This window comes from Juglans regia, chromosome 3 (assembly GCF_001411555.2).
Source record: "Juglans regia cultivar Chandler chromosome 3, Walnut 2.0, whole genome shotgun sequence".
In the NCBI taxonomy this organism is placed as follows: domain Eukaryota; kingdom Viridiplantae; phylum Streptophyta; class Magnoliopsida; order Fagales; family Juglandaceae; genus Juglans; species Juglans regia.
The window spans coordinates 8,237,984-8,303,537 of record NC_049903.1 but is presented as its reverse complement, the minus strand read 5'-3'; the positions used below and the strand labels follow the sequence as shown (position 1 = coordinate 8,303,537).

Genomic DNA, 65,554 nt, shown 5'->3' with positions numbered 1-65,554 from the left:
TCACGAGATGGGCTCATACTGCAGAAGAATTATTCAAATATATAAGTACTCAGTACTATTGAAATCAATATTAATTATATAGAAAGAGAAGAATATACATCCCTCGATCTCTCAAATAATATTGTGAAATCTTATTCACCATCTATACTCACTACTATTCAATATGAGATATTCTTAATCATAATTTGTCGGGTGTGTCGATATAGTTTTTAATATATACTATACTAAATGCGTTTAGTTTGGATAGCTTCGTTAATAATGTAGTCTTTATAAAGTAGCATTAATTCATTCACTGTTCACGTTTATGATTATAATAACTTCTCCATCCAGCCAGCTTTAATAATCTGAAAGCAAAATCGGTTTTGAAGTTTGAAAAGAATCAAAATGGGCCAGCTTGGAAATAGAACTATAATTGCTTCAAATAAATTTGCACCCTACTTTTGTCATACACCGGCTCTTTTAATAAAGAGGATTTAAAGCAGCGCGTCATCAACTTTAGTTTATGATGCATATTATATATATGATATATATTACAAGCAGGTATATATGTATCTATAGCATCTATAGCTTAAAAGCATAAAAGCATCTATCGTTAGTGAACAGTACTGATAAACAGTACTCTTGTTTTAAGCTTTTCTTCTCCGTCCCTTTGCATCCTCAAATCAATATTCTTCATAAAATACCACAAAATCAACACAATAGATCACAAAATCACAACAACAGATTATAAAATCACAGAAAGCACAAACCAAACTCATCGAACTCATCTCAAAATCATCGTAGGATGATCACAAACTCACCGTAAATCATCTTAATTCTACAAAATCATAAAATCGCAAAATGTACAAATTTACAAATTTACAAAATCTGGGCATGAAGGAGCAGGGGAGGTGTTGTGGAAGGCCGGTGGTGGCGTCGTGGGCTGTAGGCGACGGATCTAGGCTGTCGTGGTGGTACGGTTGCGTGGCCTTGGCTAACGGTGGCACTATAGAGAGAAACCCGTGCGTGTAGAGGCGCTAGGGAGGAGCTACGAGTGGTGAGTTCCATGGAAGTGGTTTATAGCGTGAGGGGAACTCGGTGGTGGTGCTTGGTGGAGTAGGGGCTGAGCCGTGGTGGCGCAAGGGTGGAGAACCTGTGCGTTGAGACCCATTTCAGGTTGTTCGCGTGCGGCTAAGGGAGGAGTTGCCAAGGGGCTTCAACGGTGGGGTTTGGTCGCCCGACAAAAGACGAGGCTACTGGTGGTGGTTCGGTGCCGTAGGGGTGGCTAACAACGGCGCTACGGGGAGAAACCCGTGCATGTAGAGAAAGAAAGAGGGCTACGGGCTTCAATCTGTTGCAGGGGGAGAGAAAGGTCTGCGGGGACGAGATCGGCGCAGGGAAGGTCGCCGGTGACTGGGCTTGGTGGTGGAGCGGTAGCAGCGGCTGATGTGTTAGGGACTCCGATCTTGTCCCTAAACACTAAGTCCACGAGCTCGCCTTGGTGAGGATGATGACCGAGTAACCTTGCCATCTTGCTTGATCTTTGAACAATAATGGCAATGAAGGGTTCCTAGGTTGATGAAGGTTTAGTGTTTGAGTGATGGAATGATGATGATGACGATGGAATGAGTGTTCTAAATGATGATTATGAGTGTTTGATGCAATGTGGACGGTTTGAGGGTTGCCCTTGATGTTGGGGCCTCTTGGATGATGATTAGGGTTTGAATGGAGTAGTGTAACTAAGGTTTTGTGTGGTGGCTAAGGATGATTTCGAGATTGGAAGAGATGAACTAGGGTTGAAGTCTAGGATGAGTTGCTAGGGTTTGAGGATGATGTGGATGAATGAGACTAGGGTTTGGTGGCTAGGGTTGGCCGACTTTGGGTTTGGTTCACCCTTAATGTTAGGATGGTTCGGTTTTAGAATATGATCTTGGTTGACTAGATGGATTGGAAGAAATTGAGAGATTTAAGGGATTGGATTATGGAAATGAGATGGAGTTTGAATAAGTTAAGGGTTGTTTTTTAAGTTTAGGAATTTGAATTTGAATTTGAATTTGGCAAGAATGGTTCCTTGAGTTTAGGGATTTGAATTGGAATTTGAATTTGAATGTGAGAAAATCAAGACTCCTAAAAGAAATGAGTTTCCTTATAGGCCTTGAGGTGGGCGGCTAGGGTTTGATGGAGGGAAGGCTTATGATGGCCGAATATGGTAAGTAAGGGAATGGCAAGATGGGGGCAATTAGGTTCCTAAATTATAGGAACACTAATATGGGAAGTGAAGTGGGCGGCTAGGGCAATTCTAATAAGGTAAGTGATTGCCGAATTTGAATGTGACCAATAAGGAAAGAGGGTTACGGCTAGGGCAAAGTATATGGAGCAAATGATTTATGGAAAATGGACAAACACTTGGGTTGGTTGAAAATTAGGTTTGGATGGATTGGAAGAACAACAATGAAAAGAACACCAAGAACTCAATGAAGAATACCCAAGAACAAAAGTAATAATACTTAAGAACTCGAATGAACTAAATGATAATAATTCAATAATTGATCCACGGATTTCACAAGAGTTGAATAAACTTCATATATTGAATAAAAATAGAATCACACATATCCACGGATTTCAAGGTGATGATGAAATAAAAATCAAAAGATAGATAGATGGAACAACACATATTCAAAGAATTACAAGGTGATGATCCTCTCCTTGGAATTCACGAATGTCACCCAAGTAGCCCAAGTGCAAAAGTACCGAAGTGTTCACAAGAACAAGCCTAAACCGTCCACAATGGGAAAAATGTCAAATGATCAAAAGTTCTCAATGCCTAAGGGTCCTATTTATAGAGATTACAAAGTGGAAACTTCCAATAAGTCCCTTGGAATATTATTAAATAAAATAATAAATAAATAAATAAAATGATAAAATGATAAGGCCTTGCATAGCCAATGTGGCCCGTGACATGTTTTGGCCCTTGGTAGCCTAGGATGGCCCATGGCATAGGTTATGGGCATGGTTGGCACGGCTGGCAGGCATGTGGCTGACATGGCTAGTGGTTTGGCCATAGCCCACGAAACATGGGGTCCTACCACGGTGGCTCTAGGCCGAGGAGAAGAGAGATCGAGAGGGAGAGGGGCATGCGGCTGGAGGGAGGGAGGAGAGAGAGGGAAGAGGAAGAAATGAGGGGAAAAGTTAGGGTTTGGAATTTTAAATCTCAACCCTTCATCTTGAATATCTAAAATCGATCCAATAGTGGAGGTTAAAATATTAAAAATAAACTAACTTAAAATAGATAATTAAAATATAAATTCAACTTTAATTTATAAAATACTAATATTTCATCATTAAATAAATGATAGAGTTTTGTTAAATATTTTTAAGAGAATAGAACCATATAAATAATTAGAGTTTTTAATATAATTTAAATCTCATAATATTCTTAATTAACTAAAATCATTTAGATAAAATGATTTTCTACCATTATAATATTTTTGGAGTTTCCAAAATAGAAGAGACTTACTTTAATGATGAAAAAATATGAGAGCAATATAGAAATAAAAGACTGTATTTTTTCAGTGCTCCATGAATTATTGAGTAGTGTGGTTGAATTTTACAATTCATATATTTTGCTAAGAAAATTATTTCTAGAATATCCAAAATCTTTTAATTTTTATATTACTCACATTACTGTAACGATTTTTTATCATTATAATGCTTGTTAAAATTTATTTTCTACTCATGTGCATTAAATTATTGACTAATTAATTTTATTTAAAAAATCATATTATCTTTACATTTCATGGTACCGTCGACGTGCGGCGGTGGCTAGCTGAGGAGAGGTGGCATGAGGGAGAAATGGTATTATTGATCTTGGATTTTGATGAAGGAAAATACTATGCCCATAGAACATGTCTACCGAAATCCTTTACCCAAATTTTTGTAATTTTTTTTTTCTTAATGATTAAATAAATGTTTTTAAATGAATATGTGATTTCTTTTATTTTTTGAAAATATTTAAATAGTTTAAAAAAATAGTGAAAGAAAATATAAAAAAAAGATTTGTAACGTTCAGTAAAGAATTTCGGTTAAACTCTTCTATGGACGTAGCAATGTCCAAAAAACAAAGTGGCTCAAATAATGAACAACTAAAATTCATCAAATGACGTAATGTATTTCTTTTAGGTTTTCTTTGTTTGGTTGCTGGGTAAGAGAGTGTAAGAGATGAAAGAAAGTATAAAATTTCTCAATTTCTTTGTTTTCTTTCAGTAGCTCTCCGATGACAGATCAAATCATCCATCATGCATCGTCCAAAATAAATGATAATGCAATAATTTTATCAACAAATTATAATATAAGTAATGTTGATCTATATAATTTAACTAAAGAAATATTAATAATAAAGAATAATAATATTTTATTATTATAGAGTTTGTGATAGTTAATTTAATATAGATTTCAATTAATGAGTGATTGGCTAAAAGAAAAAAAATTACATTTTAGTCAAATTTGTAATTTTTTTATGAGCAGAAGGAGAGAGAGGGAGAAAGGTAAAGTGAGGGGGAAAATGAAAGTTCTTGGGATTTAAATCTAATCATTTATCATAAGTTTCTAAATTTTATCCAATACTGATTTAAACTAATTTAAAATAGATAATTAACATATAAATATCATATCATAAATAAATTATCAAATTTAATTTATGAAATACTAATATTTTATCATCAAATAAACGATAAAATTTTGTTAAATATTTTTAAAAAAGTAAAATCATATAAATAATTACAGTTTTAACATAATTTAAATATAATAATATTTTTAATTAACTAAATTAGGCAAACGTCCCTCGGACGTTACCTACTACTAGTGTGTGTTTATATATATATATATATATATATATATATATCTGCCTATATCTTAAAAGCGCCTATAACATCTACAGTAATGAATAGTATAAATCATGCGTCCACCGACTTCGTCTTCGTCTCTGGTTGGCAACATCTGATTACCCACCTAGCAATCCTTCTTCCTCTGATTAGTCACCGACTTCAGTCACAATTTTACTTCTTCGTTGAGTCCCAACATCTGATTAGCAATATTGTGTGGCAGTTGGAAATATCTAAGCTATCGATAGAAGGGATGGAATGTATATACATCTCGCGGTTTTCAAGCATTTGCAGACTTTTCAAACTCAGGTGGAAGAAGAAAAAAAATTTGCAGTGCTGTTTGAGGATTCTTCTCGCCATTGGTATGCAAAATTATTCTATTTCTACTTCTTCATCTTCTTTCTGTATTTTTCCAGTGCTGTTTGTTTTTCTTTTTCTCGCATATTTCTCGCATATTCTTCTCGGCAATTCTTGTTGTTTTTCTTCTTCATTTCCCTTCTTCCCTGTATAATTTCTTCTTCGATTTAGAATTATTTTGGCATCTCTGTTTTCTGTTTTCTCTGTTCTTCATTTACTTTGGTTTGAAGAGAGCGAGAGAGAGAGTTGCCGTATGTGTGCGAATCGTAGTGTGCGATGGAGAGAGAAACGGAAGTTCGTGGTGGCTGGGTCTGGTGGAGGTTGTCGCCGGTGTGAAGTGGTGGAGGTGAGGTGGCCTGGGTGGCCGCGTACGGCGGCCAACGATGACAGAAATGGAAGAAACCCATTTCGGATGGGTTTCCGCGGGGGAGAGACGGCTGCGCGTGAAGGACATCCGTCGTTGCTGCGTTGGTTGTCGGCGTGAGGGGGACTTGCCGGTGGTGGCGGTGAGGCTGGCCGACGTACGGCGGCGCCGGGCTGGGTTGAAACACATCAGTCCGTTGGATGAATCGGGGCACCAGAGGATAAAATCCGGACGACTCGGGGCACCAGAGGAGAAAATCCGTGAGGGAAAGAAAAGAAAAAAAAAAAAAAGGTATAAAATCACTAAAAAAATTTAATACTGTGTAAAAAAAAATTCTTATTTTAATTAATAATAGTAAATTCCTATTTTTTGAAAGACCTAATATCAGATTATTAGGTCTTTTGAAAGAAAAAAAAAAGGTATAAAATCACTAAAAAAATTTAATACTGTGTAAAAAAAAATTCTTATTTTAATTAATAATAGTAAATTCCTATTTTTTGAAAGACCTAATATCAAATTATTAGGTCTTTTGAAAAATATGTTGAACACTATATAGTGTATAAAACTGTCTAAATATTATATATATTTCTAATAGGAACTTTAAATTATTAACATAACTTGATGAAAGGTAGTAAAATCAAAAGACTCTTCAGTTAGTTAATGCCTTGTCAATGTACAATACACTCTTCAGTTAATGATATTATTAGAATTGTTTGGTCCAAACTCAAAATACAAAATACCCTTTCAGGTTTACACCCACACTTTATGTATACTGGATTCAAGATAAAGAGCAGGCATTAACTAACTGAAGAGCCTAATGAGGCTGCATGCCCTATCACTATTTTTTTTTAAAAACGAATGTTGTTTTATTGATCAATTCCTTTAAATCAAGGAAATAAGACATGAAGGATAGTCCTCCATATAATGATAAACAATAATATCATAAATGAGTAACGCATGCATCTTTTGCCAAAACATGATGGCCTGGGCAACAACATTAATCTCTTTTCTAACATGGTGCACATGAGACCACTTGAAGCTTAATTCTTGACATATCATATATATATATATATATATATATATATAAAATAGATACCCTATGAACTTTAGGACCATGTCAAGTGCCTAACACGTGACAATTAGGAGGTCATGTTTAGGATAGATACTCGCCCTATATGGGCAGATTTGATCATGCATGGGTAGGTAACAATTACACCAAATACCGCTGGCTACACTTCAGAGTAATGGCCCATGGCCATGGCTGGAAAATTCGACTGTTACTGCCCCATGGATCCAACTGAGCCCAAACGCTAGGCCTCAAAACTAATTTATGCATTTGCAATGGAGCTGGCCCACACACCCCATCATTGAAACAGAAAGTAGTCTCAGTTTTTTAGCTCTATACTACGACGTACGTACACCATTGGAAGTAGTTAATGGTGTCTATGTGTTGGCCATCAACTTGATTGTCTGTAAACTATCTCTCAATCTATTTTGGTTTGTAAATATTTATCACATGAAAAAATCCATATATATATATATATATATATTTCTTTCAACCGGGCAAACGTGCCTCGCACGTTGGCACCACCGCTAGTATGTATATATGTATGTATGTAGTTCCAGATGATGATCAGATATTGCATCAAATAATATGAATATATACAGTTCACAAGACTGGCGTAGCTAGAACTGAATTTCACCTCAAGAAATGCATGCATAAAGTTATTATGAGATAATTTTAAATTAGTTGAATAAAATATTATTAAAATATTATTTTTAATATTATTATTGTTTTAAAATTTGAAAAGTTAAATTGTTTATTATATTTTGTATAAAAATTTAGAAAAATTGTAATAATGAGATGACATAAATGAAAATGAGTTGAGAGAAGTTGACGTGAATTTCGAATCCAAACGAAACCTAAACGAATTGGTGCCGGCACTACTTCCACGAGGGATTGAAGATTAGGATACTCGGAAGACTGTTTAAACTAGATATAAAGCTAGCCTTACTGGTCTACACTACAAAGTCAAGATCGAAGCTCTAGAAGTAGATCAAGAATGACACCCTCCTTTTATACCCGGATAGAATTTAAACCAGGAAAGTAGACGAATTAATAGCTAGTACTAGAATAAATTATAAGGAATGTAGGACGGATCGATAAACGATTATCGTATACGTGGGCAAGCTAGAAGGAGATAATTTTCCCCATGCAATTCATGTAAAGTAATGATACTATTGGGTCTATGATAAGTTGCAGACCAGAAAATGACCAATGAATACTTGGATTTAAGATCAGTATTAGAATTAATATTAGGACCTAATTATCAGCATATATATAAAATCTTAAGGATTAGTTGTAATACGTATATACCCCAGACGATCAAATTATTGATGAGTGAATGAAAATATATACATGGATCAATTACACATGTCCGATCGATCCATGTAAAATATTAATGAAAATTTTATTTTATTGTCTGAACCTGATCGATTTGCAAACAGAATCAAGCCTCTTGGCTTGAACAAAGATGGAGATGTCGCATGCGGTATAAGTTATAACGGACTGATGTACGCTTTTTTTCGTGTGCATTGGAGGTGAAAGCGATGGGGACGATTTTGGTCATTGATTATATATGGAACATGGCGCCTCTAAAAGGCTTTGGTTCATCTCTGGGACGATGGGGACGGTTAAAAGTTATTGGTTTGTCATCCTTGTTTTTTGGCAGATACATGGCGCCAGGATAGGATGGCTATTCGATTTCGATCGATCGGCTGCTTATACGGTTAAATTACTACAAGAAAACTGCTTATTTGTGGCCATTTAATTCTAGCGAAATGATTATTTACAATCAAAATGAGTCTGTTTTGATCACAAATAACATTTTCGCCGCAATTAAATGGCCACAAAAGACTATTTTTCTTGTAGTGAATGCATGGCCTGCCGATCGATTTGATGATGGATTTGGCCCATTAGGCCCTAATTCCAAATTGTTGAAGGATCGATTGCTATAGTAAGCTCGGCCCCCATCCCAATTAAGTTGGCCCATTGACTAACTGTAGGAAATTTCGCTGCTGCAGAAGCATAGCAATGAAAAACACACACACAACAAAACGTAACACACATGTATATCAACTCTAGAGCGTTAAAAGTCCATTCCTGTACTCTTCACATGTAATTGAGGATAGGCATAGATGGAACTTCTCGTAGCTAGCAGTCATTTCTTGTTTTGTTTTTCCCATGCACTGGCTCAAATGTGAAACATTTATGCAAGGATATGATTCTGAGAGGGATGACCTTTGTTTTGTTCAACCAGACAAAACGATTAGGGGAGCATTATGAATTATTTAACTAAGATGATCTGGACTATGAAAAGGAAATACAAGATTGTTTAATTTCTACAAGTGACTCTAGCTTTTGGCGTCTAATTGATTAGCCTCCTAAAGCATATAATATAAATAGCTAACAGTACATGACCACCTAATTGCTTGTCAATGATGATTTTCCAACAGCAACAAGGTGGTCATGAGTATAAGAAAAATGTCAACAACTAAATTTACAAAAACTCGGTCATTTCCGTTTTTTGTAGGATAATGTGTAGGAAGCGAGCATTCCTCACCATTGAAAAAGACCCTCGAAGGAAACCCGTCTCCTTTTACTATTTTTATACCCGGGGTTAGCTTCTTTGTAAAGGAAATGACAGATTGTTGCTTTCCAGGCACTCTAGGGTCTTTTCTTGGGTTTGATCCATTTGTCTCTCCTACCAAAAAATTCAAGCCCGGTAAACCTTGAAAGAAGATAGTGTTGTTCAGCTCCGGAACTAAAGTACCATTGAAAGAGTAGACATTTTCATAACCACGACAAACTTTCTTCATTTGAATCGCAGCAAACCAGTCCTCAAAAGTCAGATCCCCCCAATTGAATAGTGTCATTCTGGCTGTCCACGCACTCATGTAGTCTGAGTTGACATGCCAATTTATGCTAACCCCACAATTGTCCCCACAGGGCAATGGCTTAGGGATTTGAAGATGCTTTATTTTAGCCCAAGCTATGGCCTTCTCTGTCCTATTCTCAAAGGGAACAAGAAGAGCTTCTGGAGGGAGAAGCATTGCAGGGGCATCCGGATTGCATTTTTTATCTCCATCACAACCGCAGGCACATGAATTACAAGGTATAACAGACTCATTGTAATAGGCAGAGAAAGACACACAGCACCTAGTGTTTCTTTTGGTTGGTTTTGTGATGTTGCAGACTACTTGCCAACTCGCAATTGCTGTGCTCGTTGCCTGAAGCCCACTGGGGTCTGGAAATTCTGTTGGATCCACCCTCAGTGGCGCTCCACATTTATAGTCGGGATTAAGAACGCCAAATATTTTCCATTTCTCTGGAGGATAAAGAGCAGTCCGATTCAAATCAGGCGGAAGTTTAAACACCTGCAATTGAAAAACAGACTTTGATTTGCTTACATCCATGATGGGTGGCAAAAGGCTACCATTTTTGCAGCAGTAGGGCAACTTGCCTACATCTGTATCGTTTGCTCTCTCACGAGGCAAGTCACCGATGATAGGCCTTTTTTGGCAATTCATGACTTTTGAAAAATCCATATCATTGTAATATTGTCCTGCCATCCCATAAATGCAATCTGCACAGTCCTTCTTACGTGTGTAGGCTCCTCTCATTGTGAATATAAATTCCCCTCTCATCCACTCCCAGGTCAAGTTCCAACGATCAAGACGTCCTAAAGGGTTTTTGCTCTCCATGGTCACCTGAGCAAGATAATTATTTTGATAGGCTTGAAGAACATCGTAGGAGATGCTAAGATCTCCATTCTGGCGTGGTAAGAACTTGGTTTTCAGAGCTTTAGCCTTAATTTTCGGATTCCGAGTGCAACAAACATGCATCGATGCCTCTGTAGTAAAAGAAGCAGCCTCAACAATATAGATAATTGCTATGTGGAAAGAATGTGGATGAATGATGCATGAAAAAGAATTAGATTCATAAAAGAAACAAGAACAACGAAATACTAACTGCGCCGAGTCGGTGCTGGGCATTTGTATCCATCATTGACGAGACGTATTGTGCTAGGCATTGGAATCCCAGGCGGCTTCACCCCAAACTGAGTGCCACGTATCATAATCTGCACCTGAATTTGGCTAAGATCTCCTGCCGTGTCGATCGACGTCTTCAAATCCGCCTGAGGAGACCCTGAAAATTGGGTCCCGTTCCCGACCGGAGCCGGGAAGTCATCAGCCTCCATCAAAACCGCACCACTAACACCGACTAGAATCTCATCGTGTTGGAACCCGATGAACATCTTCCATGCTTTGAGCTCGACTGTGCCCGTGTTCAATATGGTTGCGGTGGCATTGAAGGCCCAGGACTGTGCCGTCGCATTCTTCACATGGGGGTATTCTTTCTTCCGAGAAATGAATTCATAGGACAAGAAAATCCCATTGCAGCTTTCTACTTCCGGCGGCGGTGCTGCGGGTTTCTCGTCGTCAAAACCTTGGGACTTACTCAAAGGAACTTTGGAACAAAACAAGAAAAACACGAATGTCAGCACTCCAAATGCGCTATTCATGTTTTTCTTTCCGGCAACGTTAGGATCAAAATGTTTTGAGGATAACACATGGAGAAAACGCAGTACTGTAATCGATGGAAAACAGCTCCAGATTGATGGCAAACATAGATGGTAGACTGGCCTGTGGGACTGATTCAGGAAATGGGTGTAGAAGAAAACTCAAAAAGTTGACACTTGGTGGGATGGGTACTGAACAAAAATTAGTGGAGAATAAGTCAGCTGCAACCTCCTCCTCTAAGTCAGCGATGTATTTGGCGGGGCAACGGTTAACGGTCATCTGAATTTTTTATAGCTCTGGTTTAATTTAGAATGACAATACCAACCTTATCAGTTTAACGGTCATCTGAATTTTTTGTAGCTCTGGTTTAACCCATACAGCGGTCCATTGGCCCAATTTTTTAAAAACACCGATCCATCTCATTTTTACCACGATTGGGTTATTTCGGCACTCTACATCTTCAAGACAAGCGGGCCCAAAAAAGGGGTTGAAATTACTTTATTATTTATAAACGAGTAATGGATGCAGATGTACATGTATAAATAACTTTTTTTTTTATGAACGCCATTAAGGTTTCGTTTGTTTTTAAAAAACATCTTATCTCATTTTATCTTACTTCATCATTATAATTTTTTTAAATCTCTACACAAAATAAAATAAACAATTCAATTCAATTTTTTCAAATCCCAAAATAAAAATAATATTAAAAAATATATTCTAACAATATTTTATTCAACTTTTTAACTTTAATCTCAACTCATCTAATCTCATCTCATTTCATTTCTGAAAACAAACGAACCCTAAGTTTCCAAGCAGGTTTATTTTATTTTTTTCCTAGTAGTCTAATGTTTTTGTGTGGAGATTAGCACACATCTGGATTAACAAGAGGCTTTTTTTTTTTTTTTTTTTTATCAATAACTTTGAAATGGGGCTTGAACTTCTCATCTGCGAAAGAATATGCATAAATGTGAACTTGCAACTTGTGAATTGTACAATATTAATGTAGCATCGCAAAGAATTAATTAGAAAGAATTTTCAAGGTTGTCAAACAAAAACTCTAATCATCAAGTACCTTTCAGAACCATAAAAACAGCATCCCCTCGAATTCTTTTCGAAGTTGTCATTCAAATCAGCTAAACTTGCAGCAGCAGAACTGATGGAGTTTCAATCTATGCACACTTATATGAGTAAGAAAAGGGGATTTCACAACTTGATCTGCTATTCATATCAACATTTTTTAGAAAAACTTTCCCTGCACCAATATTATAATCTTACACCGGCCAGTTCTAGACTTGTAGGTTTGATGTTGCATCCATATGATCATTGAATGCAGCCTTCGACTTAGCTGCTCGTGAGGATCTAGACGAAGAAGACTTGGGAGAAGAAGTAGACCTAGACTTTTTTCGCCTCTGTTTCTTGGGAATGTTAGGAAGATGATCTGTAGGCGGAACGTCTTTGAACATGTCACCTGCTGGTGGGTGTCTCATGGAATGATTAAAATCTGTCACAAAATATCAGAATATAACTAAATTGAATTCCCATGAACTATGCTTAGAGCAACATGACCACCAGAATCCAGAAAATGTACATTGTTTATCTGCCTCCACAGGGTATTTTCAGCTCCATTTATTTACTAACCTAAACATCCCTGAGTTTCTACGATTGTCAGATTTCAGCATATAAAAAACTTTAATAAGCTCTATTGAATTGATTTATGAGAAACTTTGGGAAACTCAACATAAGCAAAAACTTCAATCGATGAACTTCTGGGGTTGAGCACCAAAAGCTGCCAGCTTTTTGGGTCATGAGCTATTAGATTCTCCTTGATAATCAAGTGTTATCTCGTGACAGAACAGCCAAAACTTTCCTGTTGAGGGGCAAAGAATCCTAAGAAACTTTCCGCACCTTACAACTTCAGCTTAAAAAAACTATAAGAAACGCTAATATACAAGGATAATGCTACTGGGCCGACATTTCTAACCGAGAAAGCTGACTGCACTTTTTTAATTTTTTTTTGTTTTTATTTCAACCATTTTTATATATTTTAAAATATTTTTAAAAGAAAATTATCCATTCACTAATAATCACTTCTTTAACCATCAAATTAAAAAAAAAATCACAATCGTTCATTTTTATCTGTCTAAGTAGCATTTTCCGATATACAATTCCTCCTCAACTAGTTAACCCGTGAAAAGGCCTTGTTTGTACTTGTCTGTTTAGCACATGCACTGCATGATATAATATCTGGAAGAGCCTTAAAATACCCTAGGAAAAAATAAAAATGGCACTAAGGTCCTAGCAAAACTCAAAATACATACATACATACATACCTACATACATACCCGCAGAGGACCAAGCGGAAAGAGGCATAGAAGAGGAATCTCTAAATTCACCAATGCTACCAAGCGATGTTGTTGAAAACTCAGATGCTGTTTTGTATTCATGCATCTGCATAATTCCACCCAAAGGAAAAAATTAGTGGACAGAACACACACACGCAGACACAGTTTTGGGCATTACCATCTTTGAGAAACTGGGAGATATATAAGAGTAAGGAATACCGAATAAGTAGTGGACTACGTACCCAACTAGGTGCACTGCCAGAAGGGCCATCCAACCCGATGTGTGCCACATGCTTAACATCTGTCGGGTACCCAATTTCCATCTCACGCTCCTTCACAACTGCATGGAAACCATTCAAGATATTTATCCCCAAATCATTAAAACCACCAAATTCATATTCACAGGTAAACACGGGAAAAGATGCATATGTATCTGTGTGGACAGAGAAAGAGAGAGAGAGAGAGAGGCATTACCAAAAATTTGGGAAATGTATTTGAAACTTTTGTAAATCCCTTTCATCTTGGCCGACATGGTGGTAGCAAGACCAATGCAGCAGACGCTTTAAGGAATGACACAATGGGGAAGCAAACGCCAGTAAATGTGGAGAGATGGTTCTTAATATCTTATGCCTGCCAGAAAAGTAGATGTAGTTATATGGGACTCCGTAATTTTTGTTTAAACAGAAAGGGGGTAGAGTATCAAAGAAGTCCACTGCATGTGATTTAGGAACTTTCTTTTTCCCGTGAAGGAAGATTGGTATCAATTAAACATTACAACAGCTATGATACACGAATGATGAAGAAATGATCTGAAGTATATGTGCACTCAAACCCATTTTTCATTATATATATTGTAGCCTACAAATTCAACAGAACAAGGAAAAAAAAAAAAAAAGCTCCAAGAAGAGATGTGTAAAAATGACCATTACAGATTATATTCATGAGAATGATTATTTGCGATCAAAAAAAAGGTTCATTTTAACATAAAATAATTATTTTTACAATAAATAACTGTTCACAACTCAATAATTTTCTTGTAGTGTGGTACCTTGACGAGATGATTACGCTTATGATAAAGTGGGAGAGATTCAAAAGGCCAAGCAACTTCTCCACCACCTACAACCACTGTTACAGGGCTTCAGTACAGTTCATCTTTCTACAAACCATGCCTGGCGATTGAACAACAGTACAAAGACTTCCTGTAGATCGGAAAGGAGGGGTTGGTGCATTCATAGGCCCATAAAAGCGAAACAACAAAGACTAAAACAAAGATGAGAAACAAGGTGAGATGGGTGTCCCAGAAATTGGGGGAGGGAGGGGGGGTGGGGATGCAATGCCGGCAGAGATGGAAGACTGACACGCCTAGAAGGGCCTAGAGCAAAAGAAGAGAAGGTGGGCAACCATGAAAACCTCCAAAACCAAGTGTGAGAGAGGGCTTTGAAAGACGAGACAAGGAGTAGAGAGGAGCATAATAAATTGGGTGGTTACCGATTACTGCCTAAAAAATATAGATTTTATATTACTTCTCGAAAACAAATTTTAAAAAAAAAAATAGAGAAAAATAGTTAGGATGGTACTTCGTTAAGTAATTCGTCTCTAAATTAAAAATTAATTTATAAATTAATTTGACAATCTAACATATAATAAAAATAATTTTATAATTTAAGATGTATATACCATATTGAATAAAGTCAATTTAATAGTTTATTTTGTAAGATGATTATGATTAAAACATTTCTCAAATAATTATGCTGGAGAATTCTAAAATGCATTAATTGTGCACTGTTGGTTCCATCTCAAAATGGGCTGTAACATTTAGCATAAAAAACGTTGTGTTTGTTTGGTTTCTTCTATTTCTATGCCATAGCTTATCATGAAAGTGAAAAAATATTGCCATTAATTGAGGACCAAATTGCCGGCCTGTGTGTTAAAGTCCAAGCTTTGGTACTTGGTGGTCTCCCCTTAAGTCACCTACTAAGGCATTTGCTGTTAATAATTCTGACCAATGCCATAAATTCAAAATAATAAAAGCATGAAAAATAAATAAATTGAATAGGATCGCAATAATCTAAAATTCATGGTTTTATGTACCTTAAATAATTAATTAGATTACTGGATCACTTTCATGGCAATTATAACTTAAATAAAACGTTAATGGATAGAAGTACTCATGGTAGGAACCGTTGTCTTCGACTGATCTTGATCAAGATGGTTGACGATAATTATAGCATTATTTAATAACTTGTTTGCCAGCTTTTATTGATTTCTCATATATTAATGATCCGAACTCTTGATTTGATTGTGATTTCTATAACGTGTGTGCCAGAATTCGTGAAAGCTGATCTTATATATATCCAATTCAGTACTCTTTTTCTTTTCATAAACAGATATATATGGTGGAGAGCTACTTAATTAATTTAATATATACCACTCAAATCAACGTACAAAAAAAATCCAATTATATGAATTAATGAACAATCATTCGATAATAAATCATATGAATATTTTATTTACTTTCAGAATAATATGCTAATTATAAATCCAATTATAAGGAATTATATATATATATATATATTGACAAAACAATTTAGGTGTTGGAAAAAATTAACATCTTTTGTGAGATTCAAGTATATATCACTTACATTAATTAATATTATATAAATGGAACCCTAATTTATATAATTATTATATTTTTAATTTGCATTTAATTCCCATGCATGAAATTAAAACAGAAATATTAATTGGCTGATCAATACAAAAAATATTATAAATAACTTTATTTTGTAAAATCTGTCTTGCTAATAAGTTTGTCCTAATTATTGATCATATATATGTCAGTCCGAGAACTGTACTCAATTAGCAATATTTTTATCTTTATTTCCCGCTTGCCATCCAAAGTACGGTTGATCAAAAGAATTAATCCATTTTCTAGCTTTAATTTTATGCAAACGGCATTTTATAATTTATACGTAAAATATGATTGGTCTCCACGTACGTACGTATGCCTCCTGATGAATTATTATATTCCCAAAAGGTTGCCTAGCTAGCTACCTACCTACCTGCACATCGTCTTACAAGATCATCTACTACGTACGTACACTGTATTCCTATACGTTTTTAAGGCAAATACCACAAAAATGCTTGCTTGCTTAGGTGGTTGTGATAGCAGCATCTTGCAGAGGGTTTTTTGGATGGTTGGAAGCACGTTGGGCTCAGCTTGTTTCTTTATGAGAAACAGCACCGAAGTTTCTTGGACTTGGGTTTTTGTCAGCAACGATCGAGGAGACTCGTGACAACATGTCTTTACACTGCTTGCTCTAAATGGAGATCAAGAATATCATTAATGGATTCAATGGTATTGAAATTCGGAAATAATATGTTGCCATGCACTTAAATTTGGATATAGACAAATAAAAATAGAAGTATATGATTCGATGGTTGAAATTAAGAGAAATCTGAATAACAAAAGTCAGTGTGGAATGATTCAAGATCATGAGGATCATCAATGGCAAAATGCAGATTCAATTGCCTTTTTCTTTTCTTTTTTTAATATCTCTGAACAAGAAAATGTGTCCTTTTCAATTTACTAGCTGGACCTTGTTGTAAACACTTCGCGTTATGACTTTATTTTATGAGCAATGACTAATATGGGTAGTCTACAAATTAGCCAAGCATGGTTCATTATTTGATTACAGGATATTGTACTTTCTAGATTGAAGAGGTCCCAAGTTTTTTTTCTATTTATCTTAACATTTGGATCTAGAATGTTATAGTTTAGATGGTTGAAGAAAATGTATCACACTTTATGGGAGTCAATATGGGAATTAACCAATGGAAAATAAAGGTTGTGTAAATTAGTCTCACAATACAAGGAAAACTAGTATTTGTGACGAATTATTTGCGGTAAAAATGATTATTTGTGATAAAAACATATTCACTTTAGTAGGAAATAATCATTTTCACAAGAAATAGCTGGTCATAAATAAACAGTTTTATTTTCATGACGCAATCTCGACTAAGACAAATCATAACTATATGTACAAGAAAAATATTCTCTTCTCGATCCATTAATTTTAAAGTTTGACTAATGAGAGTATCTCAATTAGTACTCTCAAACACTATCACTATTATTTTTGACTTTATTATTACTTTTTATCTACTTCTTATTACTATTTGTTATTCTTTACTACTATTTAATATTCTATTATTGTGAGTTCTGTGTCAACTATTTCTCTCATCATTCTGTATATTGTTTCTCTAACACCGTGTGTATGCAGCATTTATAAGAGTGGGACTCTTGGTGATAAGCAGCGGCACTTATTGATATGCAGAGTTGAGGTCATGTGCTTCACACGTGAGCAACCTTTTGGCCTTCTGACTTGTGCTCTTCTGCCGCTGGATCAAGGACACGTGCGGTCATCTCTTTAATGCATATATATATGCCTCTTAGCCGTGTTAGGGTTACAAGATTATTTTGTGAGCAATTTGTTTTCTGCCGTTGGCGAAGAGAACAGAGAGAGAGCTTTGTACATATGTGAGGGATTCTAGGGTTTTACTGAGGGAATAAATAAAGCTGTATTGAGGCTTGTATTTTGGCTCAGTATTAGCTTGATCTGTGTATATACATTGGCTTTTGAAGATTGCGCAATAAAGAATAATCTCTGAGGCTGTTCCTGCCGTGGATGTAGGCCATTAGGGCCGAACCACGTAATCTCTGTTTGTATTTCTTATCCTTATACTTTTCTTGTTATTTTACTTGTTCTTGTTAATATTCTTGTTGTTGATCTCCGATTCTTGAGATTTCTTGTTTGGGTCTTGTTTCGTGGTTACTGAGTACCTTATCAAGTGGAAGGAACTCTGCTTGTGTTTATCACAATTATTATTATTTTATTACTATTTACAAATATTTTCAAACTAGTATATTATGCACTCTCATAGAAACCATAAACTCGTCGGTAAAGTAGTTTGCAAAAAAAACAAACACAACATTGCACTCGTTAACATAATAAAAGATAGAAAGAAGCTGCCTAAGCAAAACACCACAAGCTTCAGCTATCGAAAGAAACTCCTTGAAATTCTTATTCGAACTTGAGGTGATCATCATCTTGATGGTACATGAAATTCACGTCACAGCCCTTCAGAATAAGCAACTCCAGAGGACTTCAACCAATTCCCTCCTTGTATCAGCTCAGCTACAGTGAATTTTTTGGCTTCCTCTGCGCTAGTAATGAGACGGTAGCCAGGCCAGTTCACTCTCTTGCTTGTACCAGCTCCTGGTCCCCTATTAATATACTCTCCGTAATACAATGTCTTTAATGCAAAATCTTTACTCCACACCGACCACCCTGCCGGATCAATATGGTCACCTATGTACGACTGCATGACCACTGTTCTTGAATATTCCTTCCACGGTCGACCCAAGTACGATCGGACCGAGCCCTTCACGGGCTCCAGATCAGAGCTTGCTATTATATTACAGTTTTGGATTGAAGTCCCGGTGGCTTGGTTTGGGTCAGTTCGACCTTGGGCTGTTACCATGTTGGCCTGTCCACTCATGGGCTTTCGGGCTACTATTTTGCAGTTTTGGAACACGACAGCCGCATTGCCGAAGATGAAATCCACTGTTCCAGTGATGTAGGAGTCTCGGTAGAATTGCCTGTTGGAGTGGGCGTAAAGTGTGTCCTGATAGGCGTCAATGCGGCAGCGGTTTATGATGGATTGGTCGGCTCCAACACGAAGTGCCACCGCTTGGTGCTTCTGTGGCCCAGCCGTGTTTTGGAACCAGATGTCTTGGGCCATGAATCCATCACCAACAGCAGCTGCATTGCCCATGTTCTTTTAATTAGTTTGTCATTGTTGGTGGTATTTATCATTTTATTGAGAAATACAAACAGAATATGACATCATCCTTTCACTATTCATAAAGTGGGTGAGCACCCATTCATAAATAAAGTTATTAGAACTTTGATTTCTAGGAAAACAAATTAGCTATAGTATAATATTAGATACAATCTTAGAATTTACACGTCAACATATTGTTATAAAAAAAATAAGATTTATTATTAAAATATATTTTTTTTATATGAGTCTAAGTTTATCCACTTTCTTAAAAAAGAATTTACAATACTTACCTATTCCAGAACAAATATAATTTTTGTTGACTATAATTAAGGAAGATCTTTACCTACAGTTGCAGACTTGAAAGTAGTCGATCCATCGATAACATTCAAACTGCCAGTGATAATCGTTGAGTTCATGCCATCACCAACGATCATCACGTTCTGTTTTTTCTTCCCAACCTCAACATTTTCTTTATAGGTGCCCTTCTTCACATAAATGACATACCTAATTTTGCTTTTATTGGGTGCCGATGCCACAGCTTCTTCCACAGTCTTGTACTTCCCACTCCCATCTTTAGCCACCACAACGTCGGCCTTGATTTCCTTTGGCAGAGCCTTTAAAAGCCTCCGGTCCCTATTCGTTACCCATGAGGGGAATCCCCCTTTTAATGGCTCAGTCACTTCGGTTTTCAAGGGTGAAACCGCGAGAAGCATGGCTAGGAAGTTTCTGGCCCTTGCTATCAAGTCCTGGACCTCTGGCTCCATCGAGGTTCGGGTTGTTCCCTCTAATCCATCCCAGCATGTGACATGGTTGGTGAGAACACTGCTTAGCCATGCATGCGCATCTTCACAGGAACGGCTGGTCATATTTTCAAGAGCCGCAATGGAGTCAAAGATCCTGTCCCTGGACAATTCCATTAGCTGCACACAATCAAGTAAAGCCAGTTGTTCTTTAGGATCGTTAATCCTATGCTTGACATCTTGGGCTTTCTCCATGACTTTTTGTATTTCGTAGGCTGATCTTTTTAAGAACACTTGAAGTAGATGGACAGGGTTCATTTGCACGATCGTACTGTTCGTGTCTCGGACCACTTCTGAGGCCATGGCTAAGCATGAGGCAGGGTTGTGGGCTTGATCACAGATGTGGCGCTGTAGGAAAGGATCGGAGAAGCTGGCAGCTTTAAGTAGATGGGTGGCAACAAGTGCAGATGAGCTTATGATGGCAGCTAGGGAGAGAATTAAGCAAAGAGTTTTGCAGGGAGAAGTTTTAGGATTCTCCAACAGCGGTCGATGGTTGTCCATTCTACTAGCTAGTTGTAGTATACTGAGCTTTCTCTTCCTCTGAGCTCGCTGTTTTTGCAATAGCCCTCATATATACTAAGATAAAAAGCAAGTGTTTATGTGTATTTTCGCCATTCGATCGAATAAAGAAACCAGTACCGGATGATCTTGATAATGGATATCAGAGAAATATTAAGTATACATCATAATTAATTATCATGGCTTTACAAAAAGGAATGAACTTGTCCATTTTACATTATAGCTGTTGGTGACTCAATCCTTCTAGTGGATGGATTGCATTAGCCTTATCTTCAATGATTCATGCCATGTTCTACAACCCACATTGGTGTATTTATTTATTATATTTTCTTTGGTGCGATTTTTCTATTTGGTCGATTAATGATTACTATCAAGGTATAGCTTGTGTGACTAAAGAAGTGAAACTGCAGCCTTGAACAAATAATTGAATAAAATGAGAAAATAGAGTGAGGGCTGGGAAAGAATGCATGATGCAGCCACTTCAGAGACAGGACCTTAGTGGAAAATTGAGACTTTAGCTTTTGTACATAATAGCCAACATGGTGGCCGTCGCTGAAAGAATTACAAAAGTGGGCACGTAATGATTCACAGACAACACTTTTCACATTGAGTAGTGATAGAGTTATTATCTTTTTATTACCTATTTATTATTTATAGTGTATTTATTTTTTTATCATTTTTTTTAAATATTTTTTTAACATCCTTAATCACTAAAAAAAATTAAAATATATATATAATTTTATTAATATTCACTTCCTTAACTATTAAGTAAAATTAAAAATTAAAAAAAATCAAATACAAAAAAAATAGTAAATAAATAATAAAAATGTAATAACCTTATCATTTTTCAATCATAAAAATAATAGACTTACTACTATATAACAACTTGTTTATAGTAGTAAGTTTTACATAGAACAGAACGAAAAAGAAATCTTACCAAGCTTTAAGTTTATATAATCAAGCTTTAACTTTATATAATCTCGAGGCTCTCTAGCTTGTATGCTTTCCAGATCAGGCCTTGGGTTTTGAAAAATTTCGATGAGAAAAGAATTCAAACTTATCTCATTTTATTTTATTTAATCATTCTATCATCTTATTTTATCTCATTTAATTATTATAATTTTTTTAAAATTTACACACAAAATAAAATAAATAATTTAATATTTTCAAATTTTAAAATAAAAATAATATAAAATATATATATTTTAATAATATTTTATTTCATTTTTAATTTTTATCTCAATTCATCCCATAAAAAACAAAATAGGCTTAAGATTATTAGTCATGATTAATGAACGGACCTCTTATTGATGTGGTACTCTAATAGTAAAACACGTTGCCAGATAACGTGGGATCTCATCACCATTCTATACTGACCATTTTTTCTTTATCAATACACGTTTCAAAACGTGTAAAGTCTTATCTTAATTCCAACCACAATAAAGGACATAATGATGTTTGAAGGCGAAGATAACAAGGCGTCTGTCTTCTTCCGTTGGTGTTGACATCCATTAAAGATCCCAACTTAAGACCACTGGCATTATAGTTTTAAGGTATAATGTCTAAGAAATGGCAGTTATTCGCTTATTTGTATATTTAAGGTTACATAGTGTAATTGTTCTCATGAGATAAAATCTATCTGCACGCCGGGAGACATCATCCCCTAGTCATCTCACAACCATTACCAAAAAAATAGAACCAAGATACAAATCCCTCTCCCAAAGAGTGAATAACAGGACTATCATAATTTCTAATAGAGTAATGCCTAGGTACAAACTCCAAATGTACAAGTATTGCACAAGTCTTTTATAAAAATGTAAGTTCCATCAAGAATAAATAAATTTTCACACTAGTGATGTCTACTTTTTTTATAAAGATTTTGTGTGAGACTTGTACATTTTGGACTTGTATATACAATTTCTTAAAAAATAAATAGCATTCACCACGCTCACGAGTTTGGCTAATAAGTCTGGACAAGTTTTTGTACTCGTCACCAGATATGCCTAATCTCATTCACATCCCCATCACATGTTCAGGGTTCACGAATCACAACCCCACCTTCCTTTGAAAACATGGTCGATAATTTTTTTGAAAACTGGCCCACCAGCACTACTCCACTCTACCTTGCAACCACCGGGGTGGACAATACATTAGTTAACGTTGCATCCATACTCCTTTTAAGTTCGTGAAGAATCCCAATTCGAAAATGGTTCTGCCCGAAACAGGTCATTTGGCTCCCCTCTAAATTCTCTTGTAGGCACTATACTTTATGCCAAGTGACACCAGAGGAAATGATAAAGAACACGTCAGCTTTTGGGGTTGACTAATTAGAATCTCCGATACACAAAAATCAAGCGCTAAGACTCATTCCCACCCTCACTGTTTTCTAGAAATAAATTTCACCCCAATTTCGATTCCCAACAAACAAATATCCAATCAAGAAAGCAAACTCTATCTTCAAACTGAGGTTATCATGTCTTCCCTTTCCATCTTCTCTTAAGCTAGATTATTCATTTTTTTCTCGAATAACTATTGCTAGATTATTCATTAATGATCAAATTTACCATATATAATTTTAATAATCCACTTTACTAATAAAAAAAAATTAAAACTCCTAGAATAACTATCATGTTATGTTATACTGTCAATTTTTTTTTTCTACCAAAAACTTAAGCTAAAAACAATATAATTTTAAACACGTACATAATATTTTAACAAGGAGCAAAATCAGATATGCATCCCCTTACAGTGGTTTTGAGAGAAGGATTTGGGTGGGAAGGAAAGAATGGAAAATAGTGTAGGAATAGGCGTTCTCAGATATTTGGAAGTTTTCTCCGCTGGGACGGAAGGAATTTGTGACGAATATTATACTAGATTTACTTTCACCTCAAAGTTGGATGACTTCTATAACTTACACCCGTATAGGTAAGTTAGATATCTGAAATCCACCACAAATTCGCACACATCCTGTTCATTTTTTTTATTGGCATCGAGTGTCCAACAAAGTCCTGACTAATCTCAGGGGTACACAAATCCCTCAATAATAAGTTTTCTACAAGTGCATCTCGAGTAATTCAGAGATGCAAGTCCGAGTGCATCTCTGAAGTCTCGACGTAGAGGAAGCATACCACCAAAACCACTTGAGTCAACTCCTAGTGGTTGAAACCATCGTGTTGATAACCAGATATAATTCTTTCAACCAAACTGTTTTCATAGCCATGGCTCATGAGTGGATGGATAGGTCAGAAATATGCATGCCTAGACAATAGACATGAATTATCAACCAGATACCAAAGACCAAGTTTTAGGACCCCTTAAGATGGTCAGGTTAAAACTCCTCAGGGTTGGTTCAAGTTGTAAAGGCCTTGGGCTTGGGGTTATGCTCCTCCTAAGTCTAAGGTTCAAAATCCCTTGAATGCAAATAATCTCTAGGAGCCATCGGACTGTGAGATTTTTCCCTTGAATTACCCAAGGTGCACTTGCGGGAGACTCTTTACCGAGAGCCTATGTACCCTCGGGATTAATCGGGAGCCTCTTCCCAGACACCCAGTGCCAATTAAAAAAAAGATGGTCAGGTGAAGGCTATACTGACCATTAATATACAAACCTGGCACCAATGACCAAACATTCACATCAGGCAAAGGAGCAATTAGACATAGGATCTTTCTCGGTCTTTCCAGTCAATGTAAAGACTATTAAATGGTATTACCACTTCTACCACAAGTTCAATTGCAAGCATGACCAGCTTTTAAAACATGTTCACAGGTGGATGCAAGTAATTGACAAAATAATGCAATGGTCCTTTAAAATGTATTTGGAAAAGAAATATAGATAAGCGATTGATTATAAAAAAAATAAAAAATAAAAAATAAAAAGGAGTAGTGCTCAGATTCATCTACCCCTCTCTCTCATCAGCTCTCTCAGCCTGACGGAAGCCTCCACCCGATTCTCCTTCAGCTCGGCCCGAAGCTGCCATGCGCCGCCCAGCCTTACCGCCACCACCGGCGACTTCCTCTCACGCCGGCGACCAAGCTAGCTGCCACCGATCTCCCCCATGCGCAACCCTCTCTCTCCCCTGCGGTAACCCAACCGAAATGGATTTCACACATTTCTCTCCCCTTGCGCCGCCGTACATAGCCACCCAGGCTACCACACCTCCACCACCTCACACCGGCGACCACCTCTTGCAAACCCAGCCACCACGAACCTCCCTCTCCCTCTCCCTCGCACACACGCAAGCTACCCATAAATGGTGGGTTTCACACAAGCTCGGGGCCACCGACGGCCCTATCGCCACCGTGCGTCGGTTCTAGCCCCACTGACACCTCCCTTGACCTCTGCGACTCCTCCCCGAGTTCCTTCGAGCCAGCCAAACCCTCCACCTCTCTCTCGCTCTCCCTGTCTCGCGCTCCACCTCTCTCCCGCTCTCCACCTCTCATCCATCAGCGCTCTCTCTCTCATCAGCTATCTCACTCCTTCATCAGCTCTCTCTCAAAGCCTGCCTAGTACTATTTCGAATTTGGGCAGTGGGGGTGGGGGGGAGGAGATAGAGGAATTTCAAAAATGAAATGTGTGAAATGAGAGGGAAGTGGGTTTTGTTGTGAGGGTGTTTTTGTCATTTTACTATGGTGTGTTTTGGATGATCCCAAATAGTGGCTGATGCCAATATTATTTCAAAAAAAACATATGCTATAGCCTATGGACACCATTTAGGTAATGGAATTACCACTTCTACCGCAAGTTCAATTTCAAGCACGACCGGCTTTTAAAACATGTTCACAGGTGGATGCAAGTAATTGACAAAATAATGCAATGTTCCTTTAATGTGTGGACAGGATAAATAGATAAGTGATTGATCAAAAAATACGCTATAGCCTATGGACACCATTTAGGTTAAGCAGCCTGCTATCAAATCTATGTTAAAGCAATTGTAATCGGGAAGAAGGATCATGGGCAGCTGGCAATGTATATTAAAAAATAGCTATTGCTATGGTACTTTTTTTTTTTTTTTTGGACGAGGGAACCATCCCACGGCAGAATCTCCATGGAACCTAAACTCTCGGGAACACAAGGACAACAACCTACCCCATGGCCTCCTACTTAAATCACAGTTTGATCCCAGGAGGAATCAAATTTATGGCATGGGACTCATGCACACAAGTTCACCCTTACCACTTGGGCTACCCACCGGTGGGTTATTGCTACGTTAATTATACTAGGTTTCATGCATATTATTAAGTTAAAGGATTCAGGAAAATCAACCTACCATACTTAAGATGAAACCCAACGATCTCACAGCCACGACCTTTTTTTTTTTTTTTTATAAGTAAGAAATAATATTATAGATATGAATGAAATAGGCCTAGCCCATCTGACAGCCACGACTTCACCAAATACAATATCACCATTGTCTCCTATGTTTCATTTAGCCAATCGGTCTATTTCCAGCTCTAGTGCTAATTAATTTTGTTTTTACAGAGAAAACAAGGTGAAGATTAGAACAAAAAGCCAGCAATCAACAACACAAAACTGGTCTAGCAAATGGCTTTTAAGCCTTAGTCAAGCGGCAATAGGAACCTACTTTATCTCGTTTATCATCAAAAGTTATACAATTCAAACATCAAACTCCAAGAGCAACATAAACCACCTTCACTAATAACCCAAAATCATTACCTTTTAGCAGAGCTCATTTCCAACTTGAAGGCCAGAATCCGTGGATCCCATAACCAGTCTTCCAATTATCCAAGTACACGACCTTCTTGACCGCCCAAAACGAAATGAAAAGAGCAACGATCATGACCACTCGCTGCACGTTCACATTCCTCACCTTCACGAGCACGTGCGTCATGAACGCCAGCAACAGCCCCACAATCGTGTACAAGGATCCGACCGCGAACCCCTCCGCCCCAAGCTGCATCCCGGAGCCCTGGTAGAAAAATATGAGGCGGTTCGGATCGTTCCGGTCAGCCAGGAACATGGGCATTTTCCGGATTATGTTGTGCATCGCGCCCGAGACGCTGAAGAAGTAGACGAACACCGAACCGACCAGCCAGATTTTAGGATCGTGGAGCAATGTCTCGCCCATCACGATCTTTTTTATAGCGAATGGAATCCAAATTAAAATGGCAAGGACGATGACTATCAATTGCTTGTTGGAAAGCATGGGTGGCCGGTGGATCGGGCCGAAGACAAACTTGGTCTTCGATTCGATGAACTCGGACATCGATTCGGCGAGTCTGGAGAAGTCTCCCTGGTCCATCTGATGAGATTCTTTGGGGTTTTGGTGCGGAGCGATGAGGCGGATGTGAGGGAGGGCATTGACGCCGAAGAGGCCGAAGCTGGACTGTGACTCTTTGAATTCGAGGTCGCAGAAGAAGAGCTTGGCATGGGAAGGCGACTCGGGGTCCTGGTTGTTGGTTATGAAGGAGTTGGCAAGGAGGGCGAACTCGCTGTGGAGGGTCTTGAGATGGAGCTCTGTCTTGTCATGGAGCTGAGTGGCGTCGAAGAAGATGACGAGCCAGTAGGGTCTCGGAGTCTTGACCGAGGTGAGGAAGCGAGAGATGGAGCGGTCGTCTAGGTGGATCACTCCCGATTTAGATCGGGACTGGAGGGCCAGAAGCTCCGAGACCCGTTGAGAATCCGAATCGGCCGAGACCGATAAGAGGGCGAGGGAAAACACGGCGACTAAGAGGAGGAGACTCGGATGTTCGCGAAAGGAAGCCATTTTTGGATTCTGGGCACACACAGATTGAGCGAGGGTTTCGCTTCGTTTTGTTAGTCACGAATGACTCCGTGCCATTTACTTCATCTGTACTACAGGTCGTATGGCGAGCGGTGCTTATTGTGCTACATGTCGGTAGCTAATTTTCTTTTAGATTGGATAAACAGACATAATAATTTTGATAAATAAGAAAATTGATCTCAACGTACACCTAAACTCATTCTGTCATTGCTTTGGAAATTTACAGGCAATCCCAATCCATTTATATGTTCTATTTGTTGTAATTTGGACAATTTGGTTATACATGTACCAGGGTCATCCACATCCATGTCATCCTAGGCTTACATTCTTTCGTTGCTTAGTTATTGAGTACCATTTTCGGCTAATCGAAGAATAAAAACCATGCCCCCCATGTTTGTTCCAAACCAATAGGCAACAAGTTAAACAACTATATCGGATTCTAGCAATAAGCATTGAGCAATTTTAACTGTCATCCTGTGATCACATAGTTTGTGTCTCAACTCTCAAAACGAAAAAATTCATATACTTAACTCATCTCATAAAATCAGTTCTGCAAGAAAGGGTTATTTATTACTTATAAATATGTACAAAACCTTGTTCACAAGTAATGTGAGATTATTCCTTAACACACTCTCTCACGTGCAGACTAGTATTTTTTTTTCTGATCCTTGTCACGAGATAAGTAGTGTAGACTCTCATTCGTCATGTGACAGACTCTGATACCATGAAAAAATTCATGGATCTAACTCATCTCATAAAAATACTTAACTCATCTCATAAAATCAGTTCTTCAAGAAAGGGTTATTTATTACTTATAAATATGTACAAAATCTTGTCCACAAGTAATGTGAGATTATTCCTCAACACACTCTCTCACGTGCAGACTAGTATTTTTTTTCTGATCCTTGTCACGAGATAAGTAGTGTGGACTCTCATTCGTCATGTGACAGACTCTGATACCATGAAAAAATTCATGGATCTAACTCATCTCATAAAATCTATTTTACAAAAGATGATTATAAGCATATCTAAGATCTTATCTACAGACAATATGAAATTATTACTCAATTGAGAAGATGTTTGCATGTCTCAATTTGAAAGTCGATAAAGAACCAAAACCGTATCGATGGCCTGCAGATCACGCAGCCAAATGTTACAAGACATGGTAAAAGCCAAAATCAATAGTATCATCTTGACAAAAACGAAGCCAAATGTTCCTGTCGCACATCTGACTCAAGATATTTTTGTATACCTTAGCTGCTAAGGTATACAAAAATAATTGGTTATTTAAAACCGCGTATCAATCGCTTGTATGCTGCTCGATCAGGTTTAAGCCCCATGTTCAACATTTCATCATGAATTTTCATCGCTTTTCTAAGTTCCTTTGCACGACAAAGTCCACTAATCATAATCGTAAAACTTGCACTGCTCGCCAAATTCTTTCTTCTCATGTAATCAAATACCCTGACTGCTGCTTCAATCCTCTTTCCCGAAAAGAGCGCTTTGAGCAGTACATTATAAGTTGCTGCATCCAAACCATTATTCCATCTTTCCATCTTGTCATGCAATGCCATAGCTGAATCAATCCGTCTGCTGGAGCAGTAATGCACCATCAAGAAGCAACAACATAGAGAATCTGGCAATAACCCTTTCTCTAGAGTTAAATTCAACAATTCCTCCGCTTCTCTCCATCTCCCTCTATTACACTGTGATGCTATAAATCTAGACAATTCTGATGCACACGGAGTACTTCCTCTTCTGACAACATCCCTTAACAATTCACAAGCTTCCTCGGACTGATTTCCCTTACAAAGAACATTTACAAATGCGTTATAACTACTATCATTCACTGTAAGACCCCTCTCAGAGATTAAACGATATATTGGAATCGCTTCCTCTAATCTGCCTTCCTTTGACAATGCTCTTAACATACACCCATAAGTAGCATCCTGTAACCCGCTGTTCTCATCACGAGCTCTCCAAAGGAACATCTCCGCCGCATACGTCTTGCCCAAGTCACAAAGCTTCTGAACTACTAAATCATACTCGGATGAAAGAATCTTTGGTAGCAGCTTCTTGTCCACCATAATGCACATTATGTTCTCAATTACTACAGCATTTTCGTATTTACATGCCCCATCGAGAACCGAACTATAAGTACTAAAACCCGGGTCAATTTTTCTATCGCACATCTGATTCAAGATATCAAAAGCGGCTCCAAAATCCCCACTTTTGCTATAACAATCAACAACAAGATTACAAATCACAGAGGTATAGAGACCTACATCTAACAATCTAACAATTCTCTCAAATTTCCCATTTTTATACAAAATCTGAGCAACCAACGACCACATAGACCGGTCCGGCGACACCCCACAACGAATTACGGCACCATAGCAACACCAAGCCAGTTTAGTCTCATTTTCTCGCAACAAAGAATCAAGCAGAGCACTACAGGCACGAACCGAAGGGGTACACCCACGACCTCTCATTTTCCCGAGCACCTCTAACCCCTCCATGAACAAACCCTTCTGCGAATAACATTCAAGAACTAGGCTTAATAAATTAGACTGAGAATCTCTACCTCTACAAACTCGAAGCAGGCACTGTAAAAGCACTGGTGCGGGGTGACACTGAATCAGAGAACCCAAGAGGGGCTTCACGGGTTGAACAAGACCCGACGCGAGTGAAAGCTGGATGATTTGGCAGTGAGACGGGAGGTCTGGTTGAAACCCAAGATTTGTTTTGGCCCAATTGAAGAAGTTGAGAGAGATTTCAGGGCTGGTTTGGGTTTTTTGGATTATTTGGAGGAAGAGAGACGAGGTTAGTTTGGAGGAGAGATTGAGGTTTTGAAGGAGCGGGACCCAATTGCGCCTCTGTAAGAGAATGGATGAGATTTGGGAGGCGAGCTGGTCTTGTTTGATTTGGGTTCTCCAAGTGAGAGAAGCTGTTGTTGAGGTTGAGAATGGTTTGAGGAGATGACGAGCTTTGTGAAGCATTTGGGTTCTCAGAAAGCAAAACGGATCAGTTCTGGTTCAACTGGAGGTCGTAGGTTTAGGAACTGATCTTGGTCGAAGAAAGTCGGGATTTTCCACGAATTATCATTTTCCTTTTTACTCTTTCACCCTAATTTACAAATCATTTTTATTTTTATTTGTACCTTAATTTATTCATAGATATCATTTCACACCCTTACAGATGGCCAGTTTTTCATTTATATAAGATTCTAACTTAATTAATTAACGAGGTAAATTGAAACTTGTTATAATTCAATGATTTAAATATCAAAGTATAAAACAAAAAAATGAGTTAAGCTTTGTTTGGTTACACATATGAGATCAGATAAGAGTTAAAATTTAAATAAAATATTGTTAAAATATATTTTTTAATATAATTTTTATTTTAAAATTTAAAAAATTTTAATTATTTTTTTTTTTGTTAAGAATTTAAAAAAATTATAATGATAAAATTAGATATGATTATTTGAATTGTATAACCAAACCAAGCTTATTGTTTGTGGATACGATGACTTTGTCAAAAAAAAACAAGCACCAAAATACGGAAGCTTTACGACTTTGATGGTAATTTGGGTTGGTTGGTTAGATTATAACGTTTGCTTTCTCAATTCAAACAAGGCTTAAATCCTTCATGGGTTTAACTTGAGACAAGAATCTATGCTTATTGAACTTCCAGGAATTCAATGAGTTATTAAGCCGTTAACTCGAGATGATAGTTGGTATTGAGCATATTGTGTGAGTGAAAAAGAATTTCAAGGCTCACAATGGAAAATAATAGTCATATGAACTTTTTCCAAGGGAATGTAATGTTGGGCCTATTACGAGATATGGGCCCGTCTAATTAAATGGTCATGCTTGTAGTTCAAATTAATTATCTTTTAAGTATCATTTGGATGTTAAATTGAGTTGAAATAAATTAAATTTTTTATGAATATTAGTAAATTGAGATGATAAAATGAGTTTTGTAGGACCTATTTAAGATGAGTTTAGATGTATTTAGATATTAAGGATTTAGATATATTTATGAAAAGTTAAAAAAATTTATGAGTTTTACATGTAAAGAGGTGTCGAGTTAAAAAATATTGTGGATCTTACGTGTAAAAAGATTTTAAATTATGATGAATTAAACAATTTAAGAATTGAATATTTAAATGTTAATATGTAGCTTAAAATTAAACTGAACTGAATTTATTTTAGTTGGCTCCAAATTCCAAAAATAAGCTTCCGAGTGAATAGCATCATTATCTTATTGTCTCACTAAAAATACTACTAGATATTGTTCGTCCCAACGAGAGGTTAGCACATCGATTGTGAAAAAGTAGCTCGAGTTCTATTTACTCTTCAGGTCCTCTTCATTGGTTTCTCCATAATCAATCTAATTGGGTATGGAGTTTTATGTTTAGTTATTGTGAACTCTGTTGAGAATAGAGTTGTGCTATCTCTTAAATTTCGATCTTTAGAGACAAGCCGTATGGACTAGACCATGTTAGTTACAATAGTGTACTGAGATTCTACTAACATTTATAATTGACTTGTTGTTTGAAGTTAAAGTTGTATGTCCTCTTAAATGAATGGAATGAGATCCTTTTATCAAAAAAAAAAAAAATCAACAAAATTACAATAAATCAATTAACTTTTGAGAGAAACTACTTCGTTGATATCCAAGAAACTACTAGTGTTTTTTTTGCATCAATAGAAATATTATCTGCAATAAGAATTGTTCATTGGAAATCTCCAAGTCGCTATTTCTTGAAACTCGACTCAACACAAATCAAAGGAAATCTCACCAACCATCATATATACCCCCATCCAAACAAGCAATCCACACTCAAAATGGCTGGCCCAAGTTTTCATCCACACATTGTTCCATATTTATTCCAAATCAACAAAAACCCCTGTTACTATATTTACGCATCGACTATCTCCCCAGCCTCAGCAGCAGCAAGAACAAGCTCTGGTTGTATGCTCCCAAGATCACCGTAGGTCCCGTCAATTGCATTCGGCTGCCCCAATGCCTTCAATGCCAAGTGCGCAGCCTTCTGCCCCGATATCATCATCGCCCCAAATGTTGGACCCTGCAAAATTACAAGCACTTGCTTAGAGCATTCCCATCCGATTCCCTAAATTTTTCTCTAAATTTTAGCTAAAAAGGACACTCCCTATAATTTTATCCTAAATTTTACTCATTTTTAAAAAACCTTCTACATCCCATTTCCTATCCTTTCTCTATTCTATTAAAATAATATTCTTCTATTATTTTTTTATTACTTTTTTCTCTCACTTCTATTTTCAAACTTCACTACTTAATATTTTTTCTTATGTTTTGAACTATTATTATAGTGAATATTTTAAATAAAAATTTAAATAATTTTTTTAAGGGTTTAATAATATTTTTAAAATTATTATTTTTATATTTTAGTAATTATTTAAATTATTTTTAAAAATATTATTTAAAAGTATAATAAATATGAGTATAAGAGAAAATGTAGTTGATTGAAAAAAGAATTTATTTTATTTATTTAAATAAAATATTAATAAAAAATGATTTAGGGGATGAATAGGGAACCACTGTTCATTTCCTAAATCAAAATCTTAAAATAGGGAATGGAATGGGAGGGGGTTTTTGAGCTTTTCCCTATAATTTTTCTTATAATTTAGAAAAAATAATGTTTTAGGCATCCGGATGAGGATGCTCTTAGAGAAACATCATTAACTCAGTCACACAGTAGAAGTCATATAGTATACAGTACGTTATGAATCTTACAAACTCAGACTTAAAGGTCCAAAATAAAATTACCATTCTCGGGGCACCATCGATTTCTGCAACTTCCATTCCAGTAACAATCATGCCGGGCACAATCTCCCTGGTGAGCCTAACAATGGCATCTTCGGCAGTGTTCATGTCAAGGGCCTTCATCCCCGGCACGCTATCAATCATTCCGATACTCTTCAGCCTCTTAACACCGGTGGCTCCGAACGGCCCGTCGTGGCCACAGGAGCTCACCACCACCTTGGCCTCCATCACGTTCGGGTCCATGCACGACTGCGTGTCGTGGTTCATCGAAACCAAAGCCCAGTTCGTCACCACGCCCGACACCCTATCTCCCTTCACTATCAAATCCTCAGCGGCCACGGCGTTGAACAACTTCACGTTCGGCCTGGCCAATAGTTTGCTCATGATTGTGGAAGTGAACAAAGCTGCGTGCTTGATCACGACGTAGTTTTCTTGCTCATCGTACTCGATTTCAAGCTCATCGAGGAACCTGTGTGCTGGTTTGCGCACAACCATGGCAGAAAAGAGCTGGCCACCGAGCCACGCACCACCACCAGGGCTAACGGATTGTTCAATGATGGCTATACGGATCGAGGGGTTTTTGCTTAGTTCATAAGCGCAGGAGAGGCCAGCTGAGCCAGCGCCGACGACGACAACATCAGTATCGGCGTGAGTGATCATGTCCATCATGTATCGGCGAGTCATTTCGCGAGAGACGATGGATTCCTTGATGGGTTCGAATTTGAAGGAATTAAGATCGTATGGACTGGTTAAGGACATGGAAATGGTGGAGTTTTGTGGGGTAGATTTGATGGGTGTGAAGCGAGATGCGAAGGGTGTGCCATGGAAGGAGGACTTGTGGTCTAAAAAAGATGGTGTTGGGTTTGAAGAGAGTGAAGAAGTGAGGGCGGTGGCCATGGCTGCCATTGAAGTGTTTGAAATGGTTCTAGCTGACTAGGGGATGTCTTGAGGTAAATGGAGTGAAGGCTGAGCGTGATAAATGTGAGAAGGGTATTTAAGAATTTGGATTGGCTGGAATGGCGTTGGCGAGGTATGAAAATATCTGAACAAAAAATCTAGAAACTGAGTAGTTGAGGAAGAAGATAGAATTTCAGCGGTTCAGAAGGCCCGGACCTTGGAGATACCCTCAGATAGTTTGCATTGCGAGTATTTATTATGAACCAAAAATCATTTATGTGGAAAAAGCGACCTTTTCTTTTGGTCCGAAGAAAAAGAGAATTCCTACAAGCCAGTCGGTCCAACTATCCTCATATAACAGCCTGCCAATAGTGAAGGAACACCCAGACATTCCACCATAATTATTGTAAACTAGCACTACATGGAATACTCAACTACTGCAAAAGAGACAACCCCTGCGCAGGCCCTTTCCTTTCGCAAGAGACACAGCTCCCTCCCCTTCGCCCACCTTCAAATCGACACCAACCCCTTTGCAGCCCCTTCGAATCACAACAGAACCCCTTCAAAGACCCACCCCTTCACAGCTCGCAGCCCCTTCTTCCTCCCCTTCGCCGTATGGATTTTTAATGATCTAGATGTACTTAATAATATTCATTTTGGCTATTTATTTTAGGACATATAAATTTCTTGTTATATTCTTGGATTTGGATTTGGGGTTGTTAATATAATTTGGAGGCCGAGGAATTTGAGATAGGAATCTTTGAGGGGAGGTTGGGTGGGTTATGGAAATGGTATTTGAAATTGCAGAGAGTGAAGATGAGAAATGTGATGAAGATGAACAAGGCGCAGATGGAAATGGTGTATTGGGCTTTAGAGAGGATAAAGTTGGAGCTGCTGCTTCTAATCGACAAAGAAGAAGATGGAGAGGAGAAAAGCTTGTTTTTGCCATTAATGGAATGGTTATCCTCGAGGAAGAAGACCAGACTTTCAGTTGAAGTGTGAATCAATTTCGATCCCATGTGTACGACTCTAGCGTGATTATGGTGTGATTTCTGAGGTGGCAACTTCTAAGTAGAGGGCTGTTATTCCTTCAAAATCAGACCGATCGCTTAGAAGCGGCTCTAGAAGAAAAATCTACTAGCTACATATAGATTCGAGGCATGGGCCAAGCCACCTGCCCATCCACGAAATGGGGGCAGTATTTGTCCTCTAGGAGCAGCACTTCCTAGGCCCATTTAGTTTTAAAGCCTCATCTTGGAAGCCAAACATGGACCTTGAATTCCACTCATGTAGAGTCTCTTCTTTTACATTTTGGGGTGGGTAATGCTATGTATAAATAGATAAAATCTATTCATAGTCCGGTTTAACTCATCACATGCCACATGAATCTTATATGACAAGGTAAACCGAATCAACTTGAAGTCTGGTCCAACTAGCTCCCTGAATCTGAAAATATTTGAACACTTCAAGTCCCTGTCTCGTGAAGCCTCACCCTCCTTGAAAAAATCCCTCCCCTCGAAACCTATCACCAGAAATCCCTCTCTCATGGGCAAACTAAGTAAAAACTAAAGAGAAGTTTTACCAGATCAATGAAAATCACAAGCAAACGCAAAAAGTAGACATCCCAGATGAAGCACAAACTCTCCCATATTGATCCAAAGGGAACCACAACCGTTGAAAGCACAAAAATAATATGCTTTGTTATGATAAACCGGCTCAGATCAATGTCAAATAAAAACAGAAATGGCTGTGAACTATGAGGTTGAACAGAAATGGTTGTGAGCTGTGAGATTATAGGGCATAAGAAAAAAAAAATCGAAACCCATGGATACGGGTGCTACCCGCCCCCTACGGGGCGAGGGTGCGGGACAGATTCCCAATCCGCCCCGCCTCCTTCTACTTAAAAAAAAACACTACATTTTATTTAATTTAAAAATTATTTTTAAGTGTAAAAGTAATTAAAAATATATTTTTAGACTCAAATTATAAATTTAAATTTTGTAAATATGACTATAATTTAAATTTTATATAATTTTTAAATTTGTTAGTGCATATTTTGTGTAAATTGTAGTGTATTAATTTTTAAACTATGTAATTTTTAAATTTGCCAATACATATTTTGTGAACAAATCTAACAAATTGTAATATATATTTATATATACGCAATTTGTAAAATATAAATATAAATATTTATGTTTATATATATGTATATAATATATATATATATATATATAAATGGGAGTAGGGACGGGGCGGGAGAAATGTGGGGTGGGGTTGAGCCATCCCCGCCATCTGTCCCCTCTAGGGGCCCTAGATGCGGGGCGGGAGGCCCCGCCCCCTCATGGGTGGAGCGGGGTTGCCTGCCCCACCATGCGGGGGGCAGAGCGGAAGCGAGGGCGAGGTCCCATTGCCCACCCCTACCCACGAATGATTTGGATATTGTATCTAAATGCACGTTTAACTCTAAAAATTAAAAAATTAAAAAAAAAATAAATAAATAAAGAAGAAGAAAAAGAAAAAGAAAAGTCATATCACGCTTTACGTGTGGTGTACGAGGGAATGAAGCATGTGAGTAGAAGTGCTCATATAAACAAGTCCTATGAATTTACTTTTTTTAAAAAATATGGGAACAACTATTAAAAAGTATTTTTTTTATATACTTCTCAGATTTACTTTATTTTTTAAATAAAATATGTAGAGATTGTACACTTGAGTCTTGATTATATATGCCAAGAAAGATATTTATTCAATCAGTACAAACTGTCTGTCTGTTTCCACAATTGGACCCCCAAGTTATATAAAGATAGTCCTAGATCAATCTCCTGTTCAATATGTGTTGGCCAGCACTAGCACAGCATGTGATAGAGCAACAGAATCCTGGCCCATTGATAATTATTTGAAACAAAATCACATAAAAAAGAAATATAGTCATGACAGCTGTGGGATTTGAACCCACGCCCTTTCGGACCAGAGCCTAAATCTGGCGCCTTAGACCACTCGGCCAAACTGTCGACCACTGTTATTGATGAAAGCTAGTTAAATTATTTATACACTTTCTTGACTCTCTTCAACCCAAAGGACAAAGGAAACGATATAACTTTTAACAAAAGTGACGCTGACCCAAATGTTCCGTGGAAAATTGAGTGTTTCAGGTTGCACAATTAACTAATGTTTGGTTTAGATGTTGAGTTGAGTTAAGTATTATTAAAATATTATTTTTTAATATTATTATTATTTTAAAATTTGAAAAAGTTAAATTATTTATTATATTTTATGTTGAGATTTGACAAAATTATAATGATGAGTTGAAATGAGTTTAGGTTACAAACGAAGTCTAATTCTTTTCAGTTACTATTTACTATTTCACACTATGAAAAATATTGTCATATCGTATCAGTTATGAGGATGAATAGTAATTGATGTATAACAAAATCCATTAACTAATAAATTTAAAAAAAAAAGTTTTATTTTGGTAGTAAAACTGGGTGAAGGGCTACACCTCCCTTGGAGCCAACATTGTGATCACAATCAACCATCAATAAATTGTCCCAATAATTCAGTGGGTCCCCTTCATGATCAGGGATACTAAATTACCTCTAATGTGGACATTTCTCAAATAAATATTCGTGTTTAAACATAATTAATCTTTTGCATGTCCATTAGATATTTTTAAAAAAAAAAAAAAAAAGGTATAGCAGCTGGTTAGCCACTAGCAAGATCTGGGTTTATGAGGACAGGAAACGACATTGCAGCATATCCCAACCCTTTATTGGGATATTGAAATCTGCATGTTGGTCATGTTTATTACCAAGAAAGCAAAGTCAGTGATTCTCTATAATTTTTTCAGGTAAATATATTTTCATATTAAATTAATTAATAGAACAGTTTTAAATTAGAGTACTAAACCCAAAGTCATCTTTTTTAACTTTTGACCAAATCTAATGTAATTATCAAACAGACACAGCCAATGGATCTTACGAACCGCCAAATCTAGTTGTCAAATCTAAGAACTTTCTTGGTTATTTTGAATGACCAATCAAAATCACTCACGCGCTTGATTGCAACACATGGACCCCACCCTCCATTTTAATTCTGCCAAAAATCCATCGGAGGGCAGCCTGGCTTCCCTCACTCCCAGCTCCTCATTTTTTTTTTTTTCCCTTTAAAAATTCATTTTATCTGATATTTCCCCTCATCAATCATCCATTCTTCAATTCCTAAATTGCCCATATCGGCTCATTTTTTTCTGTTCTCTTCGATCTAAGGCCTACTTTATTTTCGTAAATAAGATAAAATAATTAAATTAAAATTAAAAATTAAATAAAATATTATCAAAATATATTTTTTAATATTATTTTTATTTTAAAATTTAAAAAAATTAAATTATTTATTTTATTTTATATTAAAATTTATAATAATAAAATAAAATAAGATGCAATTTTTTATAAAAGTAAACGAGGCCTTACTCTTTGAATTTCACGGCGATGTCGGTATTGTTGTCGTTGAAAAGTTCAATTTTCTTAGGGCAGGTTTGGGGGTGGGATGAGACACAAAATTCTCATCTCATCTCATCTCATCATTACATCTTTTTCAAATTTTCATACAAAATATAATAAATAATTCAATTTTTCAAATCTCAATACAATAATAATACTAAAATATAATATTTTAAACACCTAAAATAAAATATAAAATTCTCATCTCACTCCTCAAACCTGCCTTTATTTTGATAATGCAGTTTGGTTATGTTGTTTCTGTATCTTCGACAAAAGCTTAATCTCCATTCATATGTCTAGTCCGCTAATTAAAACAACAATTGTATAAAAATGATAAAGGGATTCTGATTAATCTTTTAGTAGTACTCGATAGTCCATGAATTTAACATTTACAGTCTTAACTTAAGATGGGCAAAATTGTCTATATGTAACAACGAAATAATTAACAGGATCAAATCAGTCCCATTAGCCATGTGAAGAAATATACTTTTCAAATATTGATAATTTAATGCACATCTCCTTCTCAGAGATCCAGCAGACAAGCCTCGTCTTCCTCAAAGGTCTCCCACCCGAAAATGGAGAGAAATGTCTTTCCAATGCCCACTCTTCTTTTCATCGCAGCTTTCATGGCTGCCTCTTGCTATCCTTTAGAAGCAGCTGATTCTAAAGGGTCTTTTGAAGATAATTTCAATATAATGTGGTCTGAGGACCATTTTACGACCTCCTCGGATGGGCAGATCTGGTATCTCTCATTGGACAAAGAAACAGGTAAACAAATACGCAAGACTTGTTAGTTCGAGACAGACAGAGATCATCAACATGAGGGAGATTGTTGTCGAATTCATATTCTATTTTCATTGCTTTAGTTTGAAGATACTCTATCTTAATGATCATAATCGCATATTTGTCTGCATCATGTTTGATGTTGAATAGGTTGTGGGTTTCAAACAAGGCAAAGATATAGATTTGGGTGGTTTAGCATGAAGCTCAAGCTTGTCGGAGGTGACTCTGCCGGCGTAGTCACGGCTTACTATGTAAGTCTCTTTGACGATTCTAAACTCCTCTGTGTATTTAATGCGAAAGAGTAATAGCTAAGATCATTAGTGTCAAAAAAAAAAATGTTGTAGATGTGCACGGAAAATGGGGCAGGGCCAACGAGAGACGAGTTAGATATTGAGTTCTTGGGGAATAGGACCGGGCAGCCCTATCTAATCCAGACAAACGTGTACAAAAATGGAACTGGGAACCGAGAGATGAGGCACATGCTTTGGTTCGATCCCACCGAGGAATTCCACAGCTATTCCATTCTCTGGAACAATCACCAGATCGTGTATGTTTCTCTCTACTTACTATAAATTAGACTCTTTACTTTCTTTGATCGATTCCTTGATTATGAAAAGTATCCAAAAAACAGGTTTTTTGTGGATAAAGTTCCGATAAGGGTGTACAAGAACAATGGGGAAGAAAATGATTTCTTCCCGAACGAGAAGCCAATGTACATGTTTTCGAGCATTTGGAACGCCGACGACTGGGCAACAAGAGGTGGGTTGGAGAAGACGGAGTGGAAGAATGCCCCGTTCGTGTCCTCCTACAAGGACTTTAGCGTCGAGGCTTGCCAATGGGAGGATCCTTACCCTCCATGCGTATCAACCACCACTGAAAATTGGTGGGATCAATACAATGCCTGGCATCTCTCGGATTCCCAGAAAATGGACTATGCTTGGGTGCAGAGAAACCTTGTTATTTATGACTATTGCAAGGACTTTGATCGGTTCCCAAAACTGCCCGGGGAGTGTTCTTTGAGTCCATGGGATTGACGAGCATCCAGTGATACTGAGTTGCTTTTTTCTTTTTTCTTTTTTCTTTTTTCAGTCTTCAATTTGGTAAGATGTGCATTTTTTGTCCTGTTTATTATTGTACCTGAACATTAGATTCCTATCTAATTCAATTGATTATTTATTATAAGTTGGAGCATCTTTTGTAATTGCTAATGCCAATATCTTGACCTGTATATATGGTATTACCATATTGCAGAGACCTGTATTGCCGCTCAGTGTTGGGGAAATCAACACAGCGGAAGGGATAAAAACGGTAATAAAAGAGTACACTCATGCACTCAGTGACACCAAAAATTTAACGTGGTTCGGCAACTGCCTACGTCCACAGAAAAGAGCTTCACTAATAAATAGTGGAACACAAGAAAATATTACAGAGGAGGAGGATCACACTCCACTCAACTCAACTCTCTTCATTTCTCTCAGAGCTCTCTCGGCTCTCTCTCTTTTCTTTTCTCTTTGGGTGTATGATGCTCTCGTCTGAAGCTTTAATTTATAGGCGCATTACTTCACGTATGAACGCATTTATTGTTGCATTCATTAGGTGGTTGGGCGCTGGGGGTTGAGGGTTAAGCGCTGAGCAGTCAACAATGACTGCTCAGGGCATGGACTTCAACACTCAGACCAATTTATACATAGCTATAGTAATATAATTGTAACCATCCGATCAATTTGGTCCATAAAATTTTATATGAACTTAAATTCAAATCGCTCATTAAACTTAATTTAAATCTAATAAAATTATTCATCTCTAATAATACTGAATTACAATAATTGTCGTTTCAATAATTATAATAATTTATAAATAAAGCCTCTTCTTATTTAAAAAAAATCAAATAACTTTTAATATAATAATTTATATTTAATTATATTATAAATGAAAAAAAACCATATTTTAAGTTTTGCCTTAGGCGTATATTTACATTGGCTGCTACTGCCAATATGTCGTATTTTAAATAATTCTTTATTTAACTGATTGACGTATGAATTGATTTAAAATGTATTACGTTAATCGGCATAACTAAGGATAAAGATGTTTTCGTTGTACTGCAATTCTGATTATTTGACCGAATTGGATCATCCGATTTAAAGAGAGAACATTTTAAGAATACATACGGAGAATCTGTAAACAAAAGATTCATGTACGTGAAAGGGAATACTCAAAATAAAATATTTGCTCAATAAAGGTCGTTGCTTCTAAATCTATAGTGAAGAATCTGTAAATATCTGATCAGATCCATAAATTCCTTTGCTGAATAACTTCAAACCACATCAAATACAAGGTATGATTCTTGATTATCAAACTCTTACAATTTTAGATCTCATAATCAGTAATCCTAGGAGTTGGGATGTTCCAAAAATGCAAAATCTTTTTGATAAAAAAAGTATATCAAAAATACAAAAACTCCCTCTCCCAATAAAATCACTTGAGCAAGACAAAGTTGTTTATGCATTAAGTCACGATGGAAAATACTCTATTAAAACAGTTTATTAGGCAACATTGCAAACCCAGGTATCAGTTCAACCTAGATCCTCAATATCACTCTTTAAACTAATGTGGAGCCTTAAAATTCATGATCGTCATAAATTACTGATTTAGAAGCTACTTTGGAATATTCTTCTTACTAAATCACGAATTAGTGATTTCATTCCTCATCAAGATTCAGAAGAATGTCCACTCTGTAACCAAGAGAAAGAGACTCTAAAGCATATTTTTATAGATTGTCTTATCATTAGAATTTTGTGGCAACAGAGCAGTTGGCCCTTAAATCTAGCAAGATTGCCTATTGATTCTATATTAGATTGGATTAAAATGATCATCAATCCAGAAAAAATAATTAGGACTACGAATAGAAGAAAGACACCACTTTCAGCTATTTGCAGTTATAATGCTATATTTTATTTGGAGAAAGAAAAATGACATTGTCCACAATCACACCTTCTTGTCACTTGAAGAGACAAATGCCTAGCTGAAACACATCTATGAAGATTATAAAGAAGTTTGGAAAGAAAGACAGAGTCAACATAGCAAAGAAAAAGAATGAAAACCCCCTCCTCCAAATTATCAAAGCTTCTTTTTTGATGCACCAGTACGTGATTAATTCTTAGTAGTCTCGATAATACAAACAAATCACAGTGGAGACATTTTGGTGGTAGAATGCCTTGGCAGCGCTGTTAGCATCCAACATGGCTTTCAATCAGAATCTAGCAATAATAGAAGGGGATGTTTAGTCGGTATTTACTTCTATAGAAAATCCAGATTCCACTCCTTTCTAAAACATCTCAACAATAATTGGCGACATTCTTCTCATCTCCCAGCATCATCAGATTGAAAATTTACTAAAATATATCGATCTCAAAATCGATGTGCGCACTTAATGGCGCAATGGACAGCTACTAATCATGTTTTTGTAAGCCTACTATTAGATAATATTCCTAATTGTTTCTTGTATATTGATAGTAGAAATGATCTACCTTAAACTTTTGTACTTTTATTTATATATAACATGCTTGATTAAAAAAAAAAAAAAGAAAAAAGAAAAAGGAGGATCCTGCTTATTGCTATTCATCAAATATTAATATTAACGGCCGTGACATGCTCACGAAGGTCTCATGAGCTACCACCGACTCAAGGACTCGATCAATGGCCGTGATTTGCCCTTGTAAAATCACCGCTCTAGTAATGAATATTGAATCATAATACACCCACACCGCATCACAACCCTTGTTCTGGGCAAAGGCGAAAACGGGAACTAAGCAATGTCAAGAGGGCAATAGGGTCAATCTGCCATCATTTTGGGCCTTCATACTTTCTTATATAAATGCAACAACACGCTCGTACGAAGTAGAGGCCCAATCTGGAACGGTTTCTGATTAGGGCTTTGATTTTTCTACTTACAGAGAAGGGGGAAATTGAGAGAGGACAGCAATGGTGTGCGAGAAGTGTAAGCGTTTTCTGATTTTCCCTGGCGGTTTATCTCCATAGGATCAATCACGCTACTTTAGATGTAGCGTTTTGATATTCCATGTTTTTAAGTTTCTCGAAAAAATTTGTTTATCTGTTTTGTTGTTTGGTGGGGGAGTGCAGGTGAGAAGAAGCTATCGAAGGTGATAGTTCCGGACAAATGGAAAGAAGGGGCGAGCAACACCACCGAAGGCGGTGGCCGCAAGATCAACGAGAACAAGCTCCTCTCCAAAAAGAACAGGTTCTTCACTTCTCTCTCGTGATACTTTCAAATTTTAATTATTTTTCCGAATATGCTCTTTTTTATACTATCATTCCTTGGTTTGGTTTCAATGATATTCTCTTGATCTGTTGAATATTTTGCTTCTTTTGGCTACGCTTTGTGATATAAAAAAATGGACCATATAGGCCGTGGTTGTTCATGGTAGTTATATGAAAATTTGGGTTCATTAAGATAGATTTGGTGCGAAACAGGTAATTAAAATATGCTAAATGTGCTCCATTGCGTTTAGATCCATCTACTCAAGTCGCAAGTCGTTATTCGCCTCTAGTTCGCATTATGAATAGTTGGATACATATTTTTCCCCCACAGTGGTTTTTATTGCATGCAAGAATGCCGGTTTTCTGCCATAGTTTGCGGGATTTTGGTTGTATCATGATCAGCAACAGAATTTAGATTGTTGTGCAGACTTCATTTAGCTAATCCTGTTGTAGCATTTGAGAGACGGAGGGAATAAGGTTCCCCAGGGGGCTTTGCAAGAACTGCTGTACTAAATTGTCAGCCTCTTGGCTCCCAATGATGGGAGAATCACAGACTAGACAATGTGCTTTTTAGGTACTGTGGTAGTATTGTTACTAGACTGGTTTATTACTCCACAAAAAGCCTAAGAATCTGTGAGTAAGTTAGCGAGACAGCTATTGATCTTGTGACTGGAACTTAGCTTGTCCAATGAGAAATTTTTATACCATTGAACCATTATGTCGTGACCAACGTTTGTATATGTTAGAGTTTGTGTGCTTCTATTTGGTTCTGTGAGTCTGTTAATCGTTATGCTTTTCTTTCCTGGGTTCAAAACACCGCATTGACATTATTGGGACCATCGAACCGAGAGAATTTTCCTTTGAATTACCTGAGGTGCACTTGCGGAAAATTACTTGCCAATATAGCGTGTGCAACTCCAGGATTTGTCAGGACTTTGTTCCCAGATACTTGGTGCCAATAAAATAGTATGTTTTTCTTTCCTACCATGTGAAAATAATGGTGGTGCTACCAAGGTTTTTAATTCTTCAGCTTCTCTCCCTTGCTATGTCATACTCATGAAAGGACTTTTTGATTCTATGATTTCAATTGTCCAATGGTTGGCTGTGGATGCATGTTCAATTTATTGGATGGATTGCTATCACTGAGTAAACTTTGAGAAAATATCAGATTTTGCGATTTATCAAAAGATTTTGTCTTGTTTACTAAGGCTAATGCTTATAGGTCTTGCTTCTAGTGTTTAATAAGTCAAGGATATGCACACATGATATGAAGGATTTGTGGGCTGTGACACTAGAATGAATGGGATAGAGAATGGGAAAATTTTCACTAAAGCTACGTCACAAAAATAAAAGTATTCATATGACATAGCTCCAATGAGTGTGAGTATTCATATGACATAGCTCCAATCGGAAAAATTATCTCCGTCCATTTGCATATCTTGTGTTGAGGGTTAGAGGGTTTGTCCTTTTTTATAGAAGTTTTGAAATACTTATGAAAAAAAAAGCTCCAATGAGTTTTTTATTTTATTTTATAAGTAAACCATAGTATTAATAAAGGATAGGCAAAGCCCAAGTAAACAAGATGATATACAAGGGAAAGCCTATCTAGGTCGTAATAGAGGAAACAAGAAAATCATGAAAATTTAGGCCATTAAAATCTACAGCTAGAGCCCAAAGAAATAAGGTATGGAAAAATAAAGATCTAAGCTCCTCTAGTGTCCGCTCCTTATCTTCGAAAGTCCGCTCATTACATTCACGACATATGCACCAAAAAAGCTCCAATGAGTTATAAGGTAATTGATAAGGTTGCGTAATAAAATTTGCAAGAAATGATGATGTAATGTACTGAATCTGTTTGTCTTAGTTTCCTGTTTTCTAGAGTTTAGTAGGTGTTTCCTTTGTATACATCCCGTGTACTTGGGCTTGTGCCTTTTCTTGATAATAAAATTCTTATTAATTATTTTAAAAAAAGAGGGCTGCGTAATTTCACATAAATATGTGTGGTTATAGATTGAAGTTCTTGTGTCAATGAGTATGGCCTTAGATAGACCTCAGTGAGCTTGGGCAGTGCTGAATGACGTGGAAAGATTCATAAACCACAAATAGTTAGGATCAAGCTTATTTGAATTAGGTTATAGCTTAAGCTTTCTTTTTTATAAGGGTTATAGCTTAAGCTTTCTTGTTTCAATCACACTAGTTTCTGACTTCTTTATCATGCAGAAAATCCATCGAATGAATGTCAGGTGTACAGCAGACATCTTTTTATTTTTTTTAGCAGTATTGAAGGATTTGAACTTTCATAACCTAACCCGAATTCTTGTTGTTAATTTTTTCTCTGGCAGGTGGACTCCATATGGAAAAACCAAATGCATCATTTGTAAGCAGCAAGTGCACCAAGACGGGAAGTACTGTCACACTTGTGCTTATACGAAAGGTACTGCTATTTGACATTGCTGATCTTTGGGCGATTGTAATATTGGGAACTTGGAATGCCTTATATTCTTCTCTCAATTTGCGTACCGATTGTGCTAGAAAAATCCTATTTCACCAAGTTTGGTGCAGTGAATTTTTACCTATAAAAAAATAATATATATATATATTGGGAACTTGGTGCTAATGAACTTCTGAAACGTCTTCTGTTGTGCAGGAGTGTGTGCCATGTGCGGTAAGCAAGTACTTGACACCAAGTCGTACAAACAAAGCAATGTATGAGGCGAACCACATATCTGTTGGTGTTATCTTATATGGTAAATGCGATAACTCTAAACAGCATTGTGTTTGTCACATGATTGGTGCCTGAGATTAAGCGACAACTCACTCGAATCGTATTTAGTGCTGTAAAAGTTCAATAATTGTAACATGGGTACTTGGTAGTAATGCGCGATGAACAATTTATTTTATAATTTGTCGCATTGCACTTATACTTTTAAGATGAATTTTAATGGTGTCTCTATGTAAATTTATGTTTTTTAAAGGCCAACTTCTGGCTGTAGATATTAGATACACGCATCAAAACGCATTTTGAGTTTTACCTTTTATCTGTTTTCTTTGGTAATTTACTCGTCCAGCTATAATTTCTGCTTGATTTATGCCTTAATTTCCTGCCAAGTAACATGAAGGCAACTGCGAGATACTTTTAGCCGAATTATGCAAAAGCTGTGATATCAACTTGGTATATATACTGAAGTACGCGGTATTTACTACTTTTCGAGACTTCTGAAATTGGAATTGCATGTCATCTGACTATCGACATATTTAACTAATTTGTGGAATGATTAGCTCTGATAGCACTTTCGAGAAGAAGGAAAGAGAAATCTTGTTTAGAATTTCATTTTAAAATAAAGGGTAGTTTTACAAAAATAACTATATATTAAGAGTATTATTGTTTGTAAGAAGGCCTTAAGATTAAAAACAAAGTTGTCTCTATTATTTCTCAGAGAGGGAATTTTTGAATCCATATCAAATAATTTTGGATTGTCGTTTGTAATAAAGCAAGTAATATTTCTTCCTTTTTTTTTGAAGATAAATTAATATTTCAAATATCCTTATGGGAAATTATAGGGATGATTATTACATATGGCACTACCATTATTTTTTTTGTATGGTAGTGTCACAAAAGTGGCTTGTCTAATGAATCGCCGAGTCCAATTAAATGGATGTGTACGTGTAACATGATAATGAACTCTACATATACAAATCTCAATCATAATCTTGAAAGTAAATAATTGAGCATTGATATTGATATTTATGTAGTTGCTATATCTTAGCACTTGTCTTTATAGAAGTATCTAGCAAAGAAAAGTCGTGTGGGATGGATGGATCTCTATTTTAATATATACAATGAATTATCCTGCAACCGTGTATGCAAGACTTCGTCGGTAAAGTCTACCCCAAATTGAGAGATTAATTTTTTTTTTAATTAATATCTCATTTCATCTTATCAGCAATAGAATAGTGAATCATTCAAATTGATTTTTGTTCTTTACAAGAACTACATGGTGGACAGGAAATGATCCACCCAAATGCTTAGCTATCGTTAATGTTCGACACGTGGTGTTAATTTTGTGGACAACATAATTTATCTAGTACATGACCTACATCCCATCCCAATCTTATAAGTTTCTCTTTTGAAAACTAAGAGCTAGGATAAGCATAAGAGTAAAGTTTGGATAAGGTTTCGGATTAAAGAAATTTAAAACCAGGGTGGATTAAAGTTTGTTAGAAAGATGAGACAAAGTAAAAGGAAAAAAATAAAAATAAAAAGAGAAGACAACACGTGAATATCCAGGTTTGAACCCATTTTCATATATAATATAGCACCTTATTTTTTGTACATAAACAAGAAGAGCACATGGATGTCTTGTACACACGATGGGGAAATAATCACAATACAAGGCTAAGGCTGAAATCCAAAGCATCAATCACCGTGGCCGGCCACGGGGTGGTATATATGTTGATTGTTCGACGGCAATTGCCCAGATTTTGCACAAATGGGACGGAATGATCCCCCCCTTAATTAATTGGCCGGGAGTTCTCTCCTCAAATATGTTAAACCCAATTAATTAATATGCTTTGGTTGGAGAAAAGCGCCAACCTATTTGATCTGTTATTTCATTTCGCTTGTTGAATATCTAGAAGTCCAGTACTTCTCAATTTCCTCAGCTGTTCTTCCTGGGATCCTTCCGGCAATCAGAGACCACCTGCTCATCATCAAGTCAAATAGAATTCAGATTTTGAAAGCTCCTAAGACTAGATTAATTTATAATAATTAGCTGCCTAAATATAAGAACGAGAGCTAAAGATCAACCTTTCTCCAACCAGATTGAACATCCTTATGATAAGCATTTCTTCGTCTTCGGAGAACTCTAGCTTGGATGCTTCACTTGTTTCCTCTGGAATAAAGAAACCCATGAAAGATCATTTAGGGAAACCTAATAGAAACTACCCTACTCTAAGGACATGCAAGGGAAATATAGAGCCACAAGAGCGACAGTATATGCGACAGAACTCACAAATAAACGCGAGAGAACTCATTAATATATTATAAGGAGAAAGGGGTACCTGATCTAGAGTCGGCGAAAGTATCATTGGAAGGGGTTTCATTCCTAACCCCATTGGAAGAAGAGTTTTGAGAGTCAGCCATGAGGCACAAATTCCTGGAAAATGAAATGAAGCCAGCAAAGCCAATGGGGAGCTGCTTTGTTTGTGAGGGCAACGGAGATGCTTCATGTTAAGATATTAATAATAGGGGAGCACAAAGAATGGTAGTTGAATAATGGGAACAGGAATTCGGCAGAGTCTTTAACAAAGTTGATAGGTAGCTGCAATATTATTGCTTATTAGTCACAAGGAAATTTCATGTCTGGCATGCAACATATATAGATATATATATATATGTACATATATGCATTTAACAGGACATGATTGTGCTCAACTTTGTCACGTTCATTGACGCCTGTACGTTGAAAGGAAATATTTAATTTTTTGCCCATAATTTTCTAACCCATGAGAATCCTGCCTGTACTGTTCCACACAATAATTATGGAACTTGGTTTATATATTTATATCCACCCAATAAATTTAGAAATTATTTATTTCTCTGTTTGGCCCATGGGTATGCATGCAGCTGGCCCGTGTTCCATGCATGTTAATTCACCCTTCCCTTCCATCGTTTTCCCGAACTCTCCTGTTGTTTAGATAAACAGTGCAAGCCAAGCCACAACACACACAGAGAAAGAGAGAGAGAGAGAGAGAGAGAGAGAGAGAGAGTGAGAGTGTGAGATTGAGATGGCCAAGTTGGAGTACCATTAGTGATCACAGAAACGTACGTACGTTTTGATTTGGGATATCATGTCGTGTTGTTATCTACGATCTTCGACGAATTAAATGACTCGTGTGGAGAAAAGATTCTGAGGATGCATGATGCTAGAGAACAAAAAACAGCGTAAGAGTCAGAGTCAGTGTAGCCAATTAAGGACGCTCTCGGATCACGACGTTTTACCAATGTATCACTGCGGCTCCAATCCAGAAATTGTGAGGCCATAATTTAATTTGTGTATGCAAAAAATTAGCAAATCATTAAGAAATTGGAGGGCCATCAGATATTTTGGATGCCATGCCAATCAAATAAAATGTCGCAATAGCACCAGAGGATAAAATTAATGATTTTGAGTACGTCATTGGAGATCGAACGGATCAAAATATTTCTTTGGGATATATAAATATTTCGTCTAGCACTTTACATGCACGGGCCACCCAGCTATATTTATCATCTTCTCATAAGATCGATCGTGTCGTATATTAAAACCTCGCAATATGTTAAAAATATTAATGATATATCATCCTATTAAACTCGCGATATGTAAATTAAAAATATTATATTATAATTAATTTAATTAAAGGCTTCAAAGCTATTTAAAATAATTTGGACGAGTGTGTCCTGTAGCATGTCTTTATCAATAATATGGTCTAGCCGTGATGGGGACCTTAGCCATACAATATTCTAAGGTCAATTTTGGAGGGAAGAATACCATAATTATGGTATAGCATGGCTTCTCTGTATGTGCATGGTATGGTTTTACATGATTTGTTAGATTTATTTTACAAGAAAAAATATAACTTTATAATATAACGTATCATATGATGAAATTACTTCAATTTATGAATTTATTTTTGTAAAATCTCTTTGTGACTAATATCAGTATGATTCTAGGTACCTACCTGCTGTCAATTTTTTCCGTTAATATATTATTAGATATATCTTCAATATTGTGACAATGAACTTGATCAATATTTGTCAAACCTAAAAACACAAGATTAATGTTGGTTGTGTTAGACTCTCAGAATCTTCATCAGCATCTTCAGTAGAAAATCAGGAGCATGTGCACCAATTATTAACTCTATGATCTGTTCTCTTACTAATTCAAAATAATCCAACTAGTTAGCTTAACTTTCTCCTACAAAAGTGTACTTGATTGTTTCCTTATTTTGCTCATGTTTGTTTCCTTGTTATACTCTTGACAGTTCGATTCTACGGCTATAAATATAATAGAAAACTACACGGCTGAAGCATGTTAGCCAAACCAAAATATATCTTGTGTATTTATCTTCTCGGTTGAATTCTTAAGATCTTATGAACATATATATATATATATATATATATATAGTTTGTTGTGATGCATTAGATTGTAAAACATCTATTTTTATGAAATAGTAGATCCAACATATCATATCTAGCCACTTCAATTTGTGAACTTAATTTTGTGCGATTTATTTGTAAACCTAATAAAATTCTTTTTGTAATAGATGTTTTCTCTCTCGAATCAATTATTTCTCGTTCCTCCTTTCTTAAAAGTCCAAAAACACAATTATATCTTCCTGATTTGAGAGGAGCCTCTACCCTCCCACCCTCCCAACCCGTCAATCTCATTCCCATGTTCTTTTGTCTATAATTTAAGAGACCGCATTTTTTTTCCTCTCAAAGTCTGAAAGTTTCGATCTAATACTTTCAAGCAACTAATGCACACCGCAACACTCCTCGGTTGTAGATCTTCCAGGTGAGCTCAAAATCTCTTCATATCACTAATGTGTGGGGCTTGCACTTAGTCAAGTGGGTTGTGAGTGCCATATAATGCTGCAAAACCACAAGGATTTAGGGTTCTTTTGGAGAATGAGATGAGATGAAAATTTTGTAAATAGTAGTAAAATAGTTTGTGAATAGTAGTGAGATAATTTGAGTTGAGTATTTTTTGAGTTTTGAAAAATGAGAAAGAAAAAGTTAAATAAAAAATATTATAAAATAAAATATTGTTAGAATATCGTTTTATAATATTATTTTTGTTTGAGATTTGAAAAAGTTGAATTGTTTTTTTATTTTTTGTTTGAAAGGATGGAAAAGTTGTAATGATTAATTTGAAAATATTTGTATTTGAATTATGTTTGGGAAGGAGATGTGATGAGATGAGAATTTTGAGATGAGATCTATTTCCACAATAAATTATTGATATCCACTAAGATAAACAGCCGTGAATACCGGTGCTTGTTGTGAATGATAAGAAGACAAAGTAAAGAAAAAAACAAAATCAACCACACAGGAACATAAGATTTACGTAGTTTGACAACGTGCCTATATAATTATATACATAGAGCTGCAGATGATTTTATTCTCTTAAAAATTAAATATAATGTACAACAATACAATATGCTTTTACAACATTACGATATATATAATATGCGGCGAAATCCTAATTAGGATAATTAGCATGTAAACATTAATTAGGGGTCGGGTCGGGCCGAATCGATTCAAGATCTAATCCTGTAACAACTCGATCCAATGGTGATAGGAATTTAATAATGATAATTGTTATATTGGGCCTAATTATGTTCGATGGATCATTTTGAAATAGCCCACAGGCTATTAATTTATTGAGGTTATTGAATTTTTTAATATTTATAGATCAAGTGGACCTATGTTTAATTCATATTGGGGCTAAGAAATTATTTAAAACTAAAAAATATTTATTAGACTAGTTTGGCTCATTTTGAAATTTAAGATCGGCCCAATTGGGTTGTTGATTATATGCCACTGTTTTATAAAGTCGAAATAGAGTAAAACAGATTGAGAAAATATTATATTATCTTATTTTCTTATACACAATAATACAAATATATATACAAGTGTAATCCCAGAATTGTTGGAGAAAATATATCAGTGTAAAAGGCTAACGATAACCCAAGTTGGATGCATGATTTGTGGAGCTAGCTGGGGGCTTGATTTGTGAAAGTTAATGCTTGCTCATGAGTTGGTGATCCTTTGGCCAAAGCATTTAATGTAGAGGCCGATATGATGGCATGATGCATGGGATCAGATTGTGCGCAGTCATAAAGCAACCCGCAACAGTGAGGGAAGCCATACTGACACCTTCATAGGCAGACGCCAACCAAAAACCACCTTAATGATACCCAAGACGCCGCTCAGCTCAGCTCCACACCGCCTCACACCAGACCAACGACTACAGCAAACGTTCAAGGCACCAAGCCACACAGCCCCTATTTTATGCACCTCAGTGGCCAGATCACTAGCCGTCGTTCTCATCGGAAGCTGCAATGGTTAACCCGCTACGTACCCATCCTCCATCGCAGTGATCGCACTATAAGCCTCTCGATCTCTCTCTACGTAATTTACAGTTAATGTGATTTAATTATTTGAATAATTATACGAGCATCAATTATTTGGAGAGTAATGATATTTGGTTACGATGATTTTAGGTTTTAGAGAAATATAGGTTATTTAAGTAGTTTAAGTTTTGATTAGATGGTACCTATTTTCTTAATAATTTATGTGGTGATATGTTTATTTTATAGGTAATCGATTGCGCATTGAAAGTATTAGATTAACGCTACAAGATAAGTAACTTGCAGATCATAAATTAGGATTAACATATATTGACTAGTTAAATAGATTTTTATTAGAGTTAATACTTCATAAGTCAATTTTTATATATTTACTACCGTATTTTATAGTTATTTATATATTTTGTATTTTATGCATCTCATGCTGCACAAAATATGTAAGTTTTTTATTTTTTATGATCAAGTATAAGATAAAATCATATTAATAAGATGATCATTCATACACACGGTATGAATGCAATTATAGGTGAATCTGTAAGCCACAGACTCAAGCGTAGTCCACCATAATATGCCAGAATATTATCAGTGGTTCCTCTTGTGGCTACAAAATATGGGACCGATGCATAACCTTACATTCATAGTTAAGTGTGTTGACCATTCGGGTCAGTCAAATAATTCAAAACAAGTCATGCATGTCATAAGCGCAAGTGTAAATAATCACGATTCTTAATTCTCTCAAACATGAAATACTTTATGACAACAAAAAAAATGATATTTAGAGTCTTACAGTGTGCAAACACCGTGCACTTTTTTGAAAAAATGGGTAAATTTAGAACTCACATGAAAAAATAATTTTTTTTAATACTGAACTTCATTTTTTTTCAAAAGGTAGTACGTAGGGCTTACACACCATAGGACTGTATCTAGTATTACTCTTTATGAAAAACTTTATGTTTATTATATTTACGCTATGGTGGGTTTCTTACTGAGTTTTTTTTTTTTTTTTAACTCATTTTAATTTTGTTTTATGTTTTAAACCACTTGGGTGAGCATCTTTATGATGATGGAGCTGTAGGACCGAGCTTGGCTCAAGGAGGTGTGACAGAGGCCTAGATCATGTTAGAGTTTTTTTAGTTCTGATTTTTATTGTAATAAAGTTTGCGAGATTTTAATAATTACTTCTGCGTACTCTCTTTCAAGATTTTATTATTTTGAACGATTTTATTTATTGTAGGGAATCTTTGTACTTATCATTTCCTCAAAAAAAAAAAAAAGTTTTAAAGTCGAGATTAGTAGCATACCATTTTTCCTAAAGTTTTTAAAGGTGACATCGTTCTTCACATGAAAGAGCGACATATTACAAAAGAAAAATAATTTACACAACATTTTTTTATAATACTTTATACAATTATATTTTAAAGAAGGGATATTTTTATAAAATATCTTATAAAAATAATATTATTTTATAAAAATATCCTCATCTTATAACTTGTTATAAAATATATTATAAAAATATATTATATATATATCATTACTCGTTACAAAACCAATTCAAAAAAACTTTCCTCTGATCCCACAGAACTAGTAACATGCTCACTTCGATTTGGGCCTTGCACTACATGGCCTAAGCCTCAATGAAAATTTACTATAAAATAAATTTTGTTAAATCGAGTCATCAAAGCGTACCGTTACAAAAATTAACCATGCTCCACATAAACAAGCCGAACAGTGCTAGGAATTTTTATTCCCCGTCATCCATGACAGATGCTTTCTGCGCACATGGATTTAGTCCACAAGAAAATCAGTAGTTGTGTCAAACTTGTACAAGCAGCTGCAGGGAGTTGTATCGTATGGGTGTCAACTTGTGAAGTTCTTAGTTGACTTGCGATAGCCAACATCCAGGAAATGGCTGCAGCACTTATGCATTAATTGAGAAATGCATATACCAATTTTAAGGTAGGGGCCTTGAAATAAGGTTTTAGATTGTATTATTATATACTCTTCCAAAAAAAACAAGATTGCATTAGAGTTCTGCTACAGCCACCGAAAAAGTGGCTCGAATTAGGCTACCGAATAGTATATTTTATTTTTTTTTCATGTATTTTTTTAATCCTCATAAATATTTTGAAAAAAATAAAAAATTCACAACATCATTAAAAAACATTTTCTTAATAACTAAGTTAAAAAAAAAAATCATTCCAGACCCAAAATATTTCTGATTGTATTATTACATTTTTGACCCAATGCTCAGGAAGTCTGCAAATTGTTTTGTAAAATCCCAAAAAGAAATTTTCATGATGAGCTAGCTAGATGTTGTATTTTCCCTACAAGTCAAAACAAGTTAGGCAATAATTAAGGACAATGGACAATACAATTGTATGAGCCATGAGGCCAATACAATGTCTTCTTCCTTCCTGTGTGCTAGATGCGGAGGTTTTGACAGCGAGATTATACCAAGCTCTTCAAATATTCATTTTTTAAAAAAACTGATATCAAAATCTAGGGTTCTTCAAATTAATAATTGGGTGCTATTTTGTTTTTGTTTCTAAAGTTTGACGCAAAGATGGTATTTTCTTTTTTTTTTTTATGTTGTTGAAGTTTGATGCAAATAAATTATCTTTTAAAATAAAGAAAACCAAATATTATCAGCAGTATAAGCAACGGTCTACCCACCGCTATCAAACAAACTCAAAGATTAGTTTAGATCGAGAAATATTTTCCTAACACCTTTTTATTATTTTATAGTTTATTTTAATTTTTTTTAATTTTTTTTAACATTCTTAATTATGATAAAAAAAAATTAAAATATATATATAACTTTATTAATAATTATTTTCTTAACTATTAAGTAAAAAAAATATTAAAACTACAAAAAATAATAAATAGATGTTAAGAAGTCTTTCATAATTTCACACTATTGAAAGGACAAAAAGACTAATCCGTGGAGGGAAATCGAAAAAATAATAATATCAATTCTTCTATATACAACTGCCGGTGAGGAAACGGCGCAGAACCAGCTGAAGTGGCAGTGCTACGTCAACTAATATTTTATTATTAAAAAAAAAAAGAGGAAAATGTATGAAATATGCAGAATGGGAGGGAAACTGAAACTGAAACAAAAAATCCCCTTGCTCGAGCTGAACCCAGACCCAGAGACCCATCCTCGAAACGATTCCATCCGTGGATGCCGCCGTGTACTAAAGAACTGGTTGTTGCGGTCGCTGTTTGTCACACATTCCAAATCTAAGCCGCCGTCAACGTGGGTCTGCTCTTGGTCACTGGCTAAATTTATCTCTTTGAGCGTGTATAGGGTATCTTAATTCAAAATTAGTGTATGGAGCTATCTTCCATTTAAACGGCTTTGGATATCATTTGGTACCGAGAGGAACTGCAAGGGGTGCTCAAGGGAATGTAAGAAATGATGATAAAAGATAAATCTGTAGATCTGCCAGTATACAATGACACCCCGATTTAAATGTTGTTTCAAACAATTGCAAAGTGTTAATGTAGAACTTACTGGTTTAAAACTTAAGCAAACTAAGAGGAACAGTTTGATAAAATTTATTGGGAAAGATTTTCTTTTCCTCCCATATTTAGAACGTAAAATAAATGCTATTTGTAGTGTAGTTTGCTTACTCTTCTATTCATGTTCAAAACTTACATGTGCTTTGACTGCTGGTACTGCTTCATTGAACAAAAATTGAGCCATTTCTTAGGGCTCCTAACCTTTGATCAATTTGCCATAAGACCCTAAAGAAAGGAAAACAAGACAAGATTTTAACATCTTTGTCCTTTGTCGTATTACTTTGTGGATCTTGGATCCCCACGTGTGAAAACTTTAGGAGATTTAGTTTCCCAATCCTTTTCCTACCTTTTATTAGCAAATAATGCATTGAAGTTATTTCCATGTTGATCTTGATCTAATATATATGATGATGTAAATAATTGTGTAATTACTTTTATAGCTTACTAGAGAATGGCAATTCAGTATCTACCATCTGCGCTCACCCTGTGTAACATGGTGTATTACACACTTCTTCCAGAATGATCACTTTGTCACATCTCTTTCTTATTCATCTTCATGCTTCATTAAACATTTTTTCGTAAGTCATGCTTCATAAACCATCTACAATCTTTTGTTCTCAATTTGTGCGCACGTGTGTGTATCCGGTTCAGTTTCTTTCTTCTACCTTTATTTCCATTTGGTTTTTAAAGATGGATTTTTTTCTTAGCTGTTTGATTTGTATCTATAGTGTTTGTTTTGGGTTATTGTGGCCCAAAATTGTTATATTTTGGTCTTACATAGATTTTAATGTGGGAAATTATACAATATTGCTATGGACCAATGCCTGCGTGGTCGTGGGTATGTTTTTATAATATTCTTCTTCTTCTTCTTCTTCTTTATCTTCTATATTGAAATTGAAGGTTGCCTTCCTCTTATGTCATTTATGTTTGTTTGGGAAGCATTTGAGTAGTTTGTGTGGGTGGTATTTTCATCAGTCCTACCAATCCTACAAGGAATTTAAGAGGTGCAAGGAATAATCTTATTTGAAAGTTCTTATATATATATTTTTTAAGTTGAACAGATTATTTGATTGTTTCTAAAGATGAGTACATGGAATTTATGAAGTTGATCCAAGAAGACATGCTAGCCTTCTAATCTGCAGGAGATCTCTTCACACTACAAACTTTAAATCATTGTTTTGGTTCCAATTGTTACTGCAAATTGATGCTGCTGAAATGATAGAAGAGGTTGAATCTGTTGAGCAGAAGTAAGTTCGGTTGTGTAAATACTCGATTAGATTTTCACATGTTGTTGGTCCAGCCTTTTTATGCTTAATGATCTCATTCCATTTCCTACAGGGCGTGTAAAGAGAAAGTTGAAATGCTGAGGAAGAAGAAATTGGAACTGCAGGTTGCTAGGTCTTCCAGTGATGATGACAGTGATGAGAATGTTGCATTTGGTTGGAGAGCTCAACACTTGTGAACAAGTGGATTTTGGGTGTCACCGAACATAAAACTTTATTTTCATATAAACTTTAGCGTCTTTCTGTAACACCCCCTTCCCGTAGGCTAGGTGTGTCACGTATATTTTTTTCATGAAAAATAAACCCGGCAAGCGATTCTCTAATTTCACAATTGAAAAATAAACTGAAATAATTTATTATGAAATAAAATGTCTAATAAAAATGTCTTCCTAAAAACATTAAAGAAATAACTGAATAAATTCGTCATAAGAGACACATTTTATTTTAAAAAGTCTGAACAAAACTAAAATGCTCCTTCTACTCCTGGCCTGCCTGCTCGTAATCATCATCTTCACCTGGGTAATTAAAAACATGAAAATAAACTAAAATGAGTCGATGACTCAGTAAGAAATCTATCATAACGAAAACATAATAAACATAAAATTTTCATAAGAACCTTCATGCTGAGCTTAAAATTCATGACTGTTCATGCTAATGCTTATGCTATGTATGACTGATTTATCTGAACTAACTGACTGAGTTATCTTACTTATCTGACTGGCCAACATACTTAACCCTGTGTGCAAGGTTGTGCACCAGCCCCACATCCCGCTGCAGCAAGGGGAACTGCTGATAGTATTCTAGCATACTATGGTGGACCACGACTGAGTTCGTGGCTTGCACACCACCCTGAAACTGAACTGCATTGGTACCATGCATCTGAATGGCCATCTTATTAACTGATCTGAACTTATCTTACACTTGAAATTAAGATGGCTTACGTGTCTTATACACATGAGATGCATGACATATTATATACATAAATCATAATTTCTGAATTTAAACATGATGCGGAATGGCATGATTGTATGCTATGCTGGATGACATGCTTGCACATGACATGAGCGGTTCATAAATAATGGCTATCGAAGAACTGGCTTGAATAATACATACATATAAGCTAACTGTGATGATCCTAATTTATGATCAAATTTACTTACCTCGATGCGTTTCTTCTTGAATAATACTTCGTAACTTGAGACCTAAAATCAATAATTAACTATCACTAAATTGTTTGGAAATACGTAAATAAATACTAATATCTTACTTAACTAAATCGGAATTCTAAAACATAGTCAAACCAATATTTGTTTAACACTAAAATCAATAATTCATAGTATTTAAATTACTTAAAATACTAATTTATAATTTAGTAGAAATACTCGAGCTATTTTTTTAAATAATTCACAAAAACTTAAATTCTTAAACTAAGTTTCATTTCTTAACGTAATTATTAAATCTTATAAGAAACTTAATAAATTCCATTAAATTCTTAACATAGAAATTTTATTAAAATCTTTACTAAATTGACAAAAGAAATATTAACTCAAATATTAGACTTAAAAATTATACTTTAAAACATCTTTCCAATTCTTTAAACATTTATTAAAAAGAACCTTTAACTAAATATATTTATTTAATAAACTCAACTAGTAATATTAAACTCAATATAAATCACTAAAACAATTATTGAAGTAAAATGAGATCAAGTCTAACTTAAAATATAAGCTCAAATAAATATCACTATAATCTGTAAAAAGGGTTAAAAACTCTGGCCCATGAAAATAACATTATTACAGGAGCCCAAACCAAATAAATAAACCCAAACCCAACCTCATACGGGCCTAAGGCCCAAGGCCCATCAAAAGAAACCCACGGGTTCTTCAAGAACCCGAGTACACGGCAAACAACACAGAGAATTCGGGAGAGAGGGTTCTACGATGGAAGAGCTTACCGAGAGGGGCTGAGGGCGACGGCGGCGCTGGGTTGCAGGGAGCGACCGGCGACGCGACAGGAGGGTCTCTACGGTGGTGCGACACCGAAGGAAGAGAGAGAGAGAGAGTTTAGAGAGAGGAACTACTAAACCGAAACAAAAGAGAGAGAAAGAGAGCTGATGGCGGTCGAGGCCTTACCGGAAAAGAGGTGGCTGAGCTAGGGCTGGGCTGGTCGGCACCGTCTGTGACGCCGGAAGGGAGTCCCGCGACTCTGAGTGGCGTGGAGTTACTGCGAGAATAAGTGGGTGGCTGCGGGTCAGAGAAGAGAACTCCAAGACAAGTGAGTTTTCTTTGTATTTTTCTTGTGTTTGAATCAGATATTCTTAGATGGATTTATAAAGACGATAGAAAGGCTATCTGATAGGGTTTTTTTTTCTAATGAGAGTTAGACTCCTACTAGGACTCGAATTTACACACTACGGGATGAGAAAGAGTATGAGATCAGGGTTTCAAATTTGAAACAAAGTGGATGAACTTACGGATTGGTGATTTGAATTTGTCAAACAGCGGCTAACAAAGTGATGAGGTTCGGAGACTAGAAAAATTTAAACTTTAAATTTTCAAAACACACATCGCAGTGAACGTAATCTAAAACACTTTAAAAATCCTTATTAAAACAAAACTCTAACAAATCATAAATAGCAACTATAATAGAAAATATAGAGATAAATTAAATATAAATTCTGATAAAACTATACTCATAAAAATATAAATTCTAAAATAAAAGTTTACTAGGAAATATTACTAATATACCCTAACACCAAAACTGGTATGTCACAAATCTCCCCCCCTAAAAGAAAATCTCGTCCCCGAGATGGAACGTACATTGATTTAAATAAGTCGGGGTACTTCTCTCTCATGTCTTCTTCGTGTTCCCAAGTGGCTTCTCTCTCGTTGTGGTGACTCCAAAGTACTTTAACCATTGGAATGGTTCTGCGTCGTAGCACTTGGGCTTTCTGTGCTAATATTCTCACTGGAACTTCTTCATAGCTGAGGTCGTCTCGAATCTGAAGTGGCTCATACTCCAAAACATGTGCAGGATCTGGAACATACTTCCTTAGCATAGAGACATGAAACACGTTATGCACTGTCGATAAGTGAGGTGGAAGTGCTAGTCTGTAGGCTGCAGCACCTATTCTTTCTAAGATCTCAAAGGGACCTATGAACCTCGGGCTTAGCTTCCCCTTTTTACCAAAACGCATTACCCCTTTCATCGGTGAAACCTTCAAGAATACTTTATCTTCTATACCAAACTCCAACTCACGCCGTCTCTGGTTGGCATACTTCTTCTGTCGCTCTTGAGCTGTGGCGAGCTTCTTTCTAATAATTGATATTTTCTCACACATGTCTTGAATAATCTCTTGTCCCAAAATCCTTCTCTCTCCTACTTCATCCCAGTAGAGTGGTGACCTACACTTACGCCCATAGAGAACTTCATACGGTGCTGCCTGAATACTTTCCTGATAACTGTTATTATAAGCGAACTCAATAAGGGGTAGATACTTAATCCAACTACCCTTAAATTCCATCACACACGCTCTAAGCATATCTTCTAGGATCTGAATCGTCCTCTCTGATTGACCATCTGTCTGAGGATGAAATGCCGTGCTGTAGGTCAAATGAGTTCCCAACTCCTTCTGTACCTTCCTCCAGAAAGCCGAAGTGAAACGGGTATCTCTGTCAGAGATTATCTTAGACGGTATCCCATGCAATCTGACAATCTCTCTAACGTACAATTCTGCCAATCTATCCACAGAGTACGTCATCTGAATGGGAATAAAATGGGCTGATTTTGATAGTCGATCAACAATCACCCATGCTGCATCTTGACCTCCTAATGCTTTCGGAAACCCTGAAACAAAGTCCATCCCAATCTCATCCCAAGTCCACACTGGTATAGGGAGTGGCTGCAGTGTACCTGAGGGTCTTTGATGCTCTGCCTTAACTCGTTGACATGTCAGACACTGTGCTACATATGCCACTATCTCACGCTTCATCCCACACCACCAAAAGTGTTGTTTCAGATCCCGATACATCTTGGTGTTCCCCGGATGAACTGTGTAGAGTGAACGATGAGCTTCTCTCAAGATCAAATCTTTGATTACTCTATCCTTGGGTACACATAATCTTCCTCTAAATCTCAAAGTGCCATCATCTGACACTAGAAAATCAGGTCTCTTACCTTCAGCTATTTCCTCTTTAATCCTTATCAACTCCGTATCACTAGCTTGAGCGACCTTAATTTGATCTATCAATGTTGAACCTAAGGTCAAACTATTCAACTTAGCTTGAGTGCCCTGGATTATCTCAATGCCAGCTCGCTCCATGTTAAGTAGTAAATGCTTCTGAGGGGTAAACATCGTAGCCAAAGTGCTAGAGGATGACTTTCGACTAAGTGCATCTGCCACGACGTTTGCTTTACCAGGATGGTAGTTAATATTGCAGTCGTAGTCCTTCAGAAGTTCCAACCATCTTCGTTGTCTCATATTCAGCTCTTTCTGTGTGAAGAAATACTTCAGACTCTTATGATCGGTATAAATCTCGCACTTTTCACCATAAAGATAATGTCTCCATATCTTCAAGGCAAAAACCACTGCTGCAAGTTCCAGATCATGGGTCGGGTAATTCTGCTCATAACTCTTTAGTTGTCGGGAAGCGTATGAAATAACCTTCCCATTCTGCATTAAAACACAACCTAAACCCTTTAGTGAAGCATCACTGTATATAACAAATCCTCCATCTCTCGAAGGAACTGCAAGAACTGGTGCTGTCACTAATCTTTTCTTCAATTCTTGGAAACTGTCTTCACACTCATCTGTCCATATGAACTTCTCATCCTTTCTTGTCAACTTTGTCATCGGAGCTGCAATACTTGAAAAGCCCTCTATAAATCTTCTATAGTAACCAGCGAGGCCTAAGAAACTTCGAACCTCACTGACATTACTAGGCTTGACCCACTTTACCACTGCCTCAACCTTTGCTGGGTCCACTGAAATTCCTTTTGCTGATACCACGTGTCCCAAAAAGGAAATCTCGTGCAACCAAAACTCGCATTTCTTAAATTTTGCATACAACTTCTTTTCTCTTAGTGTTTGAAGGGCAATCCTCAAATGTTCTTCATGCTCAGCACTACTCCGAGAATAAATGAGAATATCGTCGATAAAAACTATCACAAACTGGTCCAAATAATTCTTATACCCTATTCATAAGATCCATGAAAGCTGCGGGGGCATTAGTTAGACCAAACGGCATAACAAGAAATTCATAGTGTCCATAGCGTGTTCGAAAAGCCGTCTTCTGTACATCTGTCTCTTTAACTTTCAACTGGTGGTATCCGGATCGCAAGTCTATCTTAGAAAAGACTTGGGCTCCCTGAAGTTGATCAAATAAGTCGTCTATCCGAGGTAGAGGGTATCTGTTCTTGATAGTTACCTTATTTAACTCCCTGTAGTCAATACATAAACGCATAGACCCATCCTTCTTCTTCACGAAAAGTACAGGTGCACCCCACGGAGAAACACTGGGGCGTATGAAACCTTTCTCTAGTAACTCTTGTAATTGATCCTTGAGTTCTCTTAACTCAACTGGAGCCATGCGGTAGGGTGCCTTAGATATAGGCGCCGTTCCCGGAGTGAGATCAATCACGAACTCAACTTCTCTATCCTGAGGTACTCCTGGAAGATCTTCAGGAAACACATCTTTAAAATCTCTAACTACTTTTATGTCTTCAATCTTGAGTCCATCTTCTGGTGGTAAAATCAAACTTGCCAGGAATCCCATGCACCCTTGTCTCAAAAGTCTGGTGGCCTGCAAAGCTGAGATTACACGGGGAGGGGAAGTTTCTCGTACAGACTGAAAACTAAACTCCTCCCCATCTGTGCATTTAAAGATCACTCGCTTATTAAAGCAATCCACACATGCATGGTTCTGGGATAACCAGTCCATTCCCAGAATCACGTCAACTCCGGACATATCAAATACGATTAAGTCCGCAGGTAGAATTCTCCCTTGAATCTCTATCGGACAACCAATTAGCACAGAATCACAAATAATATGATCTCCCGAGGGCGTAGCAACAGACATACTAGGTTCTAGCGGTTCAGGTATCTTCTCAGCCAAATGTGCATAATGATTAGAAATGAAAGAATGAATAGCACCAGAGTCGAATAAAATGGAGGCATGACGTGAAAACAACGATAACGTGCCTATATGAATGACATAACAACTTAAAGCTATCAGGATCATGTAATTTATTCATCGTTCTATAAAGATATCTAAATTTAGGAAAGCGAAAGGTACCTGTGACTACATCATTTGATGCTTCAGCATCAATAGGGGTAAGGGCATAAACTCTGGCTGTAGCATGCGTCTTCTGTCCTCCGTTCCTACCCGGTTCCCCAGGTTTCTTAACTGGGCAGTCCCGAGCTAGATGGTTTGGCTTCCCACACTTGAAACACACGTTCTGGCCAAACATGCACCTTCCCAAATTTCGTTTCCCACATGTTGCACACGTGGGGTAAGTTTGCCCTGCTGGTGGTTGACCTTGACGATTCATAATGTGAGGCCTCTTGTCCTTATGCGATACTGCTTGGGGTTGTTGCTGTTGCTGGCGCTTCCTTTGATTGTTGTACTCGATGTTCTCTTGGAGGTCTTCTTCAGCAATGGTAGCTCGGGTGACTAGCTCTGTGAAACTCAGAATCCTGAGAGTACGGACACGTTCTCGAATCCTACGATCCAGTCCACGCTCAAATTTTTCAGCCTTCTTTTCCTCATCCGGAATTAAGTAAATAGCAAAACGAGAAAGCTCCATGAACGTTGTAGCATATTGCGCTACCGTCATAGATCCTTGAGTAAGATCCATAAACTGGCAAGCTCTCGACTCCTGAAGAGTTTGTGGAAAGAAGTGGTCCAAAAAGATTTTCTTGAAATGCTCCCAAGTAATGGGGACTGCTTCCCCTAGTTCCAGCTGAACCAAAGCCAGGGTTGACTTCCACCACTTGTTTGCCATATCAGTCAAGTGGTACGTGGCGTATTTGACCTTCTGATCATCAGTGCAGTAGAGCACTTCAAAAATCTGCTCTATACGATCGATCCAGCTTTCTGCATCCATGGAATTCAATCTGCCATCGAACGTAGGAGGATGCTGACGAGAAAATTGCTCCAAAGTACAACCGGCTTGTGGAGCTCTAGGCGCCATAAATTGGCCGCTAACCATAGATTGAAAGAATTGGGTAGCAGCTGCGACCAGATGGTCCGGGTTATCATTCTGGTTAGAACCAGAAGATCCCTCTCGGGTTGGGTGATTTCTAGTACCGGGGGCCATGATCTACGTCAAATGTTATAATAACAATTATCTAGTATTTGATAAGAACGTAAAAACAATGACAATGAAACAAACTATACTGATTGTTCTAACTAGTAAAAACTATAAAGTATTCAACCCTAAACAAACCTTGATTACTCGCGAGCAGGCTAGGAGCATCCTAGGTAACTTTAACTAAAAAATTTTACAAAAAGTTTTTTTTTTTTTTTTGAAAAGTCTACAGAATCGACCGGCTCTGATACCAAATTGTAACACCCCCTTCCCGTAGGCTAGGTGTGTCACGTATTTTTTTCATGAAAAATAAACCCGGCAAGCGATTCTCTAATTTCACAATTTAAAAATAAACTGAAATAATTTATTATGAAATAAAAGGTCTAATAAAAATGTCTTCCCAAAAACATTAAAGAAATAACTGAATAAATTCGTCATAAGAGACACATTTTATTTTAGAAAAGTCTGAACAAAACTAAAATGCTCCTTCTACTCCTGGCCTGCCTGCTCGTAATCATCATCTTCACCTGGGTAATTAAAAACATGAAAATAAACTAAAATGAGTCGATGACTCAGTAAGAAATCTATCATAACGAAAACATAATAAACATAAAATTTTCATAAGAACCTTCAT

General features: G+C 36.5%; 9 protein-coding genes and 1 non-coding gene across 12 annotated transcripts; 2 read left to right on the top strand and 8 right to left on the bottom strand.

The window, feature by feature from the left end:
- Nucleotides 1-8,882: 8,882 nt before the first annotated feature.
- Nucleotides 8,883-11,379, bottom strand: LOC109012577 (COBRA-like protein 10). The gene is made up of 2 exons (XM_018994283.2): nucleotides 10,613-11,379; nucleotides 8,883-10,493 (listed from the first exon to the last, which is right to left on the bottom strand). Exons 1-2 carry the CDS (start codon nucleotides 11,163-11,165, stop codon nucleotides 9,076-9,078), a joined length of 1,971 nt encoding a protein of 656 aa, XP_018849828.2. The 5' UTR covers nucleotides 11,166-11,379; the 3' UTR covers nucleotides 8,883-9,075.
- Nucleotides 11,380-12,139: 760 nt separating this feature from the next.
- Nucleotides 12,140-14,978, bottom strand: LOC109012578 (CRIB domain-containing protein RIC10-like). 2 transcript variants are annotated; one of them, XM_035688436.1, is made up of 5 exons: nucleotides 14,554-14,978; nucleotides 13,980-14,135; nucleotides 13,748-13,845; nucleotides 13,494-13,611; nucleotides 12,140-12,664 (listed from the first exon to the last, which is right to left on the bottom strand). In XM_035688436.1, exons 2-5 carry the CDS (start codon nucleotides 14,035-14,037, stop codon nucleotides 12,450-12,452), a joined length of 489 nt encoding a protein of 162 aa, XP_035544329.1. In that variant the 5' UTR covers nucleotides 14,038-14,135; nucleotides 14,554-14,978; the 3' UTR covers nucleotides 12,140-12,449. The 2 variants fall into 2 exon arrangements, with proteins under 2 accessions (XP_035544329.1, XP_018849833.2); XM_018994288.2 differs by having other exon boundaries at nucleotides 12,141-12,664; nucleotides 13,506-13,611; nucleotides 14,554-14,966.
- A 3,464-nt stretch (nucleotides 14,979-18,442) lies between these two features.
- LOC109022012 (pectinesterase) lies at nucleotides 18,443-20,796 on the bottom strand. The gene is made up of 2 exons (XM_019004780.2): nucleotides 19,690-20,796; nucleotides 18,443-19,324 (listed from the first exon to the last, which is right to left on the bottom strand). The coding sequence occupies exons 1-2, from the start codon at nucleotides 20,645-20,647 to the stop codon at nucleotides 18,633-18,635; spliced, it is 1,650 nt and encodes a 549-aa protein (XP_018860325.1). The 5' UTR covers nucleotides 20,648-20,796; the 3' UTR covers nucleotides 18,443-18,632.
- Nucleotides 20,797-26,054: 5,258 nt separating this feature from the next.
- LOC109022014 (probable dolichyl-diphosphooligosaccharide--protein glycosyltransferase subunit 3B) lies at nucleotides 26,055-27,477 on the bottom strand. The gene has a single exon (XM_019004782.2). It carries the CDS (start codon nucleotides 27,387-27,389, stop codon nucleotides 26,352-26,354), a length of 1,038 nt encoding a protein of 345 aa, XP_018860327.1. The 5' UTR covers nucleotides 27,390-27,477; the 3' UTR covers nucleotides 26,055-26,351.
- A 793-nt stretch (nucleotides 27,478-28,270) lies between these two features.
- LOC109022010 (pentatricopeptide repeat-containing protein At4g21170) lies at nucleotides 28,271-30,485 on the bottom strand. Its single transcript, XM_035688435.1, has one exon. It carries the CDS (start codon nucleotides 30,404-30,406, stop codon nucleotides 28,691-28,693), a length of 1,716 nt encoding a protein of 571 aa, XP_035544328.1. The 5' UTR covers nucleotides 30,407-30,485; the 3' UTR covers nucleotides 28,271-28,690.
- A 1,573-nt stretch (nucleotides 30,486-32,058) lies between these two features.
- On the bottom strand, nucleotides 32,059-34,355 carry LOC109022013 (thiamine thiazole synthase 2, chloroplastic). Of its 2 annotated transcripts, none has more exons than XM_019004781.2 (2): nucleotides 33,222-34,355; nucleotides 32,059-32,499 (listed from the first exon to the last, which is right to left on the bottom strand). In XM_019004781.2, the coding sequence occupies exons 1-2, from the start codon at nucleotides 34,122-34,124 to the stop codon at nucleotides 32,332-32,334; spliced, it is 1,071 nt and encodes a 356-aa protein (XP_018860326.1). In that variant the 5' UTR covers nucleotides 34,125-34,355; the 3' UTR covers nucleotides 32,059-32,331. The 2 variants fall into 2 exon arrangements, with proteins under 2 accessions (XP_018860326.1, XP_035544327.1); XM_035688434.1 differs by having other exon boundaries at nucleotides 32,431-32,527; nucleotides 33,126-34,329.
- Nucleotides 34,356-37,046: 2,691 nt separating this feature from the next.
- On the bottom strand, nucleotides 37,047-37,126 carry TRNAL-UAG. Its single transcript has one exon. It is a non-coding gene; the product is annotated as a tRNA-Leu (tRNA).
- Nucleotides 37,127-39,064: 1,938 nt separating this feature from the next.
- On the top strand, nucleotides 39,065-40,591 carry LOC108990965 (probable xyloglucan endotransglucosylase/hydrolase protein 8). Its single transcript, XM_018965104.2, has 4 exons — nucleotides 39,065-39,379; nucleotides 39,545-39,645; nucleotides 39,739-39,941; nucleotides 40,026-40,591. The coding sequence occupies exons 1-4, from the start codon at nucleotides 39,187-39,189 to the stop codon at nucleotides 40,426-40,428; spliced, it is 900 nt and encodes a 299-aa protein (XP_018820649.2). The 5' UTR covers nucleotides 39,065-39,186; the 3' UTR covers nucleotides 40,429-40,591.
- Nucleotides 40,592-43,158: 2,567 nt separating this feature from the next.
- LOC108990966 (cysteine-rich PDZ-binding protein) lies at nucleotides 43,159-46,710 on the top strand. The gene is made up of 4 exons (XM_018965105.2): nucleotides 43,159-43,391; nucleotides 43,535-43,652; nucleotides 46,015-46,106; nucleotides 46,320-46,710. Exons 1-4 carry the CDS (start codon nucleotides 43,376-43,378, stop codon nucleotides 46,382-46,384), a joined length of 291 nt encoding a protein of 96 aa, XP_018820650.1. The 5' UTR covers nucleotides 43,159-43,375; the 3' UTR covers nucleotides 46,385-46,710.
- Nucleotides 46,711-47,944: 1,234 nt separating this feature from the next.
- LOC108990967 (MYB-like transcription factor ETC3) lies at nucleotides 47,945-49,032 on the bottom strand. Its single transcript, XM_018965106.2, has 3 exons — nucleotides 48,734-49,032; nucleotides 48,480-48,564; nucleotides 47,945-48,372 (listed from the first exon to the last, which is right to left on the bottom strand). The coding sequence occupies exons 1-3, from the start codon at nucleotides 48,813-48,815 to the stop codon at nucleotides 48,279-48,281; spliced, it is 261 nt and encodes an 86-aa protein (XP_018820651.1). The 5' UTR covers nucleotides 48,816-49,032; the 3' UTR covers nucleotides 47,945-48,278.
- Nucleotides 49,033-65,554: the final 16,522 nt, after the last annotated feature.

Excerpts from the sequence above, each read along its gene's own strand:
- LOC109022012 (XM_019004780.2), bottom strand. The coding sequence starts at position 20,647 with ATGGACAACCATCGACCGCTGTTGGAGAATCCTAAAACTTCTCCCTGC. Across the intron at positions 19,325-19,689 it reads TTTCAAGTCTGCAACTGTAG|CTGCTGTTGGTGATGGATTC; the intron begins GTAAAGATCTTC and ends TGGGCAATGCAG.
- LOC109022013 (XM_019004781.2), bottom strand. The coding sequence starts at position 34,124 with ATGGCAGCCATGGCCACCGCCCTCACTTCTTCACTCTCTTCAAACCCA. Across the intron at positions 32,500-33,221 it reads TCGATGGTGCCCCGAGAATG|GGTCCAACATTTGGGGCGAT; the intron begins GTAATTTTATTT and ends GTAATTTTGCAG.
- LOC108990966 (XM_018965105.2), top strand. Across the intron at positions 43,653-46,014 it reads CTCCTCTCCAAAAAGAACAG|GTGGACTCCATATGGAAAAA; the intron begins GTTCTTCACTTC and ends TTTCTCTGGCAG. Across the intron at positions 46,107-46,319 it reads CACTTGTGCTTATACGAAAG|GAGTGTGTGCCATGTGCGGT; the intron begins GTACTGCTATTT and ends TCTGTTGTGCAG.
- LOC108990965 (XM_018965104.2), top strand. The coding sequence starts at position 39,187 with ATGGAGAGAAATGTCTTTCCAATGCCCACTCTTCTTTTCATCGCAGCT. Across the intron at positions 39,380-39,544 it reads CTCATTGGACAAAGAAACAG|GTTGTGGGTTTCAAACAAGG; the intron begins GTAAACAAATAC and ends GATGTTGAATAG. Across the intron at positions 39,646-39,738 it reads GCGTAGTCACGGCTTACTAT|ATGTGCACGGAAAATGGGGC; the intron begins GTAAGTCTCTTT and ends AAAATGTTGTAG.
- LOC108990967 (XM_018965106.2), bottom strand. The coding sequence starts at position 48,815 with ATGGCTGACTCTCAAAACTCTTCTTCCAATGGGGTTAGGAATGAAACC. Across the intron at positions 48,565-48,733 it reads TTTCGCCGACTCTAGATCAG|AGGAAACAAGTGAAGCATCC; the intron begins GTACCCCTTTCT and ends TCTTTATTCCAG. Across the intron at positions 48,373-48,479 it reads TTCAATCTGGTTGGAGAAAG|GTGGTCTCTGATTGCCGGAA; the intron begins GTTGATCTTTAG and ends GATGATGAGCAG.
- LOC109022010 (XM_035688435.1), bottom strand. The coding sequence starts at position 30,406 with ATGCTTCACAAAGCTCGTCATCTCCTCAAACCATTCTCAACCTCAACA.
- LOC109012578 (XM_035688436.1), bottom strand. The coding sequence starts at position 14,037 with ATGTCGGCCAAGATGAAAGGGATTTACAAAAGTTTCAAATACATTTCC. Across the intron at positions 13,846-13,979 it reads ATACATTTCCCAAATTTTTG|TTGTGAAGGAGCGTGAGATG; the intron begins GTAATGCCTCTC and ends GTTTCCATGCAG. Across the intron at positions 13,612-13,747 it reads CTGGCAGTGCACCTAGTTGG|ATGCATGAATACAAAACAGC; the intron begins GTACGTAGTCCA and ends GGAATTATGCAG.
- LOC109012577 (XM_018994283.2), bottom strand. The coding sequence starts at position 11,165 with ATGAATAGCGCATTTGGAGTGCTGACATTCGTGTTTTTCTTGTTTTGT. Across the intron at positions 10,494-10,612 it reads CCCAGCACCGACTCGGCGCA|AGGCATCGATGCATGTTTGT; the intron begins GTTAGTATTTCG and ends CTTTTACTACAG.
- LOC109022014 (XM_019004782.2), bottom strand. The coding sequence starts at position 27,389 with ATGGCTTCCTTTCGCGAACATCCGAGTCTCCTCCTCTTAGTCGCCGTG.